Source organism: Papaver somniferum, chromosome 4, assembly GCF_003573695.1.
Source record: "Papaver somniferum cultivar HN1 chromosome 4, ASM357369v1, whole genome shotgun sequence".
NCBI classification, from domain to species: domain Eukaryota; kingdom Viridiplantae; phylum Streptophyta; class Magnoliopsida; order Ranunculales; family Papaveraceae; genus Papaver; species Papaver somniferum.
In genome coordinates this window covers 30575182-30638410 of record NC_039361.1, presented here as the reverse complement: position 1 = coordinate 30638410, position 63229 = coordinate 30575182, and the positions used below count along the sequence as shown (strand labels likewise).

The following is a 63229-nucleotide window of genomic DNA, read 5'->3' as shown; positions in this document are numbered from 1 at the left end:
TGAAACCGAACAAGCTATGGTGAATTTCCTTGAAGATGGTTTTGTGCCTGTTAACAAGGTTGTTAGGACTGAAGGTTGGGATAAATTACTTGGTGAAGTTGGTAAAGTGGTTTTTGGAGGCGTAGCAGAGGTACGTATCGTAGTGAAGAAATACGAGTTAAAAGCTGGGCGTGTTCTTGTATATACTGAGAATGAACCTAGCAGGCTCTATGCAAAATGCTCAAAAGAAAATTGCCCTTGGGAGTATAAGGTTTGTGTTGTTGATGTTGAAAACAGGATCCTGAAGGTTAAGAAATATGAGAGCAGTCATACCTGTGGTGTTGAAACTGAAAGACTTTTCCACAGGCTCAGTGGTAAATTTGTTTCTAGTCTGATCAAGGATGAAATCCGAAGTGATCCGAGTTTCAAAGCATCTGATTTGGCAAAGTTTTTCAAAACTAGCTACGAGATCAATGTGAAATACTACCAAGCTTACAATGGAAGAGAGAAAGTGTATGAGGATATATTTGGTGATGAAGCCATGTCGTATTTGCATCTTTCATGGTATGTAGATTCCATTCGCATCACAAATCCTAGGAGTTGGATTGATTTTCAAGTTCAAACGGATGAACCTGAAGCGAACGAGGATAGTTCAGCTGCATTAGAAGATGAGGCACCTTCAAATAAGTTTGTGCGTCTTTTTATTGCTTTCGAGGCATGCATCCATGGTTACCCTTACCTTGGCCCCATGGTTTATGTCGATGCTACCTTTTTTACGGAGACATATAGAGGATGCCTCATGGCTGCAACCGCTATCAATGCTGAAAATGGTAATTTTTCTGATAATGCATCCTTTTTATATATGTGCATAATGTCTCATGCATTATTTATTTTTGCTTCATAATGTCTCATGCATTATTGTTTTCACTTTTCTGGTTATGCATCATTTCTGTTAGATGCATAAGACATTATACATTTTTTGTTTTAGCTGCATAATGTCTTATGCATTATGGTTTTCACTTATTGATTTTATGCATCCTTTTTATGCACATGCATAATGTCTTATGCATCATTTAGTTTAGATGCATAAGACATTATGCGTTATTTGTTTTCACTTTTCTGGTTATGCATCACTTCTGTTTAGATGCATAAGACATTATACATTTTTTGTTTTAGCTGCATAATGTCGTATGCATCATTTAGTTTAGATGCATGAGCCATTATGCATTTTTTTAGCTGCACATACTTCATGTAGACGTTGGCTTGATTTTATATTTTTTTTTATGCAGGGTTCTTTCCACTAGCCATGGCCCTGGTACCTGGTGAAGATAATGATATCTGAGAATAGTTCATGAGGAGTTTGAGTAATGTTCTTGATCATGATCAAAGGCCAATCACATTTTTATCTGATCGTGCAGAAGGATTAAAGAGAGCGATTCCATTTTACTTTCCTGGAGCCTTCCATAGTTTCTGCTATTATCATCTTAAGATGAACTTACCTATTAATGCATCTGACGAAAGGTATGGTGTCGTTATTGATTCATTTCAAGCTGCTGCATATGCTCTTAGTCCCGAAGGTTTCCAAACTGCCATCGCTACTATTAGGGGTCTTGGTTGTGGTTTGGTTGCAGACTATATTTAAGATATCCCTCCAGAGAAGTGGTCAAATGCCTTTTTCCAGGGTTGTAGATATGGTAGGACATCTTCTACTCTTGCTGAATCCTTCAATAGTTGGATGAAGGTACACAAGAAGCTCCCTGCAAATGCTCTTCTGGATCAGATAAGGAAGGATGTGATGAGTATGATGTCATAAAGGCGGAATACTGGTAATAGTTTCATAATAATTCTCACACCGAAGAATGAAAATAAGATGAAGGCTCTTATTGATGAGGGTTTAACCTGGCTGGTTATACAGTCTGATACTCATGTTTATGAAGTGGAGGGAGGGGACAGTTCTCATAGTGTTAACCTTGAGGCAAGGACATGTACCTGTCAGAGGTGGCGCGTCTATGGGTATCCATGTGTGCATGCTTTCGCATCGATAACAATGTCTGTTCTAATCCATATGATTTTGTTGAACCTTATTTCACTACTTCATACTTCAATAATGCCTACAGCCATGCAATTCATCCTATTCCGAACCATAACAGGCCTGAAGTTTATGAAGGTAATAATATTATTGATGTACCTGATGTTAGGAGGCCGCCAGGGAGACCATAAGCTAATAGGCATTTGAGCATATATGAGAAGCCGCCCAGGAGAGCTATGCACTGTGGTAAATTTTTTTAGCTTGGTCATCATAACAAGAAAACATGTACAAGAAGCCTCCGAAGCCGCCGAAGCAGCCTAAGGGAAGTTAAAGGAGATCAATTATCTTGTTTGTTTCTTCAGACTATTACTTTTATGTTTGAACCTTATTCATTTTTCTTTCATTAGTTTATGTATTAGTTTTTATGAACAAGTACTTTTTCTTTACTTAGTTTCTTTTTTGTATTGGTTTTATGAAAAATACTTCTTTTTCACTGTGTGTTTTTCTGCTTCTATCAGATAATGTTTTCATTTTTATTCTTAAAAGCATAATGGATTAAGCATTAGTTTTTGATGATGCATAACGTGTTATGCATTAGTTTTTATGATGCATAACGTATTATGCATTATTGTTTTGAAGATGCATAATCTCTTATGCATTGATTTTCGACGATGCACGATATGTTATGCATTTATTCTTTTAAAGATGGCTGCATAACGACTCATGCAAATGTGGTTCCTTCATGCTGCATAACAAGTCATGTGTCTGCATAACAAGTCATGCACATGTATTTTATTAGGAATAACATGTTATTCAGGTTTATTTTGTTGCATAACTTTTTATTTAGATGTTTATATGTAACTTGTTGTTCCCTTATTTTCCTTGTAAGATTTATATCATAATTAAATGAAATAAGATTGCAGCAAATAGAAGCACTGAAACCAACATTGATATATAATAAATATATATATATATATATATATATATATATATATATATATATATATATATATAAAGATCGACAAGATAACATAAGTTGTTCTGACAAGAACTACTGACTGAAGTTAAGTTTTTCATACCAACACATTACACATAACTACTGACTGAAGTTAAGCTTCACACTAAATACTTTCCCATTAGTTTTCACTCCCAAGTTAAATTTCTCAACATACCAACAACATGCAGGTTGTTAAAACGAAGTTACGTTTGAGCTTTTCTATTATGCACAACTTCACATTGACGCGCAACATCATCCCAGATGTCTTCATTGGCATCTATCGCCCAACTGTTTCCAAGATCCATCGGCATTTTCAATACCAGACTTACTCTTTTCTTGTTGGCTTTTTCTACTGCATCTTCCTTTCCCAACTTCAGCCATTTGTCCCTGACTTGAGACTTCATGCTCATCTTCATATAGTAGCATACAAATATGAGGCATTCGGGGTGATGACCTTGTTCAGGAACAGTGCTGGTAAAATATCCCTGTATACAAGCGGTTCCCTCTTTATATCCACGATTTGTGGTGATTGATTCAGTTCATCATATCTTTGGATCAAATACGGCATAAAAGCCTTTGCCATTATGAGAGCTTGTTTCTTGCAGTTAGTTTTATAGCCTTCAAGACTGTTATAGTAGTTCCACTCACCCTCTGAAAACTCATACTCTAACAATGTCCAATGTGTACCAGTAGGGTTTTCCTTTGTCATATAGTTCATTGGAATGAACATTTTCTCAACTTCAATAGGGAGATTCAAGATGAATTCTCCAACAAATTTGGCAATCTCATCTTTCTCCTTTGTTTTAACAAAGAACTGCAAAAGAAAAAAAAATTGGGAAAAAAAAAGTTAGTGGATGCAATTGAAAGGGTGCACAACAGGTGTAGGAAACAATGCTGAATAACTTGTTATGCAGTTCAATCTAGTTGCATAACATGTTATGCAGAAGTAACTATATGGGAATAAGATAATATGCAATAATGACTTGTTATGTAGCAAAATGATTTTATTCTTTTGACTTACCCAAGCATCTGGAGTCATGAATGCAGACTCTGCATACCTATGTTCAACACTATCAGCCATCTTTTCATTTTCCCGCTTCCTGAACAACCTATAACTGTAGTAGTGTACTACTTGGTCTTCTAGGTATTCATTGTTCATTAGATGCCTTATTATATCTCCGTGAATCCGAATATCCCACAAGTACGGGTCTTCTCCTTCTCTGATACTCCAAGCCGAATTTCTGCATATGACACAAGACATAATTGGTGAGATGTTTTATTCAAGTGACATGCGACAGAACCATAAACTATAGGGTTGTGTTATGCACGGGTTTTTTGTAAACATAACTTGTTATGCATTTATTTCATAAGAAGCATAATCTGTAATGCATTGATTTCTTAAACAAGCATAATAAATATAACAACATTTTTTGCATAACTGAACATGCATTAAACATTGGAGCTGCATAACATGTGATGTAGATATTTTAAACAATGCATAACTAACCATACATTAAACATTGGGAGCTTCATAACATATTATGCAAACAAGCATAAAGGTAATTTTGATGTACTTACAGGATGTTGGCATTCTCAAAGTATGTCTCCAGTACTTCCATCATGGCTGGTTCTATTGTATCCTTGTAATCTTGAAAGCATTCCATTGTTTCCAGCTGAGGTAATTTTCTGAACGGCCTTCCAGCAGATGTACGAGGATTTTCTTCTTCAACTTTATTCTCATCAGGCTGGTCTTTTTGCTTATGCTGCTTCCCTAGCTCACAATCTTTGAGTAGTACACTGGTTGTCCTTTGATTCCATGTTGTCTTTTCCTTGATTCTTCTTACCTTTCTTCCTGGTTGATTCCCATCCCCTTCTGCCTTGTTTGTTTTTCCCTTCACTAATGACTTTTTCTTCAATGGTGACCTCTTCGAAAATTTTGTTCTTGGTACAAACTCCCCTCATACGTCTTCTTCCTAGAGATTCATGTAACCAAAATGTGTTAGATATAAAGAGTTTATTATGAAATTAAGTAAATAGATGATTAAACAGCAAAACAATAATATAGTAAATAGTTTATAGTTGATTAAAAATAATAAGTAGTACATAGTTGATTCGACATTAATAAAAATACCATATAAAGATGTTATGTTGTTTTTCTAAAAGTTTCAAAATACAAAATCTGTTTATATTTTAGGTACCAGGTTTTGTGAAATTATCTCCATCTCAACATCTTCATTATAGCCTTTTTCTTTTTCAGCATCTTGTGTGGCACCAGGAGTTAAAGGATTCTCAACCACCATCTCCTTCTCTGCATCAACAACCATCTCAACAGCTACTTGTTGTGGCTTTTCAGCCACTGGCTCTTCTGGTTGTTGCGGTTCTTTAGCTTGATGTTGTGGTATCTCAACAGCGGGTTGTTGCAGATTTTCAGCTTGCTGTTATGGTCCACCAGCATCATCTTTAGTTGCAGCAGCAGGTTGTGATAAATGCAGATTAAATGTGGGCACCACATATTCTTATGCTTTCTTCTGAGTTTCTAGAAGAATGTCATCATCACCACCGGAAAAAAAGTCTCTTTCCTGTGCTTCAAGTCTTTCTTGTGTTGTTGCTATATTGGGTGTTGTCTCCAATTCCACTTGAGTTTCTGTTTCCTTGTCGTCGCTGGAGAGATTAACAGCTTTTTCCATGTCCATGAACTTGAAAGGTGAAGACTGGATACCTTGACTAGACGTTTGTTCTTGGCTATCGAGTCTGATAACTTCTGGCACTGATTCTTGTGTAGGTGGTTCAGTTAAAGATACCAGTTCAACAAGAGTCTCATTCCTTGGAAAGTTTTGGCTCAGTGGGTCGCTTGGCTCAGCTGATGATACATTGACACTAGGTCCACCTGACGACTCCTCCTGCACTTCTATGTGGCCACAATCAACGAGCAATTCCTTCACGTAATTATACGAATTTTCATTGAAGTCTACTCCACTCTGTCTATTCCTCTCCTGAGTCTGCTTCATGTCTTTTAGCTTTGCTTCAATGATCTGCAATCTTGCTTCAGCACTATCGGGGGGACACGTTTCTTGTTCAATGATCTTAGTCGCATCCAGAAATGCTTCTTCATACTTGTCCCTGTTCTCTTCAAGATTAATTGCGACTAGATCATATATCTCTTTCCTTTTTCTTGGTTTTCTTGGTTCACAGAATTTTATCTCCATTGCACTGTACTCATCTCTAAATTTCTCATTATACTGCAACATGATTAATGACACTCATCAAAAGAATGCATAAAAAATATAACAACATTTTTTATATGCATAACCTGTGATGCAGCTAGTCTAGATAATACATAACTAGTCATGCATTTAATATTGGAACTGGATAATATGTCATGCATTGATTTTTTAAGGTGCATAACTTATTATGCATTTAAAAACATAACCCTACTTAACTCCTTTTAAATATTGAAAAATGCATAACCGGTCATGCATTCATATATTGGGCTGCATAACATGTTATGCATTGATTTATTAAGGTGCATAACTTATTATGCAGTTATCATTTTTTGCTAACGTAACTTATTATGCATTCATTTTTAAGGAATTTATAGATACTGTCATAGATTCATGAAGGTCAATTATAAATCATGAAATGTTCACAAACAGGTACCTTTAAGAATGTAATATTCTTCTTGAGCATTGCTTTCTTCATTGCTGCCAAGCCCGACTTCGCATCTCTCGGTGTAGCTTTGGAACTGACCTTGACGATGTCGGATGATATTTCATCTATGTTAGAATGCTCAGCCAACCAAAGACGCAAAAAATAATAACTAATAAGATATTCTGTATCCAAGAAAGTAATATTTATTGACAGATATTATAAAAGTAAAAAAAAAAACTAACTCACAAGAGAATATATAGTGCAATCACTGCAATTCCTAATATGAAGATTGTCTCTTCTTACAGTCTTGATTCCCTCAATCAGGTGTTCATGAATAATATCAGGAAAAGAGACAGAGTCCATAGTTTCCAAATCCTTAACCAAACTAACATATGAAACGTCTAAATTGTCTCCACTTGAACGACAAAATAACAAGACGACTAGCATGTAAAGGCAGATAAGGCAGACAACTTCCTCTTCATGACCTTTCTTATCAAGTTTTTCCAACACCAGCCTTTTAATATCATCTATCCACATCTTTGTTACCCGTGCTTTGGGATCTGTGCTGATAAATCCTAGCTTTGTTTTGAATGGAAATTGTTTGACGAGGGAATGTGACTGAGTCAGGTTTATCTCTGTCTTCGAAGTCAGAATATCATTTCCTCTGTCTCCTTTAATTCTTGGAATCAGATATGTAACAGGAAGCTCACTAGACGTTGATGCTATGGACTTGTTTTCAGACAACTTGAATGAATGTTGATTCAAATCTTCATGGTCATATGATAGAAAGACTTCATAAATAAGCTTGTTTCTCTTACCATCCAAGTATGTCATGTTTGCAGCATATAACCAGTTATAGAACTTTCCAAACACACACACATTCATCATGTTAGCCTGCAACGGATTCAACCACCTTTGTCCTTTATCTTACTAAACAAGTGACCTACCCTAAGGAAACCTGCTCTATAAGTACCTCCTTGAACTGCAGATTTGGTTTTAGGTTTAACTGCATAAACAAAAGAACAACAAAAATGCATTTTAGAACTGCTATTTTAGAACAACAAAGGAATGCATAACAAATATAACAACATTTTTTATATGCATAACCTGTGATGCAACTAATTTAAACAATACATAACTAGTCATGCATTTAATATTGGAACTGGATAATATGTCATGCATTGATTTGTTAAGGTGCATAACTTATTATGCATTCATATTTTTAAATAAGTTATGCACCTTAACATTTTAGAACTGCTATTTTAGAACTGCATAACCACACATGCCTCTTTCTCAGGCATCTGCATAAACCATTATGCACATCTTTTACCATGCATAATGTATCATGCACTACTAGTTAATACTACATAAACAAACAGTTGAATGCATTACATATTATGCATATTTTTTAAGAAGGCACAATATGTTATGCATTTGTTTTTTTAACAAGCATGATTGTTTTACATACAAACAAGCAGGTAAATGATAAGAGAAGTTTATTAACTGATGCATAACAGGAACATAAAGGAATTAAACGCACCTTGTTTATAGACAACACATTGCTTATTAGATTCTTCTTCTTCTTCCTCTTCACTCTTGGATCTTTCGATTTGCTTGTTCTTCATCCTTTTCAGGTCTTTCGATTGTTTGGGTTCATGTCTTTTTCTTTTCTTCTGATGATCAACAGCTTGCCTCACTGAAACAAACCAAATCAATATTGAAACAAATCAATGACACCAATTAAACAATATATCACACAGAAGATACCACAAGCAAATCTTACCATCTTCGGCATCCTCATTATCTGTATCATCACCCAATACTTCCTTTGGCGCAGCATTCTTTGCTTTCTTTTTTCCCTTAGTAGGTTTTTCAGGCCTAGGTGAACTAGGTGATACTTGAGGTGACACCTGATCTTTTAATCTCTGCGACTTCCTTGACAGGGTTGCTTCAGGATCTTTTCAACACACAAACAAATAAGCTATTCATATTAAGTTATGCAGTAACTTTGGTAAGCTTAGGTTATGCAGTAACTTTGGTAAGCAGAACCTGTTATGCATCTGCATAACACGTTATGCGCATTTTTCTACAGATTTTTGTTATGCAAATGGATCACAGACACACGAAGGAACGTAAATGCATACCCGCGACTTTTATTTTCTTCTTCGCAGCATCGTGCTTTTCCTTGGTTCTTGTCTCCTTTTGTTGCTGGTCACCAGCAGTTTCCCCTTTTTGCTCTTCTAGGTTTATCATCATTAGCAGGTAAAAATGATGTTAAAATTTAAATAGATGAAAATTAAAAAACAACACTTAAAAATGGGTGTTATGCATTGTTTTTTTTGTAAGCATAACCTGTCATGCATCTGCATAACAAGTTACACACATTAATTTGATGCTGCATACCCTGTCATGCATCTGCAGAACAAGTTATGCATATTTATGTTATGCAGTTTTTTTTATGCAAAATCAACACATAAATTAGTGAGGATGCATACCAGAGACTTCCAATCTTATCTCAGCATCCTTCTTTGCCTTCTTTTTCATCTTTACCAGTGTTTGGTCGCTATCACTTTCTCCTTTTTCATCTTCAACATCTTCAGGTAAAATGGATGTTAAAATCAAAGAGTGGGTAAGTTATAGAGAAAAAGAAATTAGGGGTAAACATATTTAGGATGAAAATTTCACCAGAAACAATTTTCTTCTTAGATTTGTTCTTCTTTTTGAGATTTCCGGCTTCTGGTTCATCATCGGCTTCTGGTACAACAAAACTTAAAATTAAAAAAAAAAAATGGAAAAAAAATGGAAAAAACAAAATCAAAACACAAACAGATGAAGTAATTGCTGAATCTCATTGTAGATGGTGGATTTTCGACAAAGGCTAAAATCGTAAACCCATAATTATACGAACTCCTGATCCAACAATCAGATGTGAGTATTGAGACACAGGTCTCTCATCGAATCCTCTGACTGTGAATAATTTCTCTCAGAGTACATGCAGATATGTAATCTCTCGGCTGGACAACGACATATTTCATGAATACTGAACACTTCAGTAATTATTTCTATATAGAATCACGAGATTGACGGCTCCTAGACAGCTTGCTCTGCTAGTATAGAGCGATAACGTCTTCAGGATACAAACAACGAGTTTTCTTGACTATATAAAGGATATGAAGCTCCAGCATGCTCATGTCAGAATAATTAATGCTCCTAGACATCTTGCTTTGCTAGTATAGAGCCATAAGTTAATTATTCCTACATTCTTGGATTCATCCACTGAATTTCCGAAAATATTCAAATATTTTCGCAGTATTTTTTTATTTCAATCTATGGTTCTTCCTAGCAGAATTCCATGGGTTAGTAATAAATATTCAACGCACGGGCATCTGAGCTACCTCTGAGTAAGCCCCGGCTCAAAAGGTGCAAGTGTACTCAACGATGATACACAAACAATCACCGCACGAACGAGTATTTCAAAATACGACGAAACGATGAACCTATGCAAAATAGGAAAGAAAATAATAAATAATTAAAATATTGACCAAGGCGCCAAGGGATTGGGCTCATCGACCGGCCGGCCATGTCATGGCCAATCCCACGCTAGTTTTATATTTATCATATTTTTTGTTATTTTCCTTGGTCTTATGAAAATCTTTTCATTTGAACAAATATCCTTCGTTTTGAGGAAACTCCTCAGTTCCATGGTGTTTCCTTCGCATGAAGGAAATAATATAAAATTGGGAAAAATATTATGGGGTCGTGATTGTTGGCCAATCGGCCATGCCTTGATCCCGGCCGGTCCCACACCTCATGGTTTGTCATTATTTTATTATTATTTCCCTAATCTCATGAAAACTCCTTCATCTCATGGTATTTTCACAAATCCATGAAAAATAATATAAAATTAGAGAAACTCGTGAGACCGGCCCCAGCCGGCCGGTCATGCCCTAGACGGTCCCACACGCCCCTTTATTTTATTATTGTTATTTTAAAGTTTTCTTCATCCCATGAAACTCCTTGATTTCATGGTATTTCTCTCAAATTAGGAAAATTCCTTCAAATCATGGAAAAATACACGGAAAATACATAAAAATTAGGGAAACTCGTGGGACCGGGCCCAAGCCTGCCAGCCATGCCCTAGCCGGTCCCACCCGCCATTATTTTTATTATTTTAATATTATTTGCTTCCTTGATCCCATGGATACTCCTTCACTTCAAGGAAACTCCTTAATTTCAACAAATTCCTTTATTTCATGATATTTTCATAAATTCATGAAAAATAATATAAAATTAGGAAAAGCACCATGGGAACGTGGTCACTGGCCGGCCGGCCATGCCTTAGCCTCAGCGGTCCCACGCTTCATAATTCCTTCATTTTATAATTATTTTCCTTCATCTCATGAAGTTTCCGCAGTTTCAGCAAAACCCTGATTTTGTCATATTTTCTCAAATGGTTGCTCAAACGCACGCCAGAAAATATCAAAATTCTCAGGACTGAGACACGGACGTGTTGATGACGCGAGCATGTTACCTTGACCAGCCAAGGTTGGCTCTTTGGCTCGCAATGAGCCAGTCCCACATATTTTCATGATTTAACCTAATTTGCACAATTGCACATATTAGGTCCAAAACTCTTCCAAATAATTTTGGAATTTCATGGAGTGATCGTCATTCGATCCCACTACCATCCAAGGATGGTTTCATGACCCCTTGGTAGGTCTCTCACCTCTCCATAATTAATTAGGTTTTACCACCTAAGGCTCAGACGAGCATTTTTCGAATACATGATTAAACCATCATTTAATCATTCTTTCATCAACAAATCACCAACTCTTCAAGAGATCTTGGTATTTTGCTCACGCGAGCATATAGACGCTACATAATCGACCCACGGTCTCATGTAGCCGGTCCTCCTTCATTCCATGGTTAATTCACAAATAAACCATCAATTTGGTCATCAATTGATCAAATTAGGGTTTCTGAGTCCAAGGATCATAATTCCCGACTCGAACACTAACAACTTTACGACGATCTCATGATCAGTATTCTTATTTATTATGCTCGGTTCAACTACCAGTATACTAATTAATGTTTTATTTTGGTCACGCTACCATTGATTCATCAGACGAGCAACACTTTCTCAGATGAGCAATATTTGCTCAAACCAAGGAGTATTGGTTCAACTATCAATATTCAACAATTCATAAAATGAGCAATACTTGCTCACCTCAACGTGAGAATTATACCTCTGTCTCAACAGACACGTTCAATTCATGAGTCTCGGAACATTTTACAGAATCATGTTCAACTCAGCAAATACATGGACTCATCGTCCCATGAAGTCAGCAACTGACTAATTAAATACATGTCTGCCCTGCAGACTCCATGTTCACGAGACATCAATAGTGTCATTTTGGGGATATTAACTAGGGTTTTGGTCTGGCGGTCTATGACACGTGTGTTCATACATACGATGGAATGTGAGCAAGTCGTGCAATCAGTTGAAGGAGTTAACAAAGTAGTGGATGGAAAATCGACCAAGTATTCGCACGATGAACAACTGGTTTCAAACACTATTTCCATTTCCCCACTATTTGATTCCATCAACTGTCACACTTCATGGGATCATGGTGTCTACAATTCCAGCAATATAAATAAGTCTCTGAAATCATGATTGAAACAACAAGAATCTCACGTCTCACAGACAACACGAGATCAACACCTCATCAATTGAGCAATTACTCTCAACTGAGCAACTTCAATCATTCATAACTTATCTTATTCAGAATTCACAACACACCTACAATCTTTTGATTACCATTGATTCCACACATTTCTCAGTTTTCCTCCTACAGATCAACCCATCCTCTCTTGTGACCGAATTTACTCTGGAACGGCCATTGTCTTGGTTTAGGCCGGAGTACTACAGATTGATCTCTCGAATTCAAAGCACTCCCTTCTTGCAGTGCATCTGTGTGAGGTTGAACATTTCACTCGGTTCAAGGAGTCGCCTCCGTACGGTCGTCTCCTCAATTACGTAAAAACCAACAAATCGTTTTGCCCCATCTACAGATTGGCGACCACAGTGGAAGATTCATCTCTTAGTTGCAATCTCAAACTTTCACAAAATGGTTGATCTTAGGTCAGGCTCAGTTACAAATCCTAACACAAACGATGCTAGCACTAGCAACAATAGTGGTACTATAGAAACCACTCCCGCTTCCAACACCGGTGATGTTGATAGCACTTCTCCTCAAACCAACATTGGAAACAATCCTCTCTTCGGACGATCTCCCGAAGAAATCAGGGAAAATCTGCCTACCATTACCGATCTCATGAAGATCCAAGAAATTCTTGCCAAGAATCAAATAGAGATGGTAACAACACAAAATCAACTATGCGCTCATCTCAAAGACATCAACAAGATGTCAGAGAAGACTCAGGAGAAGGGAAAATCCAAAGAAGCACCTCCAACTGCTGATCCATAAGTTGTTCCAGTAGTTGACGATGATGAAGTCCACAAAGCTGCGGAAAAGTCATCAACAAAAGAGCCTGCCGGTTTCATCACTCGTGAAGATCTGAAATGTTTTATGGAGGATCGAGGGAAAGGCAATGCACCATCTGTCCACCATCATCATCCTCCATATCCTGCTAATATGCAATGAATCCCTCTCCCGAAGGGCTACAGTTCCCCAACGTCCACACTGTATAACGGAACAGGGAACACTCGAAAACACGTCTGTCGATTCATGGAGGCACTAGGAGAGAACGAACACAACGGAATTATCCCAATATACAGAGCCTTGATGGAGAATCTGCGATTCCAGACTTTCTCGGAACTTCATGAAGCAACCAAGCGATCAGCAACTACCGCGCATGCTTTACTGGAAAGAGAAAGACCTAGACTGAGAACCTCGTGATACTCAGCGTATCTTCAACAGACAACACAACCTCCAACCTTCCATGAACGCTGTTGCTGAAGGAAGCAAAAGGAAATCTGAAGCACCACAGTAAAACATACTTCTCCAATCTCTCAGGATCCTTCAGAAGCGCAAAGAAAGGATAACCAATCCTGAAATGCACAAACCTCAAACCCGCATCAACAAATGATCAAACGGGGACTCACACTTCCATCTTCCCACTGAAGAATTGATCGATTTACCGGAATTATGGATTCAAGCTGATGCAATCTACTGTTCATCAGAGAGAGCCAACTGATGAAAAAATGGAGAATCCCAGGTATTGTCATCTTTATAGATTCATCAATCATCCAACAAGTAACTGCAATATTTTGAAGCACATCTTTAAGAAAAGGTTTATCCATGATAGCTTCAACTGGGGACTAAAGGAGTACACACAAATCCTCTCCCAATAAGAACCTTTACACTATATGAACAACCAGTCAAAGAAGCAGTTCAATCATTGATCGAGCATATCCGTGAAATTGCTCTATCTGTCTAGGCACAAAGGAAAGACATGTTCACAACACCGAATCATATTGTGTCAGACGTCTGTTCATCCTGGAATACTCCTTGAACCTTCATCCACAGACAAGGAGATGGACGACTGGGGATTGCTTACCGCAGTCCATATCAAAGGAAACGGATTCGGGAGAACCTTGGTCCATGCTGGCACCACTATCAACATTTTTTCAACTGAAATCCCTTAGAGCCGCAAGCATCACTCGAGAATAAGCTACTCATGCTCTCATCTCAATCAGAGACCATGAAGGAACGCTCAAAGATGCATACAGTTTCATCACTCTCAAAATGCAAGTTGGCTACGGAAACCAAGTTTCACATAATCAGGGAATATCCTAGATACGATATGATTATGGGGAGGACGTGGATTCGATAAGATGACTACTTACAAAGTGTATTTGGTTGCACATCTCTCCAACGAAGAAAGTTCTGATCCAGAAGATTTGACAGATGTTCTATCAGAGCACTTGGAGGAATTTCGAACTTTGACGAGATTGAAGCAAGAACCTGCAAAAAATGCACAGACATTCATCAAGAGGTTCCGCACTCAGGCAAGTCTCATTCCTCCCATATCTATGTCATTTATTCCCTCACATGTTATCCTAGCATGGGGACTCAATTCTTCTAGCAACTCTGCAAGACGTTATCAATAGTAACTTCACCGCATTAGTATTTTACCAAGTGGTTGAATCTGACATTTCTCCGAATCGAGCACTGAGACGTTCATCGCTGAGATGATGTCCAAGAATGGAAAAGAACACTTTGGATGTTTCTCCATAGCCTTGCAGGAGTGTCCATGTGTGCCACAAAATCAGAAAGCTCTGATGTCTGCACAAGTGTTGAATCCCACTACTGCAATGAAAGGAATGCTGAATCAACAGAAGATAATTGGGGCCGAGACGATCAAACCTAAGACATGCTCAAGAGGTATGACGCTTCAACACTCAAGCATCTAAGAATCCTTCAAATTGTACTCCCAATCAAAGAGTACACCTTCGATAATGGCGCCTCTGGCTTCAGCACAAATATCTCGACACTGATTCAACACATTAAAGTGTAACTGAACTACAATCGATGAGTCTTCATTATCCTATGATAGACCTCTGAAGCAGATGCAACATCATTCATACATGAATGGCACTAACTCCTTCAACATACACTGGGAAACTTGAGGTGATTCCGTGAAACTTCATCAACGGGACTTCTTTACATCACAAGCCCTTACACGACTGAAGAACTTCCTCTCTTCAACAATCACATCCAGAATGGAGACTGTTGCTGCTATCTACCGCAACAATGTCGACTCACTGACGGAGCCAGTTCGTAGTAAAGTCATAGTGTTCAGGAGAATTCGGGTTGAATTCCCAGTACACCTTCATCTTAGGGCTTCATCAACTAACCATTCTCTGAAGTGTTACACATGAAGTGGACTTCTCCAAGCACTAATGATTCATATCAAGGTGCGTAGACATGAAATATTTTCACATCAAAGTCTTTCCGAAGCTTGCACGACGGGCGGGCACAATCCGAAGTCTTCTACAAGATGTTCTCATCACCTCTACAAATGAGATACAACACACTTCAGGCCATAGGTTTACAAAACGTACCAATGGGTGAGGAATGGGACAATACTTCCTCAAAGAAAGATGTTTGTCTATCTCTCTTCTACAACATACCAAAAAGGCGCATCAATCGGACATACGAGCTGAAATATATGGCCTTTACCGTCAGGTCTACGAAATCTGAAAATTTGTACGGGATTACAAATTACAAATGTGCATGCTTCGTTGGCTGACCTCTGCAACTCTAAATTGAGTGATTCTTTTCTCATGTGATAAATCAGTCTCTTAGCTTCAAAAATTGGGGTCAAACATCGAATTCCGACGTCGTATGAGGTTCCTACAGCTTTCGGAGCATATAACATGCAAGCAACAATTCTTGGACGGGATTCATAACTTCCATAGTCGATCGGTGTCCACCAGGTCTTTTCGCTAAGTCCTTCATCAAGTCCAACACTCGTGGTGCCGGTCTCTCCAGTGCTAATCAATCATCGTAAAGGTAATGCTACTACCAGGACATGCCGCCATGGTCATTACATCATCCCCTCTTGAGAGCAACCTCAGTTATGGTCCCGTGACCAGGGTTTCGGAAGTGATGTTTCTACGACTGACAGAAACAAGATGGCACTGCAAGCACCATTCTCATGTATCAATCAAGGAGTCATGATCTCAATTGAATTAATGACATCAAAATCCTTCACCTACCGTTCAAGACACAAGCGAATGGTCTAAAGACGCAACAGGAGTGTTTTACAACAAGCATGTCTGAGATAATTTTACGCTATCTTGTACAAACCGACGAGCTGTGAGCAACTGGTGAGGAATATAGGTATGATTCATATACCATTCTCTTCGTATGGATGTCCTCTACAACATATCCAAAATTAAAATCAATTGAAGAAATGATCAAGGAGATGTGGCCGAAACATTGGACAACATACAATCTGAAAAAGTTCTGAAAGTCTCCTGGAAGTTTACTGTTTTGCCTTTTTTAGGCCCTAAACATGCTCAAAACTCAAAAAGGTTCCTGCTTAAAGCTTGGAAATTTTCTGGGCTTGAAGATACATATGCTGATCGCGAAAATCCGACTTCAAATGAAGATTCTACGGTGTTTTTGCTAAATGGCTGAAGTCTGAAATTTTCTGGTGACGTATTTCAGCAAAATTACTCGTATGCTCACATGGATTCTCATTCATTCATTCACAAATCAGCACTTTCATACTTCTATGAATAGGATACAGGACATGTACTTACTTGGGGAGTCTCTGAAGTATTCAAGGAATTGGGATTGTCCGTGTTAACGACAAGAGGCTCATTACTTTCATTCGGCTCCGAATCTTTGGAAGTGTTTTCGTCTATATTCTCGGAAAATGGTCGGGTATCATCACTCTCCGTCTCCATGACGACATCCTCCTGGACACATCCTCAACAATCAACATTTTATCTATAAAGCATCATAAGTAAATATGCGAAGAAATACTTACGGCTCCTTCTTCATCGCTCGAATCAGGAATTGTTTGCTCAGTAGCAGAAAACCGAAGACCATCGATACTTGATGGAGTAAAATTCTGCAGCAGAATAACAACATTGGTTTCATGATCCTAATAACGCGGGCGAGAAAAAGTCACAACAAGAGAAGCATGAAGAACTCACCAAAGAACCAACTGGGGACTTTACGGTATTAGGTAACAGCTTATAACTTTTGTTTCTGCCTTCTCCACCGTGAACAACAACCTCAGTTTATGAGAAATCTACACGGATTCGAGGTCTTACATTACGACCGTCCTGTGGTAAAATTCAACAGCATAATTAGAATATAGTTCTCATAATTTCATGAAGATTATATGAAGAGACATACCTGAGAATATCCTGGAGACAATTTTCGTTTATCACCAGAGAGATACTTCAATCTTGGTCGACCAGAAATCATCTCAGCAGAAGGGGGACTCTTTACTGGAGGCTGACCAACCATCACAAAGTCATGCAATCGCTCAAGCTGTTGATCCCAAAAGTCTACATAACCTGGGGTCACATATGCGAATCTCTCAGAGCAAGGAAACCAGTAATTACTTCCTTCCACATGAGTATGGTCTAAACGAGTCATAAGTTGGTCAACTGATGACTTCCTCCTCTGAATATTCGGAACACACTGATCCATGCCCATTTGTCGAGCCGCTCTATCAATATTATATTCTTCCACTGAAATATCTTCATACGTGGCTGATAGCAAATGACCAGGGGTGCAACTCATCATGAAAGATCTCTCGCCATCACTCAAATCTGCATCAGACGTCAAAATCATGCTCTCTCCAGTATTGAAAGTCATCGGCTGAGAAACATAAGGAGGAATTGACACCCATGGACGGAAATCAAACTCAGACTCATCATCTAACACATCAATGAGGCGTGTTTTAGCCCGAGGTTGCTTTGTGAACCAGCGCATGATCCTAGCATTATCTTTCTCAGAAAAAATATGACGAGCATCGGCATTCGGTCCTTGCAAAATATTACGTGGAATAGGTGCATAATTCTTGAAGTGCTCCCACATCAAAGCTTGAAGAAACATTGTGTTAGCATAGCATTCAATCTTCATAAAACCATTCGACACACTGGAGTCTATAACCAAGGAGTCCAAGTTGTAATACAAGGAGCCCAGGAATAAGCTACCTATTGAAAGTTGCTCACCTTGAGCCATCTTGATAGCAAAGGGGATCACGAAGGGTTTCAACAAGTTTCCAATGTCCTCAAAAATGTCTTTGGACATGCATAAACATAAGAAAGCAGCAATGGGTAACATACCGTCGATGGGTTTATCAGAAATCTCGTCCTTTGGCCATCAGCGTGTCAACCAATGAGCATAACACCCTTTACTGCCAAATTCCTTATTCACTTCCTCCATTTAAGCTGTCAAAATGTTAGAAACCGCAGTCTCCTCATCTGAAAGATCCCCAGGGAGATTTCCCGTGATTGAGAGATGCATCAAAGCAGCCACGTCCTCTAAGGTAATTGTGAACTCTCCCCATCTGCATATGAAGGTGTGAGTCGGAATGCACCAGCGAGCAAGTAGAGCCAGAATACCTCTTGCATCATGTTAAATGAATAAGTCTCCAGAAGCTTGAATAGCTCTCGTCACTTGCGCCTGATCGAGCATAGCCCTGACATGAGGGAAACCCAACATATGTCTCACCCACCCAGAGAATTTTTCCAAAGGTCGTCGAGAAAGCTTAAACTCTATGATGGATGAAAGGAAGATACCTCGTTCAAGACAAAACCGAATCACTGTCTTAGGAGTCACCAATCTCTTCTGAGTAACATTTCCGGGAATTATCAGAAGACAATACACTGGAGATTTGAGATGATTCTCAGTTTCCTGCTCAACCTCTGCAAAAAATGCATCATCTATATTCGGGACATTCTTAATTCCAGAGGCTTCATCCTATTCTTCGCCAATGGAAGTCTCATCCATACATGTCTCATCTCTGGAGGTATAATCATCAATACACATTTCGTCCCTTGGAGTGTCGTTAGCTTGGGAGTTGGACATCTTTGCAGAGTAGCTGTAAAGTTCACACTACATTCTACTTCAATATGTCGCCCAAATATAAATCAAGGAAGTACAAGCATCTAATGGTAACTCTTAACTCTTACCTTTTACGCTTCCACTAACGATAGTGATAGTAATGCTAGAGTTAACACCTCAAAAATAGTTCGTTTCATCGAAACCTACAAAAGACGAAAGAAACTCAGATTTTTCATAAAATCATGAACATTTCCACTGCGTGAACATTTACCATGGAATTATGAAAACTAAAGCAATATTTCATCATAAATAATTGTTTACTTTGAACATTATTCAAAAATCAGTGTTGAAAATATATATTTACAAAACATGAAATAATAACTCACGCAAAAAAAAGTATGCCTTTTTCCGTGAAAGCATGCCACGGTTTTGTATGCAAATATATTTTTCATGGACAGACCATGATTTTATATATAAAGAAAAACTCTTTTCCTTCGTATCGTCGTTCGTCTTTAAAACGAAGGTTTATTTCAATTTTGTGAAAGCTCACACTTTATAAGGTAAAGTTTTGATTTACATGAAAGCTTATAAACAAAATTTTATCCCTGGACACAAGTTCATGTATATAAAAAAAAAAAAAATTCCTTCATACTATCGGCATCCTCTAAAACGAAGGTTTATTTCGGTTTTGTGAAAATTCACTTCTTTTATGATAAAACTTTGGTTCACATGAGAGCTCATAAACTAAACTTTATCACTGGACCTAGGTCTACATATATTAAAAATCTCTCCTAAATCAGGGATTATTGTTAGTTTTCAAAACTAACGATCAAATGAACATATGTTTTCAAAAAACAAGGGTTTTTCAACAAAAATCCTACTCACCTACACACATATGATTTCAACATGATCACTTCATGAAACTCATATAAACATCATCAAAAAAAAATTTTACCTGATTTGCGGTGGCCGGAATTCGGTCGGACAGCGCCGGCGATCGACGACAGCTGCAGCTCCGGCGAAAAATCTTTCTCCTCCTGTTGCTGGCGTGAAGGTGGTGGAGAGGTGATGAAGTTGTTGGTCGTGGAAAATAAAATAAAAAAGAAAGGGATTAATTCCCTTTTATGTCAATTTTTTATTTCCAAAACCTAATTTTACAAGGATTTCTTTATTTGGGCCCGACCCGCGAATCCTAAACGACCAAGGTTCCATCGTCCAAACCAGCGGTTCTACGCCACTTTATGCTCATCAAACGACGCTCTATCATGCCACTGAGATCGTCATTCAAGTTATGGTATGCTTGCACTACCAAAATCCGCTAACGTCTTAACTTACCACTAAGTTCAATTACTTATATTGTTTATGACCGGAAAATCACCATTCAATGCTGACTGAGGAACACAGCTTTCCTCACTAAGCAGGGGACTTAATGTAGATGGTGGATTTTCGAAAAAGGCTAAAATCGTAAACCCATAATTATACGAACTCCTGATCCAGCAATCAGATGTGAGTATTGAGACACGGGTCTCTCATCGAATCCTCTGACTGAGAATACTTTCTCTCGGAGTACATGCATATATGTAGTCTCCCGGCTGGACAACGACATATCTCATGAATACTGAACACTTCAGTAATTATTTCTATATAGAATCACTAGATTGACGGCTCCTAGACAGCTTGCTCTGCTAGTATAGAGCGATAACGTCTTCAGGATACAAACAACGAGTTTCCCTAACTATATAAAGGACATGAAGCTCCAACAAGCTCATGTCAGAATAATTAATGCTCCTAGACAGTTTGCTCTGCTAATATAGAGCCATAAGTTAATTATTCCTAAATTCTTGGATTCATCCACTGAATTTCCGAAAATATTCAAATATTTTCGCAGTATTTCGTTACTTCAGTCTATGGTTCTTCGTAGCAGAATTCCATGGGTTAGTAATAAATATTCAACGCACGGGCATCCGAGCTACCTCTGAGTAAGCCCCGGCTTAAAAGGTGCAAGTGTACTCAACGATGATACACTAACAATCACCGCACGAACGAGTATTTCAAAATACGACGAAACGATGAACCTATGCAAAATAGGAAAAAATATTAATAAATAATTAAAATATTGACCAAGGCGCCAAGGGATTGGGCTCATCGACTGGCCGACCGTGCTGTGGCCAATCCCACGCCAGTTTTATATTTTATCATATTTTTTGTTATTTTCCTTGATCTTATGAAAATCCTTTCATTTGAACAAATATCCTTCGTTTTGAGGAAACTCCTCAGTTTCATGGTGCTTCCTTCGCACGAAGGAAATAATATAAAATTGGGAAAAATATTGTGGGGTCGTGATTATTGGCCAACCGGCCATGCCTTGATACCGGCCGGCCCCACACCTCATGGTTCCTCATTATTTTATTATTATTTCCCTAATCTCATGAAAACTCCTTCATCTCATGGTTTTTTCACAAATCCATGAAAAATAATATAAAATTAGGGAAACTCGTGAGACCGGGCTCCAGCCGGCCGGCCATGCCCTAGCCAGTCCCACACGCCCCTTTATTTTATTATTATTATTTTAAAATTTCCTTCATCCCATGAAACTCCTTGATTTCATGGTATTTCTCTCAAATTAGGAAAATTCCTTCAAATCATGGAAAAATACACGGAAAATACATAAAAATTAGGGAAACTCGTGTGATCGGGCCCAAGCCGGCCAGCCATGCCCTATCCAGTCTCACACGCCCTTATTTTTATTATTTTAATATTATTTGCTTCGTTGATCCCATGGAAACTCCTTCACTTCAAGGAAACTCCTTAATTTCAACAAATTCCTTTATTTCATGATATTTTCATAAATTCATGAAAAATAATATAAAATTAAGAAAAGCACCATGGGACCGTGCTTACTGGACGGCCGGCCATGCCTTGGCCTCAGCGGTCCCACGCTTCATAATTCCTTCATTTTATAGTTATTTTCCTTCATCTCATGAAGTTTCCTCAGTTTCAGCAAAACCCTGATTTTTGTCATATTTTCTCAAATGGTTGCTCAAACGCATGCCAGAAAATATCAAAATTCTCAGGACTGAGACACGGACGTGTTGACGACGCGAGCATGTTACCTTGACCGACCAAGGTTGGCTCTTTGGCTCGAAATGAGCCAGTCCCGCATATTTTCATGATTTGACCTAATTTGCGCAATTACACATATTAGGTCCAAAACGCTTCCAAATAATTTTGGAATTTCATGGAGTGATCGTCATTCGATCCCACGACCATCCAGGGCTGGTTTCATGACCCCTTGGTCGGTCTCTCACCTCTCCATAATTAATTAGGTTTTATCACCTAAGGCTCGGAAGAGCATTTTTCGAATAAATGATTAAACCAATATTTAATCATTCTTTCATCAACAAATCACAAACTCTTCAAAAGATCTTGGTATTTTGCTCACGCGAGCATATGGACAATACATAATCGACCCACGGTCTCATGTAGCCGGTCCTCCTTCATTCCATGGTTAATTCTCAAATAAACCATCAATTGGTCATCAATTGATCAAATTAGGGTTTCTGAGTCCAAGGATCGTAATTCCCGACTCGAATACTAATAACTTTACGATGATCTCATGATCAGTATTCTTATTTATTATGCTCAGTTCAACTTCCAGTATACTAATTAATTTTTATTTTGGTCACGCTACCAATAATTCATCAGATGAGCAATATTTGCTCAAACCAAGGAATATTGGTTCAACTATCAATATTCAACAATTCATCAAATGATCAATACTTGCTCACCTCAACGTGAGAATTATACCTCTGTCTCAACAGACACGTTCAATTCATGAGTCTCAGAACATTTTACAGAATCATGTTCAACTCAACAAATACATGGACTCATCGTCCCATGAAGTCAGCAACTGACTAATTAAATACATGTCTGCCCTGCAGACTCCACGTTCACGAGACATCAATCGTGTCATTTTGGGGATATTAACTAGGGTTTTGGTCTGGCGGTCTACGACACGTGTGTTCATACATACGATGGAATGTGAGCAAGTCGTGCAATCAGTTGAAGGAGTTAACAAAGTAGTGGATGGAAAATCGACCAAGTCTTCGCACGATGAACAACTGGTTTCAAACACTATCTCCATTTCCCCACTCTTTGATTCCATCAACTGTCACACTTCATGGGATCATGGTGTCTACAATTCCAGCAATATAAATAAGTCTCTGAAATCATGATTGAAACAACAAGAATCTCACGTCTCACAGACAACACGAGATCAACACCTCATCAATTGAGCAATTACTCTCAACTGAGCAACTTCAATCATTCATCACTTATCTTATTCAGAATTCACAACACACCTACAATCTTTTGATTACCATTGATTTCACACATTTCTCAGTTTTCCTCCTACAGATCAACCCATCCTCTCTTGTGACCGAATTTACTCTGGAACGACCATTGTCTTGGTTTAGGCCGGAGTACTACAGATTGATCTCTCGAATTCAAAGCACTCCCTTCTTGCAGTGCATCTGTGTGAGGTTGAACATTTCGCTCGGTTAAAGGAGCCGCCTCCGTACGGTCGTCTCCTCAATTCCGTAAAAACCAACAAATCGTTTTTCCCCATCTACACTCACCATTTTTTTTCTTTTTCTTCGAATGAATTTCTCCTCCGTCTTCAACATCAAGAACAAAAGTTAAAATCGAAAAGAAAAAAAAAATCTACTGAATGCATGCAAGAATACATCGATTAGAACTAGTTTTAATACCTGTTTTCTTCTGTTTCGATTTCTGAAGACGCGTTTTCGAAGGTGTTTCATCCATTAAATTGATTTCTGATGAACGTGTTTTCGATTTCTTATGAACTGTGTTTCTAGGGTTTGTAATCTGTAAGTAGTTTCTAGGGTTTTCGAGATTGAAATTGATTTCTAGGGTTTGGTTTCTCCGAATGATGATGGAGAAAAAAAATCTGCAGATTTGTGAATGGAGTTGCAGAAACCGATGAAGAAGAAAAAGAAGTAACGGGTATTAGTGAAATAAATGTTTCCGTTTCAGGGAGTTATTGTAACCGTACAAAACCGGTGAAGGGGTATTAGTGACTTTCTACATGTTTTTAAGAATTTTAAAAAACTCTGGGTGCGACTGTGGGGAAAAGTAATTGTGGGTCTGGCGGTAAGAAGAAAAAAAATTATGGGCCTGCGCCTAATTTTCCCAACTCAGAAAAAGACTTATTTCGGCCAATAGAAAGTAAAGATTTTCTCACCGTCCAACATGTGAGCTAATTTTGTCTAGGCCTTTAAGTCGTTAGATGTGCATGCATGAAACTTTCCTGAAGTGCAATTCTTACAGCTTGCCAAATTTGATGATACTTGATCTTGTGTTGCTGAGAGAAAGCTGTCCGAATGGAAAGACCTTGTTTGCATGTAACTTGATCTCATCAGTTCATCTTCATCATACAAAAACAGATAAGGTAAAAGATATGTTTATGAACCCAAGAAGAAACAAGAAGCTTGCAACTGAAAGCGGCATAACATAACACGAACCCTATAAATAAAAATGACTAAAAAAAGTAAAAAGTGTTTACAAAAATCTAATGACATAAAAGAAAGAAAATTAAGCAGACACCATATTGATGAAGCAACAGTGGAGTGGTAGCAGGGAGCTAACCACGCTTTTATGCCACTCTCTCTTTCCATAGACTGTGTCTCTCTATGTACCTTGTCTATCTTTCTTTCAGTATAGGGTTCACAGCTCAGTCCACTGTACTGTCCTTTCCTGCTCAACAACATTTCTCTCTCTCTCACTAACTTTATTCTTTGGGATAATAGTATCTTACCTAGACCAACTGTGTGTACTGAAAATCTCCATCATCATCACACCTCAGTTTGAATCTCTAGGATTTTCCTTTTTAGAGTTGTGGTGGGGATTATTGAGATCAATAAAAGTTAAGAAAATGAAATTGTACGGTTAAGTAACAACCTCCACTATAAGAAAAAACAAAATGTATTGGTTCACTTCAACTTAACGTGGGTAGATAAAACCTCCATCATTTCAAATTGTTGGAGCCTTGGAGGATGGAATTGCTGAAATCAGGAAGGCCGAGAGATAACTCTGTCCCTGCACTTGGATGGAAATAGTCAAAGAGAGTTAAGTTAACCCGCATTAAATGCATATCAAAGGGGAAATTGGTCAAAGGCAAAAACAAATTGAGTTCCAGAAAATGTTTCATATTGAGCAAGTAGTGCTAGGACATTTTGTTCATTCTTCCTTTGAAGACAAGATTTGTCTGCTGCAAAATGCTAATCATAAATTTTAAGCCTTGACAAGAAAATGGTCGTATAGTGGGTTTGCTTAGACCATATCGAACGAGGGATTTGATCCCTAAATAGGGGATTTGCGATGTCCAATGGAGTTTGGAATTCCCCATATCCCAATTTCTCTTTTCAGAATACCGATAAGTTTTCATTATTGCGATAGGTAAAAAGAACCACGGTCGGGATTCAGTTCACCGATCCACCTTCAGAATCCCGGTCGAGATTCTCTTTTCAGTTGTGGGCCCATAAACTTTAAGTCGGTCGGTATTCAGTTCAGCGATTGGTGAAATGATTGGGAAGGGTAATCTTTCGCGTATTTTCGGGGTATGTCGGGCGAGCTTTTGTTTCGCATTATATCGTCTTTGTTATTCTGTCAGAGCAACTGCAGTGGTGCGATCAAAACCAAAGATCAAAGATCAAAAAAAAGACCAAAATTTGGGTTTAGTCCGTGTTGTGACGCAACGGTACATGATTAAAATTTCATCAGGCGGACTTTAAAAGTCCGCCCCATTTTTTTTTGTAAAATTTCATCAGGCGGACTTTAAAAGTCCGCCCCATTAAAATTTCATCAGGCGGACTTTAAAAGTCCGCCCCATTCTTTGTAACTTTCATCAGGCGGACTTTAAAAGTCCGCCTCATTCTTTTTTTTTTTTTTAATTAAAATTTCATCGGGCGTAATTTAAATCTCCGCCCGTTAACAAGCGTACTTTAAATTTACGCCAGCAACAAGCGTACTTTAAATTTACGCCCGACTATATTAGAATTTGGGATTTGGTCGCGACCATATTTGTTCTGGAATTTGATCTTTGGTTGAGATTTGATCTTTACCCACTGTGTTACGATCTCATCCCAAATTTTTGGTTATACTCGCCCACTGTGGATGCTCTCAGACATCCAAGCGCATGCATTCACCCAATCCAAAATCAAAAAGAATCAAAAATCAAAAAGAAAAAGAATTCGTGGAAGGCAAAAAAATTCTTGACACCAAACATAGCTCAAATTCCAAGTTCTGCATGCATTCACCCTGCCCCAAAAAGAGTTTAGTGGAAGACCAAACAAAAAAAAAAATTTCACTTTAGGTCACAACAAAGTGACCAGAATTGGGATTGACTCACCAGAAAATTTTAATTAGAGTTTGGGTCACATGACCGTGGTTGACCTGTTGACCGTTATCTAATTATTTATTTTTTCAATTATTTTTTCAATTTATTTAACTCTGTTAGTTGATGTTAACAGAACCATCATCACCACCACCTCCGGCACAATCAGCGACAACTCCGCCTCCTTCAGCTCTATCAACACCACCTCCGTCGCCGCCATTTAATAGTTTTCACCACAACCATCCTCCTTCCTGCAAGAGTTTTAAAATTCAACAACTACCCAACACACTCAATCATTCATGAACCGAAGAACATTCATAATCTCCTCAGTTCTTTTTCTTTAGCCAAAACCGAAGGCAGTAACAGAAGGATGTCAAATGAAGACTTTAAGCAATTGTTCCATTTAAATTACTTTTTGGAGTTTACATTACCATAATATTATCCTTAGAACTAGTCAATTTATATCATCAATACCAAACTAAAGAGTCAAACTAAGATCATCAAAAATGAAGAAACTAAACAATAAAAAGTTTAGAAATATGATAAAAATCATACCAGTGAGCATAAGAGTGGAAGCTTTAGGAAATTTGAATCGATTAATAAGAAAATGACGCATACACTTAGCATCATTAATACAACCTTTAAGTTCATGTATGGAATATCTATAAGAAATACGACAAATAACAGCTTTTAATTTACGGTCATGAGGATTAGGAGGTGGACCGCGTGGTGCATGATTATAGGAAAGATGGAGGTGGTGGACATGGATTATGAAAGATGGAGGTGGTGGACATGCTTTGACTTGCCTACTAGCATCTCATTCTTGGTCTTCTCCTCATCCCATTGAAACACTTCCTTGGTCCATGCATAAATCTTGTCTTAGTCAAGTTCTTGTACGTACTCTTTGTGCTTCACGACTTTACCTTCTATTCTTAGCCCGGTAATAAACTTCGCATCATTTGGAGTTATCGTCATTTCTCCAAACGGAAGATGTAAAGTATCCGTTTCCGCGTAGTATCTCTTGACAAAGGCGGAACAAAAAGGTATGTCGTAATCAAGGTGGCCCAAATTGTTGACCGCAGGAAGCAACCCCGTAGAATTGACTAGATCGACCACTTTCGGAACTTCTCCAATGGTTGATTCATCAGCTATAAGTGGCCATTGCCTCATCTTACTCACTGACGTTACTGGCTTCATAAGACGAACGACATGCTTGTGATCCTATAAAACCAAACAACCACGATGGACAACAATCAAAACACTATACAGATAATAATGTTTACATTACATGGCACAAGGTTTAGGTATTTACTATGGTATTGTAGACGACGCCGGCCCAACTGCCTTTGTAACCCCATAATACATTTCCTCCATCACCTGGTATCCCTAAAGGTGGATCATCAGGGCCGCGAGCAAACATCTTCCGCTCGCCAGGCATGTGGTCTCCTTTCTTCTTCTTTGAACTTCTTTCTTCTTACCTTTTCCTTTAGGGTCTCCTCCTTGGTCTTGTTGTTGAACTTCCTGGTCTTGCACTTGTTCTTGAACGACTTCTCTTATCTCTTTATCATCTTCCTTGTCACCTTCTTCTTCATCACCTTCACTCTCATCACTTTTTTCTTCACCACCTTTCTTGTCACGTTCTTCTTCATCACTTTCACTCTCATCACTTTCTTCTTCACCACCTTCCTTGCCACGTTCTTCTTCATCACTTTCACTCTCATCACTTTCTTCTTCACCACCTTCCTTTCCACCACTTTGTTCCTCATTAACTTCCTCATGAATTTCTTCTTCACCACCTTGTTTGTCACAACCTTCTTGTTCAGTAGGTGTTTCGGAATCAGATTCTTCATGTGTTGGTTGCTCCGCTTGTGGTGGTGGGTCATTGATGATGATCCCTTTGGCTTTACTCCCCGTGGCCCTTGGGTTTAGGTGGGAAGCATTCAAATTTTTACCGTCTTTTCGACGAGGTCTCAAAGGATTAGGAGTAGCATGGTCATATTTCTTCTTATATTTCTTTTCGGCTTGATTTTTTTTCCTGTAGAGTACGGATTTAAGCGACAAAAAATAATGAAATAGAATGCATTTTTAAAGTCAGGGTATATAATCGGTTTACTCGATATACATATGAAATCCGATTCCAAGCATATAAAATTAACAATCGGATTTCTGCAAGTGCTAATGTAAACCGATTCAGGAAATCGGTTTACTCGATATACATATAAAGTCCGTTTCTGAACTAAACAATCGGTTTTTGTTAAGACATATGTAATCTGATTCCAACAAAATAAGATCCAGGAAGATTGGCTACAACAATCGGGTTATTTAAACACTAACGTTCCCCGATTCCTTTTCACATGCAAAACAATCGGGTTATAAGTTTATGAACATAATCCGTTTCTAACAAGAATCGGGTTACTTCGTGATTAACGTAATCCAATTATGCGAACACTAAAATTTTTTGATTTCAAAATTCTCGATTTCTAACCTATTGCATGTTACTAAAACCTAGTTTAGAGGATTGGGCTGATAGAAAAGTACCTGATTCGACTCATTTCCTCCTCTTGTGCGATATGATCGACTTCAGCTTGTTGTTGCACTTCCTTGGTTTTATTTCGAATCGCTTGAACAAGTTCGGGATTATCGGCACTAGGATGATTCCTGTTAGTAGCATACTTAGTTCTTGTTCGTTTCGACATTTTATGGAAGAAAGAAAACGATTAATCGTTTTTGAGTCATCGATCATCAACGATTTTTGGTTTCAGAAAAATGGGAAAAAATGGAGTGGAGGAGATGAAGAAGAATCGGTTTTTATGTTAGAAATTAAAACTGATTTTTGTTAGTTAGGTTTATTAAGGATTGATGGGGATAATTTAGTAATGTTAATATTTTTTGAGGATAATTTTGGTAGTTTACATAAATATTAGACAATCCTTATCATTGTGAATTGTGTAGATGAAGTAATCTATATGCCCCAATTTAGCAAGGTTTATGGACCCAAGAAGAAACAAGAAGCTTGTTAAAGCGGCATAACATAACATATTATTAACCCATTCAATAAAAATCATTAAAAAAAAGTAAAAAATCTTTACAAAAATCTAATGACATAAAAGAAAGAAAATTAAGCAGACACCATATTGATGAAGCAACAATAGAGTGGTGAGCAGCTTTTCCCGCTATTATCAGCTAGTCCAACAGGGGCTAGTACAAAATTTGGACAATATGTGTCACAATCTTAACGGTGAAGAGGGGAACGATTCTAGCATTGGGACTGGTAGTGGGGTGAAGATGGAAATTATCAATGGTCTGGATTAATTGTCCTATATCTGGACTATGTTAGTTGTCCGAGTTATAGACTTTTCGCGTTATTATGCCACTCTCTCTTTCCATAGACTGTGTCTCTCTATGCTATGTACCTTGTCTATCTTTCTTTCAATATAGGGTTGCTGCTGCTCCTCCAGTCCATTGTACTGTCCTTTCCTGCTCAACAACATTGCTCTCTCTCTCACTAACTTTATTCTTTGGGATAATAGTATCTTCAACAATGCTACACACACCGTGAATTCTCCATCAAGAATTCACCGACACTCACAGCCCTGGGGACCCTACCAGGAGAAAAAGGGGGTGGGTTTTTGTTTTTCTGTGGACCCCACCAACTTTTGTGTCTCGTGGGGATATCACAGTGAAAAAATCACGGTGAATCTAGACTTATTTTAGTATCTTACCTAGACCAATTGTGTGTGTACTGAAAATCTCCATCATCATATATCAGTTTGAATCTCTAGGATTTTCTTTTTTAGAGTTGTGGTGGGGATTATTGGGATCAATAAAAGTTAAGAAAATGAAATTGTACGGTTAAGTAACAACCTCCACTATAAGAAAAAACAAAATGTAGTCGTGGTACTTGTCGTCCTTATTTTGTTAGAGTTGCTAGGGATATTATTAGAGACTATTGTTTGTACCCTATTAAAATAGCGTATGTGCGTATCACATGAGGCTTATAATGGAATCCTAAATCCGGTTTATTATAGAAACCAGTCAGTTTATTATGGAAACTGGTGGGTTTGTTATGGAAACCCACAACGCTTATTATGGAAGCCTGAGGTTGGTTTATTATGGAAACTAGTGGGTTTGTTATGGAAACCCACAAGGCTTATTATGGAAGCCTGAATTTGGTTTATTATGGAAACTGGTGGGTTTGTTATGGAAACCGACAAGGCTTATTATGGAAGGCTGGATTTGGTTTATTATGGAAACCGGTGGGTTTGTTATGGAAACCCACAACTCCATGGGTTAAAAGATCTTAATAAAAGAGGTTAAGATTTTCATGGAATAGTTATTATAGAAAATTATTAAATATTATTTAAGATAAATCCTGATAAAAGAGGATATTTATCTTAAGTAGTTATAATTATTATTCAAGATAATAATTATTTGGGATAAGTGAAGATTATGATAAATATTAGAATTTATCATGAATCTGGTTGTTATTTGGGATTTATACAGATGAGGGAGGTTATTTGGATAACTATCAAAACCCTAAAGCTACATCTATTTTCTGCCTATATATAGAGGCAAAATCTCAAATCAAAAGGTACAGAATTCTATTCTTTTCACCATAATACACTTGCATAGAACATCCGCTGATTTTAGCATCGGAGTGTTTTTGCAGGTACCCCCACCTCTTTTGATCAATTCTTTGGAGATTTTTCATCAGCGGTAGCGATTGGATCAACTTTCCCGCATCTCGAAGATTGTTGGAGTGATCATTTTTACACCAACATCTTTTGGCGCCGACCAAGGGGATACGAAGAAAAGATCATGCTCCCCATTTGATAGAAGCCGTTCTCAAACGATTTTCGAAACTAGGGTTTCAAAATCATTGTTAACAAAAAGTTACAGAAGGTTTCACAACCTTTTCAGATGTTACAGAAGGTTTCACAACCTTTACGGAGGTCACAGAAGGTTTTACAACCTTTTCAGAATTTCCATAAAGTTGCAGGAAGTCTAACGACGTACCAGAAAGTTACAGGAAGTTCCAACGACGTAGCAGAAAGTTGCATAACACAGTTCAGAGAGTTGCAGGAGCTTCTGAACACTTTCAGAAAGTTGCTGAAGGATTCTGAACGTTTCCAGAAAGTTGTGGGAAGATCCAAAAAAGTCGCAGAAAGTTCTGCCAAAGTTGTTAAAAGAAAAGAGAGGTGTATGGATGCATCAGGAGTAAATCAACCTGAGATGGATGTAGATGTACCCATCGGAAGTTTGATGAATCAACAAGCAAACCCTCAAACGTTGATAAATGTTGTTGTCCAAGGAGATTACGACGAACGAGATGGAAGAGAAACATCGATGTCGTCATTGGCAACAACATCTCGATCTCGGTTTGAGGGATCTTTTCAAGGTTCAGAGAGAACGACATCTCGATGCGCAGGTCACCATCTCAAACCATCAGCCGAAGCTTCCATCATCGAGAAGGTTTTCTATAAAAGCTTCCAAGCATCCATGAACGACGACATGCCGACCTCGTTAACAGAGGAGTACGCTCTCGAGTTGACGATCTGTTGGCAGAACCAGCTAACGTTCGGCCAGCTTCTCAGGTTAATGTCTCACCAGCTATGCAAGCTAATATACCACTAACTGCTCGATTCGATGACCCACGGGTTACACAGGTTAGCATACCTCACGTAACACCTATAGACCCAACAGCAAAGGAGCGTTTGCAAGAGCTTGAAAGAGAGAACAAACGGCTTAAGGTTGCATTAGAGAAAAAAAAGGAAATCGAAGAAGCTGCTATCCCTCGTTCCAGCAGCGAGAGATCATACCGACATCGAGAGTTTGGAAATGCACACAGATGGAGTGAACTTCATGACGATCGTCGTCGTCGACATAGCCAAATCAACGAAAAAAGAAAAGAGGACGTCAGGGACGAATACCAGAGCCAAGATCACCGTGATGATGGCTATAATGGTCGATATGACATCAATAATGATCACTACTATGCAGCCGAGAGGGATAGACATGAAGGAACAAATCATGTGAAGCATAGGCAGAGGGTCGATCGCAACAATTATCGTCACTCAAAGAAGTCTAGGTGTGAAAAGGAGCAAAGCAGCACTCACCGTACGAAGTTAGCAAGGCTGAAACGACGACTGCAGAAGCAAACTCTTAACTCTTACAAGGATCGAACTTCTGCCAGCTTTGACATCATGACGTAAAATAACTGCTTGAGTAATCATAGGAAAACAAAAGTTGAGATCAATAGGAACTAGTTTCTTAATTTCACAAGGAATCGACTCCATAATTTTACGCGGAGTTGGACTCTTAATACGCTACGATGGTCAGTGATTACGAACAGTAATTTGGTTCCTATGGAGGAGAAGAGTCGAACGGTGTTGCTCACAGCGAAGAGCTGGCATCATTTCACGTGACCTCAAAAGCCAGGCGCAAGTGTTATCTCAGTACGGTCGTCAAAGAAAGGTGAAGTCGCGAATTAAGGTCATGAACCAACGTGTACGGGATGAATATTTTGGATGGGCTATGTAATTTGGGTTTATGAACTCATTACGAGGGGTTGTAGCACCAAATGACTGTTAGAATTCCGAATAAAGCCAACTATGGACGAATATGAACTTGGGAAGCTGCAAGAGTTTGACAAGATGCCGAGTTTTTGAAATCTTATACGAATTCAAATTCGTGGAGATTATGGCGGTGACGCTTTTGAATAGAGTACGAAACGTACTTATGGAAGCAAACAGTCGGAGAAATCCAAATGCTACAGCCTATATATTGAGCCAAGCATTATACAAGGGAAGACGAACAATGGGTCATAGAAGGGTCCGTCTCTGCCGTAAGCATGGTGCCATCTTAAAGTAACAATGTAATGTTCAAAATTTTACAAGACTAGCATGTGGGACTTTAGTGAGCTAAAAGTACAGCATGAGGCCATGTTAAGCGCCACATTTTTGGTGTTTGATCTATGTGCCACATCATCGACTACTACCACTTCAGCAACTTGTGGTTTTTGCATGGATTCCACGTCAGCCCATTCTACCACGTCATCACCATCGTGGAACAGTCGTCAGCGCCGGCGCATAGTCCTACCAGGTCATCATCCAGCGAAGCTGCCATGCCTGCTACCTTAACCAACTGTGCCAGCTGGTAGTTAAGGAAAAAAGATTAAAATCAGAAATATGACCGAGTTCGAGGTTCGTGCATAGCAACATGATCGAATTCAAAGTTCTTTTGATTTATTGCTCGAGGTTCGTCAGCAACATAATCAATTGAAGATAAGCAAAGAAATCAAAGTTTTCATGTGCGGCGAAAGGGTCCGGAACCGAGGGACACGGCACACCAAGATAACACTTCGAGGCGATTCCAAAAGGAAAAATCACGATGAACCCCGAAATAAGATGGCAACGGAAAAGATACCATAAGCCCAGATCCATCTAGCAAGTGAGGAGCGGATATAATAGATCTAGTTCCTGCTTCACAAGGGGGCGTCTTTTCTATTCGAGAATATCTCTTCAGATATTGGGTGCGACTAAAGTGACGCCTAGCATGCAATCAAAACCAACTTGTTTAAAGAAGTCGAATAATAGAAGACATCTTTTTCAGTATCGTGGAAAGTACTGGGGGAGAATAAGATGGAAGGAAGGAACACCCGGGGAGGTATGTCCTCAGTAGTTGTTACATTATAAAAGCGAATGTATAATCACAAATGAGAACTTTTTGCATGTATTTATTAAAGAAATAGTGCAATGTTTTTCTAATAAAGAGGAAGACAAGGGCGAGATATTTTAGTTATCAAAGGAAAAGTATTTTAATTATGAAGGAAATACTTGCAATGTCTTTCTATAAAAGATAAAGACAAATGCGAAGTATTTTGATTATGAAGGAAATTGTTGCGATGTCTTTCTAGTAAAGAGAAAGGCGAAAACAAAGTATTACAATATAATTAAGCTGAAGTTGTAATGGAGCGAAAGGAGCAAAGGAAAAATGTTGAAGAACACATGCGGAGGAAATGCTTGCAATGTTTTTCTAATAAAGAGAAAAACAAAGTGTTTTGCTTATTAAGGAAATGCTTGCAATGTTTTTCTAATAAAGAGAAAAACAAAGTGTTTTGCTTATCAAGGAAATAGCTGCAATGTCTTTCTAATAAAGAGAAAAATAAAACGAAAATCATTTAGTAAAGGAGGTGGAGCGAAAGAAAGGAAATGTACGACGAAAAGCTAGAGACAGTCAACCCGTAGACCAGAGATTGTCGTATATTATTCATGGACACACGACATTGAGTCGGCAAGTTCTAGGACAGTACGGGAACAAGTGGGCAACCAATGTGCCTAGAAAATTACGGGAGCAACCTGCATTCAAGTGAGGTATGTTCTCAAAGTCGAAGTTGAATTATTAATTTGATCATGATAATTTTTCTATTAAAGAGATAAATTGGAGCGTTTTTCTATCAAAGAGAAAAACCAAGGAAATGCTTCATTCACCATAAGGGTGGGAGATGAGATTAGAGAAGATTTACAAGACCAACACTTAGGTCATATGTTAGCTAATGGAAGAGCAAGAGAACATAACATGCTGATCTGTTTGGCGTTTGGGTAATACTATATGGAGTTTTAAGTACGTTGTTGGTACTTTGAACGTGTTTGGTGATTAAAGAACAATGGATTATGAGATGATTGAGTACATTTTTGGTGCTTTGAATTATTAAACCAACTTTGGGGAAAATCCACACAACAAGCTGGCCAAGGCCACGAAAGGTTATCGAATAAACATCATATGACGAATTTGAACAAGCCGCGAAGGTTAGTTCTTCTTTTGATTTTCTTAATCCGCAGAAAAAGCTGGCCAAGGCCACGAAAGGTTATCGGATAAACAATATATAGCGAGCCGCGAAGGATAGTTCTTCTTTTGATTTTCTTAATCCATCAACAAGTTGAGAATTAAGAGGGGGGCGATGTTCGTACCCTATTAAAATAGCGTACATGCGTATCCCATGAGGCTTATAATGGAAGCCTAAATCCGATTTATTATAAAAACCGGTCAGTTTATTATGGAAACCGGTGGGTTTGTTATGGAAATCCGCAACGCTTATTATGGAAGCCTGGGGTTGGTTTATTATGGAAACCGGTGGGTTTGTTATGGAAACCCACAAGGCTTATTATGGAAGCCTAGATTTGGTTTATTATGGAAACCGGTGGGTTTGTTATGGAAACCACAAGGCTTATTATGGAAGTCTGGATTTGGTTTATTATGGAAACCGGTGGGTTTGTTATGGAAACCCACAAGCCTTATTATGGAAGTCTGGATTTGGTTTATTATGGAAACCGGTGAGTTTGTTATGGAAATCCACAACTCCATGGGTTAAAAGATCTTAATAAAAGAGGTTAAGATTTTCATGGAATAGTTATTATAGATAATTATGAAATATTATTTAAGATAAATCCTGATAAAAGAGGATATTTATCTTAAGTAGTTATAATAATAATTCAAGATAATAATTATTTGGGATAAGTGAAGATTATGATAAATATTAGAATTTATCATGAATGTGGTTGTTATTTGGGATTTATACAGACGAGGGAGGTTATTTGGATAACTATCAAAACCCTAAAGCTACATCTATTTTCTGCCTATATATAGAGGCAAAATCTCAAATTAAAAGGTACAAAATTCTATTCTTTTCACCATAATTTACTTACATAGAACATCCGCTGATTTTAGCATCAGAGTGTTTTTGCAGGTACCCCACCTCTTTTGATCAATTTTTTTGGAGATTTTTCATCGGTAGCGATTGGATCAACTTTCCCGCATCTCGAAAATTGTTGGAGTGATCATTTTTGCACCAACAACTATCATCCAACTATTATGGCTATAGTTAAAACCAGGGCTTTTGAGACTCGGGCAACTGCTATTGTTAATAAGTTAGGTTTTAGTAGGGCCTTTGTTGTTGATCCTGTTGTTTTTTATGGTGGGTTATGGTTACTTTGGGATCCTGCCATTGTAGATATTTCTTGTGTTTCTACTTCTCGTTGGTCGATTCATGATGTGGTCTCGATGGTGAATTCTCCTTTATCTCAACCTTGGCTGCTGTCTTCTATCTACGGTAGTCTTAATCATGTTACTCGGCAAAGAATTTGGGCTGAGCTTGAATCGGTGTCATCTTTATCTGGTTGCAGTTGGATGGTTTTGGGGGATTTTAATTCCTTTTTGCATAGTCATGAGAAAATTGGAGGGAACCCGCTTTCTTTGTCACAATCTCAAGAACTTAATGCGGTTTTTAATCAATGTGGTTTGATTGATTTGGCTTCTTCCGGTCCCAGATTCACTTGGAATAACCATCAGATAGGTCATCATAATATTAAGGAGCGTCTGGATAGAGTGGCTGCTAATGGTTCCTTTCAAGTTCTTTTCCCATTGGTTCAGGTATCTACTCTTTCATACTTCAATTCTGATCATCGTGCTTTGTTAATTAATTTGGACCCTTCTAAATCACCTTTTTGTCCTAGACCTTTTAGGTTAGAAGCAATGTGGTTTGAGGATCTTAGGTTTGAACATGTTGTTTTGCAATGCTGGTCTCAATTATTTTCTTCCTTGAACAATCCTTCTATCTTTGATAAATTTAGCTCCTTGCGCAAACATGCTATTAGATGGAATAGGATTGTTTTTGGTCAGCTTCAGACTAATATTCAGAATGCAAAGTATGATTTATCTTTAGCTCATAATCAGATTGACTGTGTCCCTTCTGTTTTTAATAAAGATGCTGTTGATTGTTGTCTGAAATCTTATTTAGATGCTTTACATCTTGAGGAAATTTTTTGGTGTCAAAAATCCAGGATTCAATGGATCAAGTCTGGTAATTTGAATGCACACTTTTTCCATATTTCCACTCTTGTTCACAGACATAGAAATCATATAGGTCGTATTAAACATGCTAACGGAGCTTGGGTTTCTGGTCATGAGGAAGTTTCTAATGTTCTTATAGATTTTTTCAAACAACTTTTTACTTCTTCAGGGCCTTCTTCTGCCTCTTTACCTATGCTTACTTCTATTATAAAAACCCACATCTCTGATGACATAAACACTGTTTTGATTGCTCCTGTGTCTGACTTAGAAATTACTACTGCCTTGCGTAGTATGGGTCCTTTGAAAGCACCTGGCCCTGATGGTTTCCAAGGTGACATATAGTTGGTTTGGATGTTTCCAATTTAGTTAAGAGTTTTTTTGTTTCTGGTTTGATGCCTCCTACCCTTAATAAAACTTTTTTGTCTCTAATTCCTAAGTTGGAGAATCCGTGTTATGCTGAACATTTTCGACCAATTAGTTTATGTAACTTCTGTTATAAAATCATTACAAAGATTTTTTCTTCTAGATTGTCTCCTTTTTTGAATTCTATCATTTCTTCTTCTCAATCAGCTTTTGTTAAGAATAGATCAATCTTTGATTCTGTTCTTATTACTAATGAGCTCTTTCAATTTTTTAAACATAAGAAAGGAAAATCAGGTTGGTTTGCCTTGAAACTTGAATTTGAAAAGGCTTATGATAGAATTAGCTGGGATTTTTTGTCTCTTGCTCTTACTGCTTTAGGTTTCCATGCTTCGTTTATCCACTGGATTATGTGCTGTGTTACAACTTCTTCTTTCCAAATTCTTGTAAACGGTTCCCCCTCTTCTCCGTTTCTTGCTTCTAGAGGTCTTCGTCAAGGAGATCATCTTTCTCCCTCTTTGTTTATCATTTGTTTGGAATTTCTTTCTTTACTGATTGATAAGGCTGTTTCTAATAAATCTCTTGTTGGTTTTAAGGCTTGTAGAGGCGCTCCCCTGATTACACATAGTTTCTATGCTGATGATAGCATCATCTTTCTTAAAGCTACTCATTCAAAATTTCACTAATCTTTCTTCTCCTCTTTCTCTTTTTTTGTAGCTGGTCTGGTGAAAAAATAAATTTCCAAAAATCTAGTCTTATTTTTTCCTCTAATGTTTCTCCTTGTGATGCTAGACGTCTGGCAAGAATTATAAATGTTAAAGTTTTACCAAATCCAGGTAAGTATCTGGGTACTCCTAGTCTTTGGACTAGGACTAACATCCAAACCTTCAAGGATGTTTTTGATAGAATTGCGCAACGGTTTTCTGGGTGGAAAAAGAGATCTTTGAATTTTGCTGGTCGTAATACTTTAATTAAAGCTTCTATTGATCCCATTGCTAATCATTTAATGTCTACTATCAAGCTTCCAGTAGGGGTTAATAAAGCCATTGATAAGATGCGTAGAGATTTTCTTTGGGATGATATTAATGGCCACCAAAAATTACATTCAGTTGCCTGGGGTACTATTTGTCGCCCCATGATTTCGGGTGGTTTAGGTATAAGGAATCTGTCTTCTAATAATTTGGCTTTTTTGGCCAAGTTGGCTTGGAGAATCCACTGTAATATGGATTCCTCTTTAGGTAGGCTAGTTACAGCAAGGTATTTTAGATCATGTTCTTTTTGGTATTGCCAATCAAAGAGTAGACAATCTTATTTATGGTCTAGTATTTTGAAGGGTAGAGACATTCTTAAAGAAGGTTTGCGTTGGTAGATAGGAAATGGTGTGACTGTCAGCTTTTGGCATGATGTTTGGATTCAAAATTTGCCTTTAGCTTCTTTTTTGGGGCCTGATACTTGTTTTGATTCTCATTTGAAAGTTTCTGACCTTATGAATAAGGGAACTGGTCAGTGGGATCTTTCGTGTGTTGCTGACATTCTTCCCTCTTATATTTTGTCACTTATTAGTTCAATTCCTGTTGTTACATGTCCTTCAGTTCCCGATAGGATGATTTGGCCCGACTCTAAGTCTGGTTTGCCTACTGTTAAGGCAGTTTATTCTCATTTGACTGCTAATGATGCTTTTGCAGACCCTCAATGGAAGAAGCTTTGGCACTCTCACTGTTCTCAAAAAATCAGAACTTTCTTATGGCTTTTATCCCACAAAAAGCTCTTGGTTAGAGCTCACTTATCAAACATTGGTTTAGATATAAACCCGAACTGTCCCCTTTGCCTTTTGCATGATGAATCTTTAGATCATCTGTTTGTGAACTGTCCTGTTTCAGCTCAGGTGTGGATGAAAATCCAAGATTCTTGGAACATCAATTTGCCGTTAATGCATATTTCCCTCTCTGGTTTATTATCTACTTGTTCTCTCCCTGTTATGCATGATGTTTTGCCTTGGTCTACTTTTTATCCTTACATTTTATGGAACATTTGGACTGCCAGGAATAATGTCGTGTTTAATAATCATCCTTTTAATGTTGATCAGGTTTTACAGTTGGCTTTTTCTCAAGCCTATGAACATTGGTTAATTGTTGAAAAAGCCAAAATCTAGAAATACTGCTCCGAAGTTAACAATGTTTATTAGCTGGAATGCTCCTCCTTTTCCTTTCTGTAAACTAAACTGCGATGGAGCCTCATCATTTCTTTCTCATTTAGCAGGTGCAGGAGGTGTAATTCGTGACTGCTCAGGTTTTTTTGTGGCTGGTTTTGCACATCATCTTTGTACAAATTCGTCGACAACAGCTGAAATGTGGGCTATAAGAGATGGTCTCCTTCTTGCTCTTAAGCTCAATATTACACACCTGACTGTAGATAGTGACTCCTCTTCTACAATAGCTTTTTGTAACTCTTCTGTTTCTCCTCCTTGGTACTTGAGAGGACTTCTTCTTAACATTCAAGAGCTGGTTAAGTCCTTTCAAGTTGTTAGTTTTACACCACCTGCGTGAATCAAACATGGTGGCTGACGCTCTGTCTAAAAAGGCATTAGCACCTTCTGTTTTTGAGGAGTGGATTCTCCATCCACCTCCTTTTATTTTGGATGATCTGTGTAATGATCTGATGGGGACGGCTTTGCCCCGACTTGTTAAAGCCACTTAGTCTGTGTATAAAGTTGTTTGTTTACCAACAAAAGAAAAAAAAAAAAGAAAAAACATCTGTTTTGGTGCACTTGAACTTAATGTGGGTAAATAAAACCGGAAAATGATACATATCCAGCGGGTTAAGTTCCGCGTGCCATCCCGATTTGTATTTGTGTGAGAGAATGGGGATGGGATCCACACTTAACCCACCCCTACAAACCGCCGAGTCATAAGGGAAAACCCTTTTTCTCTCTTAGAGCAACTGCAATGGACGAGTAAACCCAAATTTTCAGTCGAGTGGACTGGCGTAGTGGGACGGACCATCGATCAAAATTTGATCAAAGAGTAAAATCCAGACCAAATTTGGTCTGCGATCAGGACCAAATCCAAATATAGTCGGGCGTTGATATAATCTCCGCTACACATCGGGCATTGATATAATCTCCGCCATTCATCGGGCGTTGATATAATGTACGCATGAAACGGGGGGTTGATATAATGTACGCCTGAAACGGGGCGTTGATATAATGTACGCCCGATGGGGCGTTGATATAATGTACGCATGAAACGGGGCGTTGATATACTTAACGCCTCACTTTCACAAATTTTCAAAACTTACATGGGGCGGGCTTTATACCTCCGCCCCATTTTTTTTTTTTTTTGTTTCTGAAGCGTATACTATACCAACGCCCCACTCGCGCGTTATCTTTACCAACGCCTGATCCCAAGCGTAATGTTTATCAACGCGAGATCAAATATACTCTTTTTCCACTACGCCACATGACGGACTAAACCCAAATTTGGTCTTTTTTTTTAGTCTTTGGTCTTTGGTTATACTCACACCACTGTGGACGCCGTTAGTGTATCATTTCCCAAATAAAACCTGCTGCAGAATTCCAAATTTTAAAGATGCGAAAATGCTGAAATCAGGATGGCAGAGAGATGACTGTCTGTCCCTGCACTTTGATGGAAATGGTCAAATAGAGTTAAGTTAACCCACATTAAATGCATTTCAAAGGGGGAAATTGGTCAAAGGCAAAAACAAAATGAGTTCCAGAAAATGTTTCAGTGTTTTTTTCCTTGGGGAGCAAGTACTGCTAGGACATTTTGTTCATTCTGCCTTTGAAGACAAGATTTGTTTGCTGCAAATAAATTTTAAGGCTTGGCAATGGTATACATCTTCAAGGAGAAGTAGCAAGAAAATGGTCACATAGTGGTTTTTGCTTAGAGGTTTTTGTACATTTTTGGGATCAAAAGATATCCACTCTGCTTTGAAAATAGCACTTATTTTTTCTTACTATTTAAATTATAAACACCTATGAATGCAGCACAAATGTCCCTTCTCTTCCTTAAGAGCTTCTCCAATGAAATGTGTGAGGGAAAAACTCTTAATCCAAATAGGATCCACTTCCACTTTCCCTAAAAACTATCTCCGACCCTAACCTCTTTTACCAACATGTAGATGACATGGCATGTTTTTATATCCTCTAGCTCAACCTCTGGTTTCAGAGGTCCACCAAGAAGATGTCTATCCATCCTAGTCAGCATTTTTTTAATTAAAAAATCTAATTTTCATAAAAAACAAATATTTTTATTAAAAGAACACAATTATCAAATCTAAATTAAGACTATACCAAATCTGATTTCGGAATTTTTTCATCTTCTCCCTCTTTCTTCCCTTCTCTCTTTCTCGGTTGAGACAATCTCTGCAACTCCAAAAGCCAATTTCTTAAAGGGGTGATACCTCGGACTGTTGACCAGGCTTTGGAAATTGTCATATATATGCACATCAACAGGTAACGAAATCCAGTCGTGAGGGGGAAAATAATCCAGTATTCGTAAGCCAATCGTTGGTTCTTTTATCATTTTTTTTGAATGATATAGCCTTAATCGTAAGTCAAGGCAGTCTCTTTAAATGTCTCCACGAACAGAATCAAACGAATATCAAAGAGCAAGATGATTGTCACGCAACATCATGTTTTAGTTCACATTTTGGTTCTGTAGTATCGAGCAATAGAAGAGAATAGTTCCTTGTGATGCCGGTGATGAATAGCCCATGCGATTGCAATCTAAAAAACAGGTGGTGTTGGAGTGGTCACTGTTATAGATCGGAGAAGAAGTATGGCGTCGTATATGTATCAACTAGCGCAAGAAAAATCGAAATTTTAATATATTTGTTGATTTTATCAAACCAAATAAAATCTGAAATAAGAAGATAACTAGGCAAGGAAGAAGTTGAAAATAGATGGGTCGGATAAAGATTTTTTTTTCGGCTTATTGACTGCGGATGAAAGATGTTTTCCCACAATGCCACGGATGAAACCGACTATCAGAAGCTCTGAAAAGCACTTACTCACAGTTAGATTTTTTTGTATAGGCCCAATCCCGAATTAGTTAGATTATTCTGTATAGTTAGATTTTTTTGCCATTTTACCCAAATAAAATAAAATGGACACAAACCACTACTTTTAAACAACAAACAGATTAAGACTTCACTAGATGGTATCTTAATCTTGATTTTGCCTACTTAAAAGCATCTACATACTTATAGATTTCTACCTACCTAACCGAATTTTCTTTCTTTCTTTGTTCAAAAGACCCATAGCTGTCAAATTTCACAGTAAAAAGTACGGCTGACGGCTCCGTTTAGTCTCTTCTTTGTTCTTCAACTTTTCTATCTAACGTCTCTTCACCGCCGTTTACTCCCTCGTCTTCTTCTTCTTATCTCTCATCCTCCTTGTCTTCATCTCTCTCTTATTTACACTACAACACACTCTCTCTCTTTCCTTACAGTTCACGCCAAAAGCCTGCTCCTCTTCCTCTCTCTCTCTCCTTCTCTCTAAAAACTGTGCATCAACAGCGGCAGCAGCAGCAGCAGAGAGAAGAGACACACTGATAGAGTGATGGAAATCAACAAACACTTCTTCCTCTTCTTCATCTCTTAACTTCTGCATTTCCCCTTCTTCCTCCACTTCAACTTAAACTCTTTTCTTTCTCTTTCACACTTCATCTTCTTTGTCTTGAGTATTTCTTGCTTTCTCTACTACATTCACAGATAATAAGTACTTTTACTAGTAGAAATGAATAAACACATTCATAGAAGACTAACATAAGTGTATAGTCTATTTTAGTATTAGTACTTGAAATTGTTTATAGAAGACTAACATAAGTGTGATTTGTTTATTATTTGATAGGAATTTGTCGAGTTTCAATCTTGGCGTGGAAATTTCACCTGCTATTGGGGATTTGAAGAACTTGCAGACTATGTAAGTTTCTTTTCTTTTCTCTTCTTTCATTTAATTTGATTTTGGTTGTGTTTCTGTGTTGTGATTATAGCTGATTTTGTGTTGTTATTTTGGGCAGAGATTTGAAAGGGAATCGGTTGAGTGGTCAAATTCCAGATGAGATAGGGAATTGTTTAGGGTTGCAGTATTTGTAAGAACTCTTCTGTCTTGTACTCTTCATTATGTGTGTGACTTTTGATCTTTAGTTTGATTTTCTTAATGTGTAATGTGACGTTGTTTGACATTTTTGCAGGGATTTATCTGCAGATGCTCTATATGGGGATATTCCATATTCCATTTCCAAGCTCAAGCAGCTTGAATTATTGTGAGGCATTTGGTGATGTCACTTTTCAGTCTTATGCATGGGTCTTTGATCAATAGTATCTGTTTTGAGTTTTACTAAGTTTACATGGGTTTGTAATGCAGATCATTGAAGAACAACCAGTTAACTGGTCCTATTCCTTCGACGCTGTCACAACTCCCTATCCTGAAAACTTTGTAAGTTTCAGTAATGGTAGCCTGAGTACTTTGAGAGCAGTGTGGTTGATTTTTAGTGAGTTTACATGGGTTTGTAATGCAGATCATTGAAGATCAACCAGTTAACTGGTCCTATTCCTTCGACGCTGTCACAACTCCCTATCTTGAAAACTTTGTGAGTTTCAGTATTGGCAACCTGAGTGCTTTGAGAGGAATGTGACTGGTGGTTTTAAAAGCTATTAAGTATTGTGGAATACTCCATTAGTAGGATCCGTTTAGCTGTACCCTTATTGAACTGCTAATTGTATTTACAAATTTCTTAAGTTTGTTTGTCAAGTTGCTGATTGGTTCTATATCAGGGATCTGGCTCAGAACCAGTTAACTGGTGACATTCCTAGGTTAATCTATTGGAATGAAGTGCTGCAGTATTTGTGAGTACACTCTCCTGCTTAGTATAATCTTGTTCGACTTATCAAATTTTCAGTTGTTTATATCTTTGTTCTTTTCTCATCATGAGAGTCTGATTTGTTGCAGAGGCCTGAGAGGGAATTCTCTAACTGGTACACTATCTCCTGATATGTGTCAATTGACTGGTCTCTGGTACTTGTAAGTATATCAACTGCTTAATCTAGGCAGTGAATCTTATTCTTCTTTTGGCTATGTATGTGAATTTGATATATGACTTCGATGCTACCCATTACAGTGATGTGAGAGGCAACAATATAACTGGTACAATCCCTGAAAACATTGGAAACTGTACTAGTTTTGAAATCTTGTAAGTTCCTTTACCTCTACTACTTTTTCAATCTTATATTCATCTATATTTCCGTTAATAGTTCATTGTTCAAAATGGCTTTCAGGGATATTTCCTACAATCAAATCACAGGGGAAATTCCTTACAATATTGGCTTTTTACAATGGCCACCCTGTATGCATACTTTCTCTGCTTGTTTCATCGACTTAGGTTTAGTATATGATACATTTATCCCACGGATGTTGTATTCTGACAATTCCTGTTCGCTGTTCATTCACTATTATAGGTCACTTCAAGGTAACCGGCTGACTGGAAAGAAACCTGAGGTGCTCGGTCTGATGCAAGCCCTTGCTGTGCTGTATGTATCAGTACCTCTGTTTATGGAAACATAACTGAACTTGCTAATAGGTGCTTGTATTGCTGACAACATTCTAAAATATCATGTCTTTGAATACCTGTAGTGATTTAAGTGAGAATCAACTTGTCGGGCCAATTCCTCCTATCCTTGGCAACCTGTCTTACACTGGAAAATTGTGAGTTGTAGCACATTCATTGCCGTGTGTCGTAGTATGTATTTTTTATATGGCATTTGATCCGATAAATGGTGATTTTCTTTTTGTGTAGGTACCTACATGGTAATAAACTCACTGGACCAGTTCATCCAGAATTAGGAAATATGTCAAAACTTAGTTACTTGTAAGTGTTATCTTTCAGTATGGCAAGGAGCTCAAGTTTGTGTTGATGTAGGTGTCACTAACCATTTTGGTGCATTAACAGGCAGCTGAATGACAATCACCTTGTTGGTGGAATTCCAGCAGAGCTTGGAAAGCTAGAAGAAGTATTCAACAATATATCAGGCAAGATACCCAAAGAGTTGGGGCAGTTGCAGAATATCAATTCCTTGTAAGACCCTAATTTTTTTGTCTTGCGGAAACTAATATTGCTGTACACTTAGTGTTCTGGATTGCGGTGTTCTGTCTCAATTTTCAGTGTTGCATGTCTTGTGCAGGATTCTGACTAACAGGTTTTATGGGGAAATTCCATCACAGTTAACTAACTGTTTCAGTCTAAATAACCTGTAAGTTTTTTTGCTATCAGTTTAGTGCATTTGTGGGTCATTTGAAGTTCTCTTCTAACTCAGTTCTTTGTGTGGATACAGGGATCTCTCCAACAGTAACCTATCAGGATTTGTTCCTCCTAACAAAAACTTTTCAAGATTTCCAGCCGAAAGATATGGTACTTTATTCCATTAATAGGAGATCAGCTGTAACTCTTCTTTTTTTTTTTTTTTTTTTTTGAAGTTGCTTAATGCTGACGGTTTGCTTGCTTTGTCTGTTAGCTTTTCTGGCAATCCCTTGCTATGTGGCAATTGGTCGCGATCATGTTTTGGAGCGTATGCTGAAGGATCTAAAGGTATACCTTGAAAGTTTTGATAGTGTTTCGAATGTTTATTTTCTTTATCCGTATACCCTTTTGTTGAAGTTAGTTTTATCTTTTCATCTTCAGGGCTTGTATCCAGAGCTGCAGTGTTGTTGATAGTATTTGGCTGTATCTCACTACTATTGATGGTTATAGTTGCAATTTATCGATCCAACCAACAAAGTCTGTTTATAAAGGGGTGTGATAAAACACTTGAAGGCATGTCTCCACTTCCTTTTGTATTCCCCTGTTTACATTTTTAATCTATGTACTTGTCATTAATATTTTACTCTTTCAGGTCCACCAAAAATGGTAATTCTTCACATGGATATGGCAATACACTCCTATGAAGATATTTTGAGCATGACTGAGAATTTCAGCGAGAAGTACATTGTTGGTTATGGTGCATCGAGCATAGTTTATAAATGCGTGCTTAAGAACTCCAAGCCCATTGCCATCAAACGTCTCTATACTCAACATCCACACAACACAAGGGAGTTTGACACAGAACTTGAAACAATTGGCAGCATTAAGCACCGGAATCTTGTCAGCCTACATGGATATTCACTCTCACCCAACGGAAACTTGCTCTTCTATGATTGCATGCAGAATGGTTCCCTCTGGGACCTTCTTCATGGTAAGTTTGCTTTCTTTTTTTTCTGAAGCAACATAGTTCTGTTGGCTTGTCAGCTTCTATTTTGATTATTTTCTTAAGCAGTAATTAGCTTACTTTATTACTTATTTTGCAACAGGAGCGGGCAAAAAAGTGAAACTAGATTGGGATGCAAGATTGAGAATAGCGGTTGGAGCTGCCCAGGGCCTGGCTTACCTTCACCACTGACTGTAATCCACGTATCATTCACCGCGATATCAAGTCCGCTAACATTCTCATTGATGACAACTTCGAAGCCCGTCTCTCAGATTTTGGTATTGCGAGATGCATCTCATCTTCAAAAACCCATGCATCAGCTTATGTGATGGGAACAATAGGTTACATTGATCCCGAGTATGCCCGCACTTCTCGACTCAATGAGAAATCTGTTGTCTACAGTTTTGGTGTTGTTCTCTTGGAACTACTCACTGGCAAGAAGGCTGTTGATAATGAATTCAATTTGCATCAACTGGTTAGTTCCTCGGGCATTACCTTTATAAGTTCCTCGATACCCTGCTGTTGATTGGTCAGGATCAATACTTAAGCTGCTATTATTTTGTCAGATATTATCCAAAGCCGATGACAATACCAGGGATCTGGCCCAGAACCAGTTAACCGGAGACATTCCTAGGTTAATTTATTGGAATGAGGTGCTGCAGTATTTATGAGTACATCCCCGCCTTAGAATAATCTTGTTCGATATATTAAATTGTCAGTTGGTTATATCTTCATTGTTTACTGATCATGAGAGTCTGATCTGTTGCAGAGGCCTGAGAGGGAATTCTCTAACTGGTACACTATCTCCTGATATGTGTCAATTGACCGGTCTCTGGTACTTGTAAGTATATCAACTGCTTAGTCTAGTTAGTGAATGTTATCCTTTTGACCCGATGTAAGTGAATCTGATATATGTCTTTTCCTTTACCCATTACAGTGATGTGAGATGCAACAATATAACTGGTACTATCCATGAAAACATTGGAAATTGTACAAGTTTTGAAATCTTGTAAGTTCCTTTACCGCTACTACTTTTTCAATCTTTTCTTCATCTATATTCCTGTTAATGACACATTGTTCAATATGCTTTCAGGGATATTCCTACAATCAAATCACTGGGGAAATTCCTTACAATATTGGCTTTTTACAAGTGGTGACCCTGTATGCACTCTTTCCTTGCTTGTTTCGTTGACTTAGCTCTTTTATTTGATACATTTTTTGAAATTGAGGTCCCACAAATGTTCTATTCCTGGCTAATTGGCTGTTCATTCACTAGGTCGCTTCAAGGTAACCGGCTGACTGGAAAGATTCCTTAGGTGCTTGGTCTGATGCAAGCCCTTGCTGTGCTGTAAGTATCGATACCCCTGCTTTTGAAAGCATAACTGAACTTGCTTATGTGTGCTTGTTTTGCTGACAACATTCTAAATTAATGTGTCTTTGAATACTTACAGTGATTTAAGTGAGAATGAACTTGTTGGTCCAATTCCTCCGATTCTTGGCAACCTGTCTTACACTGGAAAATTGTGAGTTGTACTACATTCGTTGTTGTGTGTCATTGTATGTATCTTTTTATGGCATTTGGAATGATAAATGATGATTTTCTTTTTGTGTAGGTACCTACATGGTAATAAACACACTGGACCAATTCCTCCAGAGTTGGGAAATATGTCAAAACTCAGTTACTTGTAAGTGTTATCTTTCAGTATGCAAGGAATTCACGTTTAGCGTTGATGTAGATGTCACTAACCAGTTAGGTGCATTAACAGGCAGCTGAATGACAATCACCTTGTTGGTGGAATTCCAGCAGAGCTTGGAAAGCTAGAAGAACTATTTGAACTGTGAGTATACTTTGTATTTCGTTGGAGGCTTAGATTTGATGTGCTTATATAAGACAGTCCTAAAATATTTGAGTTCTTAACACAGGAATCTTGGCAACAACTTTCTTGAAGGCCCTATCCCAGAAAATATCAGCTCTTGCACAGCACTGAATCAGCTGTGAGTTTTATTGTTTTGGTAAATGTATTTTACCATTTTTGCTATATAGGTTTCTCATTCATGTTATCTTCTGTTTTCAGTAATGTTTACGGCAACAAATTAAATGGCTCAATCCCTTCTGGATTCAAGAATTTAGGAAGTCTAACTTACCTGTAAGTATTTTAAAGCTATCTTAGCGTTCTTCTCTGTATCGTATTATCGCCCTTCGGCTCCCTGTTCGTTTTTTCACAGCTGTCTTGCGCAATCTGCAGAAATCTCTCTACAAATCATTTTAAAGGACAGATACCTTTTGAGCTTGGGAGAATTATAAATCTTGACACACTGTAAGACTAAGACTAAAGAGCCTGGGTTACTTTCGTTTTTCTCAGGAAAATTTCTCTAAGCTAACTTATTAGTTTCTGATTGCAGTGATCTTTCAAGCAATAATTTTGCCGGACGGGTGCCCTCTTCCGTTGGTGATCTGGAGCATCTGCTTACCTTGTAAGTAAAACTGCCTGCTCTGAAGTTATCTTGTGCATTTGTCAAGGGAAATACGTGGAAAATAACTTTTGCATTTTTGCATCTAGGAATTTGAGTAAGAACCATCTCAATGGTCCCATGCCAGCTGAGTTTGGGAATCTCAGAAGTATCCAAATTCTGTAAGTTACATTCGAAGAAATGTGTTTCTCATGTGACTTTCTTTTTGTTAATCCATTCCAGCCTTGTCAAAACTGATCCTATAGTTACATCTAAATATCTTATAGGGATATGTCATTCAACAACCTATCAGGCATGATACCCGAAGAGTTGGGTCAGCTGCAGAATATCAACTCCTTGTAAGACCCTATTTTTTTTTGTCTTGCGGAAACTAGTATTGCTATACAATTAGTGTTCTGGATTGTGGTGTTCGTCTCAATTCTCAGTGTTGCATGTGTTGTGCAGGATTCTTACTAACAACAGTTTTTATGGGGAAATTCCATCACAATTAACCAACTGTTTCAGTCTAGATAACCTGTAAGTAATTTTGCTATCAGTTTAGTGCATTGTGGATCATCTGAAGTTCTCTTCTAACTCAGTTCTTGTGTGGATACAGGGATCTCTCCAACAATAACCTTTCAGGACTCGTTCCTCCTAACAAAAACTTTTCAAGATTTCCAGCCGAAAGGTATGGTACTTTATTTCATTAATAGGAGATTTTGTTTGATTTAAGTTGCTTAATGCTGACCGTTTGTTTTCTTTGTCTTTAGCTTTTCTGGCAATCCCTTGCTATGTGGCAATTGGTCGCGATCGTGTTTTGGAGCGTATGTTGAAGGATCTAAAGGTATACCGTGATAGTTTTGACAATGTATTGAATGTTTATTTTCTTTATTCGTCTACCCTTTTGTTGAAGTTAGTTTTATCTTTTCATTTACAGGGCTTGTATCCAGAGCTGCGGTTTTGTTGATAATATTTGGCTGTATCTCACTACTATTGATGGTTATAGTTGCAATTTATCGATCCAACCAACAAAGTCTGTTTTTAAAGGGGTGTGATAAAACACTTCAAGGCATGTCTCCACTTCCTTTTGTATTCTGCTGTTTACATTTATCATCTATGTACTTGCCATTAATATTCTACTCTTTCAGGTCCACCAAAAATGGTAATTCTTCACATGGATATGGCAATACACTCCTATAAAGATATCCTAAGCATGACTGAGAATTTCAGCGAGAAGTACATCGTTGGTTATGGTGCATCGAGCACATTTTATAAATGTGTGCTGAAGAACTCCAAGCCGATTGCCATCAAACATCTCTATACTCAACATCCACACAACACGAGGGAGTTTGAGACAGAACTTGAAACAATTGGCAGCATCAAGCACCGGAATCTTGTGAGCCTACATGGATATTCACTTTCACCCAATGGGAATTTGCTCTTCTACGATTACATGCAAAATGGTTCCCTCTGGGACCTTCTTCATGGTTGGTTTGCTTTCCTTTACTCTTTCGCAGCTTAGTTCTTTTGCTCGTCAGTTTGTAATTTGATTATTTTCTTAAGCAGTAATTAGCTAACTTTATTACTTATTTTGCAACAGGAGCGGGCAAAAAAGTGAAACTTGATTGGGATGCAAGATTGAGAATAGCAGTTGGAGCTGCTCAAGGACTGGCTTACCTTCACCACGACTGCAATCCGCGTGTCATTCACCGCGATATCGAGTCTTCTAACATTCTCATTGATGACAACTTTGAAGCCCATCTCTCAGATTTTGGTATTGCGAGATGATCTCATCTTCAAAAACCCATGCATCAACTTATGTGATGGGAACGATAGGTTACATTGATCCTGAGTATGCCCGGACTTCTCGACTCACTGAGAAATCTGATGTCTACAGTTTCGGTGTTGTTCTCTTGGGACTACTCACTGGCAAGAAGGCTGTTGATAATGAATTCAATTTACATCAACTGGTTAGTAATCTTTGGGCATTTCTTCCTTTTACCTTTTTAAGTTCCTTGATATCCTTCTGTTGATTGATCAGGATCAATACTTAAGCTACTGTTCTTTTGTCAGATATTATCCAAAGCCGATGACAATACAGTGATGGAGGCAGTTGATCCTGAAGTTTCTGTTACTTGCATGGATTTGAACCTTGTCAGAAAGACATTTCAACTTGCATTGCTCTGCACAAAGAGGCTTCCCTCAGAAAGACCCAGCATGCATGAGGTAGCACGACTCTTGGTCTCTTTACTTCCAGCTCCTCCACCAAAGTCATCTTTGGCCGCTCCAAAGCCAATCAGTTACACTCAGTTAGTTGCTACAGCAGAAACCAAACAATCGCAGCCACAACAAGAAGGTAAACGTGACAACAATTCATCTGATGCTCAATGGTTCCTAGGATTTGGTGAAGTAATTTCTAAGAACAGTCTCTAATCCCAACTTACGTACATTATTATACAAACATAACAAAATTAAGAATATTACAAGACATTGCTGTAGCTCCTTTAGTATGGTGGGGACTGGGGACCTTGGATTGTTTGACTGGTTATATGTACAGTCTTTTATTTTACTCTAGCAGTAGGCGCTTGACATGTAACTCATGTTGATTACTAATTAGTAGTTTTATCTTTTACAAACTACTTTGTTGGTCCATCCCTATGGTCCACTATAAATGTATGTTGGCTCTTTATAAATGTTTTGAAGTTGGTTTTCTTATAGAGAGATAGTAAAGTGATTTTGAGTGTTGTGCCTGAGGATGTTCTTTGCTGCTATCTCGCTTTGAGAAGCCATACAGACATCGAAACTCTCCTTCCAGTGCACTCCTGCAGTATACAATCATGGATTTATGGGCAACTCTAAGTGGCATTGTCAAAACGCACTGCTGCCATAGTAGCCTGCAGAGTAGTTCACACACTTTGACGATATTGCAACTATGACAGTTCAAGTTTTCTTTTGCTGCGACATATTTTTAATGCGCACCCCTATTTCATGTTCCTTTGTGCTATGGCCTTTGCTTTTGTGCTTGTTTTAATTTGGAACCAAACAGCGTGGGAAGAACCGTTTTGATGCAATACGAAAAGAAAAAACAATAAAATACAACTTTGAGCCCCGTCCGTAGTTTAATTACCACAAACAGATTCTCATGTTTTTCACCATCATCAAGCTAGCACTAAGCAGCGCCTTGGGGATCCTAGACTCGATTTGGCTTGCGAAAATGCTTATTGAAACATGTCCCCGCGTGCAAGTGTCCTGAAACTGTAAGAAACGCATCTTACATGTCCCCCCGTGTAACTCCTTCAACACACAGCTGAACATAATGACAGTATTAAGAGTGAAGTTCTGAAAAATGCTCTTGGTAACAACAAGTTAACATCACCAAACATCCGGAAAGAAATAGTGAGTGTAGCTGCAGTGGAAACTATGGATGTAACTTGCGACGATATTGGTGATTCCCTTTTTTGCTGTTATGGTTGATGAGTCCCGCGATGTATCTAATAAAGAGCAAATGGCAGTTTGTATACGTTATTGAAAGGTTCATTGGCATCATTCATGTCCTTAAAACGAGGGCAATTTCGTTGAGGATGCATTATTTTCTAAATATAGCAAAAGCAAACAAATACAGTTTATAGATAACAGACTAATAGATATAGCAAAAACAAACAACCACTGTTTATAGATAGAAGGCTAATAGATATAGCAAAAACAAACAACTACTGTTTATAGATAAAAGACTAATAGATATACCACCCTTCAGAATCATATTTTCAAGTTTCACTGCTTAGTAGCAAGCCTGTACATTCCTAGGAGAAAGACAGCAGTCGAAACATAAGCAGAGTAGTAAGCCACCCTTGACTTGGTGACTGAAGAGGCTATTCTACTGTAGATTCCAGTAGTGGCCAAGTTAATTTCTCGACAAAGTTCTGCATACTCATATCTTGCAAGGTATCTACCCCTGAGATTGACAAGATCCTTGAAGAGAGTGATGACAGATTCATACTCATTGCTGTCCAGTTGAAGGATTTTCTTTTTGACGAGCAGTTCAACGTCCATGGGAGTTCTCAGCAAGTTGTGCATGAGGATAGCATAAGAAGTAATCGGCTGAATTTCCTTATGGGCCTCCAAATCCATGAGGCTGGCAAACACCACTTTTGCCACCTTAAGAGATATCTTAAGGGGTGGAATCCTAAGCAACTGAGGTTTGAAAGACTTAAACTTGAAAATGGTTACATCCAAAAAATGAGCTTCACTGCATCCAATAAACAATCCACGGTTCATGAGGGTGGTAACGCTGTTTATAGGAATTGTGGAATTCTCAGCAACAGTTGCAGGTGCATCAGGCCTGTGAACAGTGTATTTCCAGACCAATTCCAGAACATTTTCCCCATCCACAGAGGTAGGTAACGGGAAAGGTATTGGGGTGGTTAAAGGTAGGATGGGATGGAGAAGCCGGCAAATCTCCTCCCTAAGTAGGAGATTGCCATCTCTAGGGATCATTTGTACAAAGATGCAATTGATGTAGGCCAGTGGGATTTGATTTGTAGGGATGAGTAAATCACATGCTGCAATTTTGTAGTCCGAGTGTGTTTGCACAATTGAGACATTGGAGTCACCGGATCCTCCTAAAGCCCTAGAGGCAAGCAACAATTCACACACGCTGATGACATCCTCAGTAAGAATTGTATAGGTATAAGCAGCAGTCAATACCTGGCCAATCATTCTCTTATACGCTGCGAATTTCTGAGTTGATGGAAATGCTTCAATGTTGGATCGGCTTCTGACTAATTCTGTAGACCTCCAATTGGTAGTAGTTGACCTTGAAAAAAAATTAGTTACGAGACTTGTTTTCACTTGTTTATGCTGAGCCCTGGTGCTTTGGTCATGGGCTGGGCCAAGGAGTAAGTATGTAGGAGAAACCAAAGCCTTGGATTCTTTTGGGCCAGCTGCTTTAGCCCTTGCATCAGCATTTGCTTCAGCTCCTTCCACTTCGATAACCACCTCATCAACTATTAAGAAATTCGATTTATAAAGTGAATAATCAGTGCAGGAGGGGAAGACGACTTGGTACAATCTGGATTCCTGATGAATCTCCTGTAAAACAAAGATTAGTAATCAACCATTCGTATTGATATCCCTTTTCATAAAATTATACTCTGTTTTCATAGGGACGGGCCTAGCAAGGGCTAACCCGGGCTATAGCCCGTCCCTTGATTTGGTAGGAATTTTTTCACTACATAGGATCAGTAGACTTTTATTGTTAGCCCAGTAGATAGATAGCTGATAGCCCATCAACACGATAAGCTAGCCCAGTAGCAAGAAACAAATGGTGGTTGTGTTCTTCTATTTTCGGGTTATCAAAGCATATATTATTGATTTATCAAAGCATAAACATAGGTAGTCACTTGAACTTATAGTTATAAGCAAGCTTTTAAGCTCTTGATTTGATTTGCTTGGTCCATTTAACCCTTAGCCCTTTGTTTTTAAAAGACTTAATAAGATTTCGTAACCAGTACAGTTATTAAACAGATCAACATCTAGATCAAAACCAGTAGCAAGAAATCTCAGTCAGGGTTCAGGGTTGAAATTCCTCGGTTAAAAACTAGTTAAGAACCAGTGACAAGAAATCAAAAGCAAACGAAAACCAACATTTCTAAGATCCAAAGTATCAAATGAAACAAGCTAGTCTACAGTGAGGCTAATGGAGCAAGGATAGCTTAAGAACATGAATAATGAAACTGACCAAGTCTCCTGTAATCAAATTATCTATCAACTTACAAGAGGGAAGATCTAAAAACTTAACTGAGAGTAATTCTAGCTAGTTCTATTTGTCAAGGTCCATAGCTTGAGCAGCTTTAGCTTTATTCAGTGCAGTCATTTTAGACTTGAAAAAAAAAAATCCTGATTAACTTCATGTTAAAACAAAGAACCCTTTTCATACAATCATTCATACAGTTATTAATCTAATTTATTGATTTATTTTTTTAGTAAAAAGAAAAATCCTGATGAACTTCATGTAAAAAACAAAGAAGAAAACATTGCAAAGATCAGATCTACGATCAAGGATTAACAATCTATCTGTTGTTAAAAAAAAAGCATCACTTTTGCTTACCGCCATTGATCGGAAACCAGCTTAAACTTTGTTCTTTAACTCTCTAAAGAAGAGGAACTGAAGATGAAATCTGCTCTTTTAACTCTGTAAAGAAGAGGAACTGAAGATAAAAAAAAAGGTCCAAGAAGAGGAACTGAAGAAGAGGAGAAGAGAAGAGAAGGGGAACTTTATATATAGCTACCAGTACTTTAGGGTTTCTCCTTTAACTTTTATTTTATTAATTTTTATTCTCATCTGATCATATTGTTATTTGAGAGGTACATATCTAAGTCCCAAAATGTATATAGTCTTAGGCACCCCATTTTAGCCTTCATTTGGAAAATAAAAAATGATTGACAAGACTACTACTGAGATATATACTTATGACATTAGAGATATGATGCCTAACGTTTGTTAGCAATTGCACTGTCTATACTATTATACCGACATTTTTTCCTTAAATGTTATCATACTCTCATCGTTCTTCATAACTTTGTCATATTACAGTGTTGCCTATACTTTTACTACGAAAACAAACAATAGCACATAAAAATCATCCGGTGCAGATATCCAACCAAACACGATGGATGATCATGGATCACCTTCTTCTAATGGACAACTTGCTTCTCCCTGAAATTGAAGGAAACTAGAAATATATGGCACTGGCATTTTGGCAAGAATGCCACTGGCGTGGTACATCGTTGCTCCTTCTCTTCTTGCATTTTCTTGCGTGGGATTCTCTGAATTCAGTAAACATGGGTTGTCATCTGTGAGTCAAGTAACACTTTTCAGTAATATTCAACATTTGAAATTACAATTACCATATTAATTTGTGCTTTCATCCAGAATAAGGGCATGCAAGAAAGCTGATTTTAAATATAGACTACTACAGAGACAGTACTACCAAAACCCATTTTAACAAGACACCATCATGCCTCACCGTCCGTGGGAAAGACCTCATCCTATCAGTCTGACCATCCAAGGACATAGCTACTGATTCAAGCATTTTAGGGTTTAGGGTTTTGTAAATTTCCATTGCCATTCCAGGCTTTTCGACGAAAAGTAAATCTGAATTTTTACTTTAAAAATTAAAAATAAATTTTGAATTTCCTTGTTAATTTTTGGACACACACACCTCTAGATTGAATTTTGTATCAGTAGCACAAGCACCTCTAATGATTTTCCAGATATTAGATGGATGAATATGTTAAAAATAAAAATTAATTTGTGATCATTATTCTAGAATAATCTTGAAGTTCCCTAGACTAGGTAAAGCCCAATACATTCTAGAGTTTTTGGGCCTCTAGAGTCTTCTTTTTAGTCACATGTAATCTAGAGAATTCTTTCTCTAGAATTCTCTTAAGGCATAGTAGATCATAGTCTCTAGAATTTTCATTTCTAGAGTTTTCTTCACTAGGCCTATAAATAGGCACTCCATGGTTTCATTTTGATCATCAAAAACTCAAGTGAGTAACCAAGTAGTAGAGTGAGAGCTAGAGTTAGAGTAAGAGCCAAAGTGCCTCTTTGTAAACAACTAGTGGAAGCCAAAGTTGCTACACAAACCTCTTGTAACATTTTCATTTTCATATTAATCAAAGCCTCACTTTCCAATTAACCAACCTCTCTTTCAAAATCATTTCCATAAACCCATCACATTTCCGCATTGCGCCAACAAATTTGGTATCAGAGCAAACCTAACCCAGTAATCCTAAAACTCTACTCATGGCAATTAACCAAAATATTCAAGGTTTCAACTATGCCCAAAGTCTAATTCCAATTTTTGATGGTGAGAGTTACGATTATTGGAGTCTACAAATGAAGACACTATTCATTTCACAAGACCTATGGGATTTTATAGAAGAAGGTTATAAAGTACCAGAGTCGGCAGAAACTCTGTCGACATGGACGGACGCAGAGAAAAAGGAGTATAAGGAAAATAAGAAGAAAGATGCTAAAGCATTACTGTTTCTACAACAGGGCGTAAGCAAAGCTATTTTTCCTCGAATTTCGGTGGCAAAAACTTCACAGGAGGCCTGGAATATTCTCAAAGTAGCATTCCAAGGATCAGAAAAGGTAATCTCCATTAAACTACAAAATTTATGGCGAGATTTTGATAATTTACTTATGAAAGAAAATGAAACTATCCAGAACTTCTTCTCAAGAGTTACTGGCATAGTAAATCAAATCAGTAGTTATGGAGATACCATTGAAAATAAAAGAGTGGTAGAAAAGATATTAAGAAGCTTACCATTCAAATTTGATCATATCGTCGCTGCCATTGAAGAATCAAAAAATTTATCGACTCTCTCGGTACATGAATTAATGGGTTCACTCGAGGCGCACGAGAAAAGAATAAATAGGTTCGCGGAGCAACCATTGGAGCGGGCATTTCAATCAAAAATAAATTTCAGTGAGAAGAAAAATACAGAAGCCAAAAAAGAAAGCTCCAGAGGGGGATCGTCATCCAACTCGCAGTACGAGAAAGGGTCGACGTCAAATCAAGGACCCAGAAATTTCTACCGCGGACGTGGAAAAGGAAAAGGAGGTTATAGAAACAACAATCAAAGGTACGGAAAAAATAACTCCTCAAATCTCCGATGCAATGTTTGCAAAAAGTTTGGACATGCAACTGAAGATTGCAAGTATAAGTGCACCAAGTGTGATAAATTAAATCACATGGAGAAAGATTGTTGGCTTAATGAAGCAAACTATTCCGAGAAAAACAATTCTCAGAATCAAGTATTCTATTCCTGCCTCACCTCGCAACAAGAATCGCAAGGTATATGGTACGTCGACAGCGGATGCAGCAGCCATATGACAGGAAACAAAGAATATTTCGTAAAATTGGAGGAACAAGAGATTCCTCCAGTCAAACTTGGAGATGGAAAGTTCCAGAATGTTGAAGGAAGAGGAGTCATATCCGTACGTACAAGGTCAGGTAAAACTCGATACATATCTGATGTTCTTTATGTTCCTGGCCTAGCTCAAAATTTATTAAGTGTTGGACAACTTATAAGAAAAGGGTACTCACTACATTTCGAAGACGGAGAATGCACAATTTACGATAAAATTAATAATCAATTGGTGGCAAAAGTAAAAATGTCAGGAAATTTTGTCTTTCCCCTATCTATGCCATCAATTGAAAATTGTGCAATGAGTACCAACCATATTGACGAAGGAAAGCTATGGCATTTGAGATACGGGCATCTCAACTACAGATCCTTAAAGGTTCTAAAATCAAAAGGCATGGTAATTGGTCTTCCCAATATCGACGGTGGAGATAAAGTATGTGAAGGTTGTATTCTAGGGAAGTTTCATAGACTTCCATTTACGAAGACATCGTGGAGAGCAAGAAGGCCCCTCGAATTGGTGCACGCTGATATATGCGGTCCGACAAGAACAACTTCACTCAACAACAGAAGATATTTTCTCTTATTCGTGGACGATTATACCAGGATGATGTGGGTGTACATTCTTGAGCAAAAGTCCGAGGCATTCACTAAATTCCTAGAATTCAAGGCGCTGGCAGAGAAGCAAAGTGGCCATCAATTGAAAGTTTTCCGTACAGACCGTGGTGGAGAATTTACTTCAAAAGAGTTTATCAACTACTGCAAAGGAAATGGAATTAAAAAGGAGCTCACCGTCCGATACACTCCACAACAAAACGGCGTTGCGGAAAGGAAAAATCGTACGATCGTGGAAATGGCTCGCAGTATGCTAAAAGCAAGGAAGCTACCCAACACCTACTGGGCGGAAGCAGTCAACACAGCAGTGTACATCCTTAATCGCTCGCCAACAAAAGCGGTTCACAATAAAACTCCATACGAGGGATGGCATAAGAAAAAGCCTGAGGTAACTTCTTTCAGAATTTTTGGTTGTGTAGCATACTCACATATTCCATCCCAACATAGAGCAAAGTTCGATGAAAAAGGAGAAAAGCTTATATTCATCGGATATAGCGAGGAGTCTAAAGCCTATAGACTTCTAAATCCAGATACAAAGGAACTGGTAATATCAAGAGATGTTATCTTTGATGAATTCAAAGCTTGGGATTGGAATGATGAACCAGATAACCACGAGTCTCCACTACTCATCGAAGAAGAGCCATATCTGTCACACCAAGAAGAAAACACTCCACCAGCAAGCCCGAGATCTCCTAGTCCAACACAACAAAGTCCAAGCTCATCTGACTCAAGTGCCCCACCTAGAAAGGTGCGTTCCCTAAGAGATATTTATAATGTATCTAATTGTGCTTTTATAGCACTAGAACCTCAAAAATATGAGGATGCGGCGAAAGAAGAAAAATGGAGAAACGCCATGGACGAAGAAATGCGAGTAATTGAGAAAAATAAGACATGGGAGCTCGTCAATCAGCCAGTTGATAAAGAAATAATTGGTCTGAAATGGGTCTACAAGACAAAATATAATGAAGATGGGTCAATTCAAAAGCACAAAGCAAGGCTAGTTGCAAAAGGATATTCCCAGCAACCAGGAATTGACTACAACGAGACATTCGCCCCAGTCGCTCGCATGGAAACAATTCGGATGGTGTTAGCTTTGGCAGCTCAACTCAAAATGAAAGTCTACCAATTAGACGTAAAGTCGGCGTTCCTAAACGGAGAACTAGAAGAAGAGGTGTATGTTGAACAACCTCAAGGATATATCCGAAAAGGAAAAGAAAAAATGGTATATCGTCTCCGCAAAGCACTATACGGTCTTAAGCAAGCACCGCGTGCATGGAACAGCAAAATCGACAAGTATTTCCGAGATAATGGATTTGAGAAAAGTCCAAGTGAGCCATCACTCTACATCAGAAAACAAGGTACGGACTTCCTAATTGTCTGTCTCTATGTTGATGATTTAATTTATGCCAGTACAAAACAAGAGATGACAGAAAAATTTAAGAAGGAGATGATGAAAGAATATGAGATGACAGACTTAGGATTTATGCGATATTTTCTTGGGATTCAAGTAAAACAATCTCCAGAAGAAATATTCATTTCTCAAGAAAAATATGCGGAAGACTTACTGAAAAGGTTCAACATGATGGATTGCAAACCAATTGCAACTCCAATGGGTACCAATGAGAAATTGGTAAAAAATGATGGAGCGACAAAAGTTGATCCAACCTTATTCAGAAGTCTAGTCGGCTCACTGATCTACTTAACAAATACAAGGCCAGACATCGTCAATGCAACCAGTATTGTTTCTCGGTTTATGAGCGAGCCAAGCAAGTTACACTATGCAGCCGCAAAGAGAATTCTTCGGTATATCAAGGGAACGAAGGATTTTGGCATCAAGTATACAAAAGAAAAAGATAATGATTTAATTGGCTTCACAGATAGCGATTGGGCAGGTTCTATTGAAGACCGAAAGAGCACATCAGGCTATGTTTTCTGTATGGGAACAAAAGTTATCTCTTGGAGTTCTAAAAAGCAAAGCACGGTGGCATTATCGTCAGCCGAAGCAGAGTACATAGCATCAACAAGTGCAGCATGTGAAGCAGTGTGGCTAAGAAGAATAATGACCGACCTACAACAAAGGCAAATGCAGCCAACGACTATCTACTGTGACAATATGTCTACAATTGCAATGACAAAAAATCCAGTCTTCCACGGAAGGACGAAGCACATAGAGCTACGACACCACTTCATCAGAGAGCTTGTAGAAGACAAGGAAATCGAGCTCCAATTCTGTCCAACACAAGAACAAAATGCAGACATTTTCACGAAAGCAGTCACGGTGGATAAGTTCAATCATTTCAGAGAAAAGCTCAACATCACAAATTAAGAGGGAGTGTTAAAAATAAAAATTAATTTGTGATCATTATTCTAGAATAATCTTGAAGTTCCCTAGACTAGGTAAAGCCCAATACATTCTAGAGTTTTTGGGCCTCTAGAGTCTTCTTTTTAGTCACATGTAATCTAGAGAATTCTTTCTCTAGAATTCTCTTAAGGCATAGTAGATCATAGTCTCTAGAATTTTCATTTCTAGAGTTTTCTTCACTAGGCCTATAAATAGGCACTCCATGGTTTCATTTTGATCATCAAAAACTCAAGTGAGTAACCAAGTAGTAGAGTGAGAGCTAGAGTTAGAGTAAGAGCCAAAGTGCCTCTTTGTAAACAACTAGTGGAAGCCAAAGTTGCTACACAAACCTCTTGTAACATTTTCATTTTCATATTAATCAAAGCCTCACTTTCCAATTAACCAACCTCTCTTTCAAAATCATTTCCATAAACCCATCACATTTCCGCATTGCGCCAACAGAATATACTATGTTTCCATGTTCTTTCTTTTGTTCCAATTAACAACAGGATTTTTAAGATCATATTTCTAGTTTTTATTTTGTATCTGTAATTTCAACCAAACACGATGGATGATCATGGATCACCTTCTTCTAACCCATTTACCAGATCTGTGTTACTGACCCTGTGACTTTGTCGGCTTGAGCATTACCTTGAGTAAGTACTACAAAACCCCATTTTTAACAACATCAAGTCCCCATCACCGTCCATGTGAACCCTGAGTCTAACCATCCAAGGACATAGAAAAGATAGGTTTTAGGGTTTGGCCATTTGCATAGCCAGGCTTTTTCCTGTAAAAGGTGTCTTTTCAGCTCAACGGCTCTATCAAACAAACAAAACAGAGCAGTGTACGAAATCTGAACTTGGTCAGTTTCAAAACTGTTGCAGCTAAACCATGGTAGAAGTAGTACTAGTATAGTACAGGAATGAGCTGGTAGTAGGAGATTAGCAGCTCTAGTTTTTATTTTGTATCTGTAATTTCCTTTCTTGGTTCTATCTTTCTCAATGTATGTGATAAAACTCAAAGACAGTAGACTAATCAACATGGCTCTTGCATTACAATTACTTTTCAGTAATATTCAAAATTTGAAATTACAATTACCATATTTGTGCTACTCCTTTACTTTGACAGGTTACTGGTGGCCTTTGTCTTGACTTGAGCCATTTTAAGCTTTCTTCAAGAATAAGGGCATGCAAGAAAGCTGATTTTAAATATAGACTTCAGAGATAGTACATCAAGCCATCACTGTCCTTGGAGAAAAAACTCACCCTGTCATTCCAGGCCTTTTAGGGTTTTGTAAATTTCCATTGTCATTCCAGGCTTTTGGACAAAATGTAAATCTGAATTTTTATTTGTAAAACTAAAAATAAATTCTAAATTTCCTTGTTGATTTTTGGACACACACCTGTAGTGGCATTTCAAGTGGATGCTAGTTAACCAACACATTGTTTCTCTGAATTCAGTACACAAGCATGAGTTCTTATCTATAACTCGGACAACTAACATAGTCATTTATTGTAAAGACTAAGATAAAAACTAACCAAATCCCCTGTAAATATCTCTTCTCGAATCTGCTTCTCCTTCTCTCTACTGCTCTCATTCTGAAACTCCATTAGCTAAGATCATGTCTTCTCTACCACTCAAAAGAAAGATCTCTTTTCCCCCTTCAACCCCTACTGTTTCTTCTTCAGATGATCAACAAGCCTCCTCACTGAGCAGGATATCACCTGGTACCTACACTCACTGTCTCTACGTTTCTGATGAATTTGAGACTACTAAACAGGAAATTTTC

At 38.1% G+C, this 63229-nt stretch overlaps 2 protein-coding genes and 1 pseudogene across 4 annotated transcripts; 2 read left to right on the top strand and 1 right to left on the bottom strand.

Annotated features, from left to right (window-relative positions):
• Window positions 1–4781: 4781 nt before the first annotated feature.
• Window positions 4782–29323, bottom strand: LOC113272273 (ABC transporter F family member 4-like). The gene is made up of 11 exons (XM_026522135.1): window positions 29166–29323; window positions 28352–28662; window positions 28106–28267; window positions 27940–28013; window positions 27551–27848; window positions 9339–9407; window positions 9149–9247; window positions 8437–8610; window positions 8194–8349; window positions 5725–6132; window positions 4782–4978 (listed from the first exon to the last, which is right to left on the bottom strand). The coding sequence occupies exons 1-11, from the start codon at window positions 29321–29323 to the stop codon at window positions 4782–4784; spliced, it is 2106 nt and encodes a 701-aa protein (XP_026377920.1).
• A 6883-nt stretch (window positions 29324–36206) lies between these two features.
• Window positions 36207–40565, top strand: LOC113275053. 3 transcript variants are annotated; one of them, XM_026524484.1, is made up of 3 exons: window positions 36207–36294; window positions 36373–37055; window positions 40092–40565. In XM_026524484.1, the coding sequence occupies exons 2-3, from the start codon at window positions 36498–36500 to the stop codon at window positions 40107–40109; spliced, it is 576 nt and encodes a 191-aa protein (XP_026380269.1). In that variant the 5' UTR covers window positions 36207–36294; window positions 36373–36497; the 3' UTR covers window positions 40110–40565. The 3 variants fall into 3 exon arrangements, with proteins under 3 accessions (XP_026380269.1, XP_026380270.1, XP_026380271.1); XM_026524485.1 differs by lacking the exon at window positions 36207–36294 and having other exon boundaries at window positions 36371–37055; XM_026524486.1 differs by lacking the exon at window positions 36207–36294 and having other exon boundaries at window positions 40095–40565.
• A 1699-nt stretch (window positions 40566–42264) lies between these two features.
• LOC113275052 lies at window positions 42265–52262 on the top strand (annotated as a pseudogene).
• Window positions 52263–63229: the final 10967 nt, after the last annotated feature.

Bases quoted from the DNA above. Each gene is read 5' to 3' on its own strand.
- LOC113272273 (XM_026522135.1), bottom strand. From the start codon at position 29,323: ATGTCGAAACGAACAAGAACTAAGTATGCTACTAACAGGAATCATCCT. The intron at 28,663-29,165 runs GTACTTTTCTAT...CGTACTCTACAG, and splicing joins GAGGAAATGAGTCGAATCAG to GAAAAAAAATCAAGCCGAAA. The intron at 9,248-9,338 runs GTGAAATTTTCA...TTTTACCTGAAG, and splicing joins TAAGAAGAAAATTGTTTCTG to ATGTTGAAGATGAAAAAGGA.
- LOC113275053 (XM_026524484.1), top strand. From the start codon at position 36,498: ATGGCTATAGTTAAAACCAGGGCTTTTGAGACTCGGGCAACTGCTATT.